Source organism: Lithobates pipiens, unplaced genomic scaffold (assembly GCF_037356315.1).
Source record: "Lithobates pipiens isolate NorthernLeopardFrog02 unplaced genomic scaffold, aLitPip1_a1.2 Scaffold_18, whole genome shotgun sequence".
In the NCBI taxonomy this organism is placed as follows: domain Eukaryota; kingdom Metazoa; phylum Chordata; class Amphibia; order Anura; family Ranidae; genus Lithobates; species Lithobates pipiens.
In genome coordinates, this window is record NW_027507758.1 from 482,940,810 (window position 1) to 483,012,898 (window position 72,089).

The 72,089-nt window shown below is 43.5% G+C and overlaps 1 protein-coding gene across 3 annotated transcripts; it reads left to right on the forward strand.

Annotated features, from left to right (window-relative positions):
- The first annotated feature begins 2,037 nt into the window (after nucleotides 1-2,037).
- ATG4B (autophagy related 4B cysteine peptidase) lies at nucleotides 2,038-39,667 on the forward strand. 3 transcript variants are annotated; one of them, XM_077488435.1, is made up of 13 exons: nucleotides 2,038-2,171; nucleotides 12,515-12,616; nucleotides 17,908-17,979; nucleotides 24,368-24,466; nucleotides 24,933-25,031; nucleotides 27,182-27,254; nucleotides 27,345-27,424; nucleotides 29,247-29,404; nucleotides 29,578-29,656; nucleotides 31,424-31,569; nucleotides 31,646-31,702; nucleotides 31,796-31,889; nucleotides 38,545-39,667. In XM_077488435.1, exons 1-13 carry the CDS (start codon nucleotides 2,156-2,158, stop codon nucleotides 38,616-38,618), a joined length of 1,149 nt encoding a protein of 382 aa, XP_077344561.1. In that variant the 5' UTR covers nucleotides 2,038-2,155; the 3' UTR covers nucleotides 38,619-39,667. The 3 variants fall into 3 exon arrangements, 2 of the variants coding, with proteins under 2 accessions (XP_077344561.1, XP_077344562.1); XM_077488436.1 differs by lacking the exon at nucleotides 2,038-2,171 and adding an exon at nucleotides 7,322-7,554; XR_013276895.1 differs by lacking the exon at nucleotides 38,545-39,667 and having other exon boundaries at nucleotides 2,039-2,171; nucleotides 31,628-31,702; nucleotides 31,796-31,850.
- Nucleotides 39,668-72,089: the final 32,422 nt, after the last annotated feature.

The following is a 72,089-nucleotide window of genomic DNA, read 5'->3' on the forward strand; positions in this document are numbered from 1 at the left end:
TCCAGACCCTAGTATCGGCTAGAGACAGACTTATCCAGTTTAAAATCCTACATAGAGTATACTACACCCCTGCCAGACTGGCTAGAATTTACGGTACGGGGACGGGGGGATGTTGGCGTTGCACAGCTGACCGGGCTGATTTTGACCATGTGTTTTGGCGGTGCCCGCGAATTGAGGAGTTCTGGAGGGGAGTGACACAGGTTATGCAATCTGTCCTTTCAATGCCGATTCCAGTCACAGTTGCGGTATGTTTGCTCGGATTGGTGGAGGAGTTGGCACCTCGAAGGGCGCAGAGGACTCTGATTTCTCTGGCGTTGTTTTATGCCCGCAAATCTATCCTGCTATGTTGGAAGAAACCTGAACCTCCTACAGTTTCTTATTGGAAAGGTTTAATTAATAAAGCTTTACCGTTCTATAAAGCCACTTATCTCAGCAGAGGGTGTCCTAACAAATTTGAGAGGGTGTGGAGGTGTTGGCTTGATGCCGCAGACACTGTGAATTGATCGCTAGGTGGGTGGTGTACTCCTTGTGTGTTAGGTGAGGGGCGGGATGGGGAGGGGCTACCCCTTTGGGTTGGCTTGCATCCCCATCTTGGGTAGTTAAATACTCAGTAACGGTACAAACTATGTGTTTATCTGTGTGATGCTGTCGATGATCACAGACTGAGCTTCAGAAGGAGAATGGAGGGCTGCACGGGAGGGAGTTTTGTCGGGCGGGGGGAGGGAATGGTTGGGAAGGGCGGGGGGGAGGTTATGTTTGTTTGTATGTTTGTATGTTATTAATGTGTTGAAAAACTTTCAATAAAAATAAATTTAAAAAAAAAAAAAAAAATTTCCCGCTGCCGAGACAGACCGAGGAAGCCCCGCCGAAAAAGACTGAGCTGACTTGCTCGGCTCCGCTCGTAGTCCCGCCTCCCTGCTGATTCTCTAGCGAGTGCCTGACAAAAAAGACCGAGCCGTCTGTACTGTGTATTCGGCTGGGCTCCGCTCGCAGTCCCGCCCAGTATGGGCGGGACTGCAAGCCGAGCCGAGTCGAGTACACAGTACAGTCGGCTCTGTCTTTTTTGGCAGCGCTCGCTAGAGAAACAGCAGGGAGGCGGGACTACGAGCGGAGTCGAGCAATCAGCTCGGTATTTTTCGGCGGCGCTCTGTATTTTTCGGCCGCGCTCAGTATTTTTCGGCCGTGCTCGGTATTTTTCGGCTGTGCTCTGTATTTTTGACTCGCAGACAGTGGGGATCGGCGTATAACACGCACCCATTTTAAGGGGGAAAAGGTGCGTGTTATACGCCGATAAATACGGTAATTTGGATAATGGAGAAAGAAATGGACTTTAAAGGCACATATAAAAAATGATAACAAAATTTTAATAGTTCAAAAATAGTTTAAAAAGCATACTCTATATTTATAGCTACCTGATGCACCCCCATATTGCAATCTGAATTTCTGATTTGCTGTTCCTCTCAGTGGGTGTTGATAGGCCCCTGGGGTCATCTCCTCTTATCCACCAGGAGGGGCTCTCTGTGGTGGGGCAGCAGCGATACTCCATCGGCAGGGCAAGGCCGAGATTTTGTTGAACACCAAGCGTGGTAGGTTCACACTATATGCATATATATCTACGCATTGACATTCCATATACTTTTAGTGTATAATTGTTTAAAAAATTATTTCTTTAATTAAACAGAAGCTCCTGAAGCAGCAATATTTTGAAAATCGCAAAAAACATGTTGAGCACCAAGTGTTTTTTAAATCGTTAGGACCTACGAACACCCCATCAACGCATGCCATACCCTAGTGGAGGCTTCTTTGACTTGGTCATCAATACCCCACAGGAAGTATACTAGCGGCATTCACCTATTGGGTTGATCAATGGGTTCTTTTTTTTCTTTTTCAGTATTTGTCTAATTAATTTGCATTATTCAATGTGCATTTGTATATATTAATTGTGAACTATTAAAATTTGTTATCATTTTTTATATGTGCCTTTAAAGCCCATTTCTTTCTCCATTATCCAAATTACCTTTTGTTTCATTCTCATAGGGGAGAAAAGTCTCAGACAACAGGATCCCAGGGACCCCTGACCTCACCAGCCTGATTGGGAAGTAAGCCCTAGCCCCCCGAGGATGTGGAGGAAGGAGAGGTGGAGGAAGTAGATGACATGGGCACCCCACCAGGTGAGTGTTTGACACCCCAGCTTCAGGTAATCTATGTATGCCCGCGTATATTTCTAAATACATGTTTTTTTCATCAATTTTGGTGATGTTCTGGTTTTGGAAGGATAAGCGGCAGAACCTTTTACTAGGGCCAGCGCCCAAACCCTCATTATCAAACTCATGGCGTGGAATGGGGAAATAGATGCCATGAGCAATTGCTTTGACATCATGCAGCAGGAAATGAAGAACATGATCAATGTTTTGGGGAGAATATAATCCCTTTTTCCCTAAAACAAAATCAATCATGTTCTTCATTTTCTTTTTAGATGACCAGAATATATTTTAAAGATTTGTACATTTTAAAAGCCACATTTTGAAGATGCACATGGTGTGCTAACATTCACAGCATATTTCAATCATGGTAATTGAAATAAATACAATACATTAGCAAACATTAAATACATATAATGATATATATGATGTTAAAGGAGAAAACTTACCTTAAAGCGGAGGTCCACCCTAAAATGGACCTTCCGCTCATCGGATTCCTCCCCCCCTCCGGCGCCACAATTGGCACCTTTCAGGGGGGAGGGGGGTGCAGTTACCTGGATAATCCAGGTAACTGCACCCACTTCCGGGCTAGCTCTCTGCGGAAAGGGGCGTACATTACGCCCCTTTCCGCAAGTGCCCGCCCCCTTCCGCAAGTGCCTCGCTGCCTGCTGGGAAACACACAGATCCCAGAGGCAGCGGGGACCGTCCTCATTGCGCATCGCGGCTCGCGCATGCGCAGTAGGGAACCGGGAAATGAAGCCGAAAGGCTCCATTTCCTGATTCCCATACCCAAGATGGCGGCGGCAGCACTCGAGTGTCGATCTAGAGATCGGCTTCGGGTGCCGACATCGCGGGCGCGCTGGACAGGTAAGTGTCACTATTTTAAGTCAGCAGCTGCAGTATTTGTAGCTGCTGACTTAAAAAAAAAAAAAAAACGCGGAGTCCCGGCGGACTCCCGCTTTAATATAGTCCTTCTGCACGACCTGGATGATGGCAGGACAGGTCTCTGGAATAATGAGTTCCATGTATATATAATATTGATGAAAAAAAAATTCAGAAAAAAATATATTGAAGAAAAAATATACAAATTAAAAAAATATTGTGAAAAAAAATGTAACACATTTTATAAACGCACATGTGTTTATAAAATGTGTTTATAAAATGTCGGCAAGTACCGCAAGGTGGCGACTAGCCTCTTCCGGAGTAATGGCTTGCTGCATGCAGGTATCCTGCCCGCTGATATAAGGGGTGAGCAAAGCCAACAGGCGGTGAAAAATGGGGTCCGTCATCCTGAGATAATTCCTGAAATCATTAGGATTATTCTCCTGGATCTCACGAAGCAGAGGCATGTGCGAGTATTGGTCACGCTGGAGTAACCAATTCTTACTCCATGAACTCCTCCTCGCCCTATTCATGGACACCAAGCCCCCACACAGCACGAACTGTATGAGTACGTACCTGCACCATGGTTTCAAAACGGTCGGCTGGTCAGAACAAACTTAAACGAACGCAACTGAAGAACAGCAAAGCCAGTAAAGAGCGAGCTGAAGATCAGTAACGGGCGGACCAGAACGCACTGAAATACAGATAAGAACTGACTACACACACTGAAAACTAGATACAAACCCACAAGCACAAACTGAACAGCAGTAAAACGATCGGAATAAGCTGGAGTCTGAAAAGTGCAAATCGTCTCTAACCAAACTTCTAACACAAGATCAGCAGAAGGAGCCCAAAGGGTAGCGCACTGGGTCTTGAACTTCCTTTTTCTAGTCCCGTCGTACGTGCTGTACGTCACCACTTTCTAAATGGTCAGACTTTGGTGTGATCGTGTGTACGCGCAACAGTTTCAGCGGAACTCTGACGGAACTCCGTCGGAAAAACCTTCGGCATTTATTTTCCGACGGGAAAACCAGTCGTTTTTACGCAGCATAATAGTTGTCCTGTGGACAGATTCTCCTACCTGAGCGGTGGATCTCTGCAGCTTCTTCAGAGTTGCCATGGGCCTCTTGGCTCTTTCTCTGATTAATGCTCTCCTTGCCTGGCCAGTCAGTTTAGTTGGACGGCCATGTCTTGGTAGGTTTGTAGCTGTGCCATACTCTTTCCATTTTTCGGATAATGGATTAAACCGTGCTCCGTGAGATGTTCAAAGCTTGAGATATTTTTTTTTTTAACCTAACCCTGCTTTAAACTTTTCCACAACTTTTTTCCTAACCAGTCTGGTGTGTTTCTTGGCCTTCATGATGCTGTTTGTTCACTAAGGTTCTCTAACAAATCTCAGAGGGCTTCACAGAACAGCTGTATTGATACTGAGATTAAATTACACACAGGTGGACTCTATTTATTAATTAGGTGACTTCTGAATGCAATTGGTTCCACTAGATTCCATTTAGGGGTATCAGAGTAAAGGGGGCTGAATACAAATGCACGCCGGACTTTTCAGATATTTATTTGTAAAAAATATGGAAAACCATTTATCATTTTCCTTCCACTTCACAATTATGTACCACTTTGTGTTGGTCTATCACAGCCTTTCACAACCTTTTCAACACAGAAGAACCCTTGAATAGTTCTCCGGTCTCAGGGAACCCCTGCTAAAAATGAGAAATCTACAACTCATGATACATTAGTGTGGTGGCGGTCAGTGGGAAGAATGGTCCTTACACTTGTGATCATTGGGAAGAATTACCTCCTTACAGATAGTTAAAAAGCTCAATGGTGTCAGTGGGAACTTATCTGAGAGGCAGACATTTCCCAATGCTGAAGGAAGCCCTAGTAACCTCTGAAGAATCACTGGTCTATAACATAAAATCCCAATAAAATATATTTACGTTTTTGGTTGTAACATGACAAAATGTGGAAAATGTCAAGGGGTATGAATACTTTTTCAAGGCAACATGCATACGGTACTTATGCTCACACCATATACATGCTTACACATACATACAACATACATACACACCTCTAAACACTCATGCATACATATTTGGCAAATGCATAGCGCATCATCAGAATTGAAAATGCAGCATTTGACGAGAACACATGTCAACAAGAACCTCTAAACAAGTTCATAGCTACTATAGCCTTGAACTTGATTTAACAATTTGACTACCATAACATGCAGGACGTGTCAAAAGGCTAAATTAAATATCCTTGATACATGTGCATGGGATCACAGAGGTTATCACAGTGACAGTAAAAATATAGTTTTCCTCTTAGAGAGTAAAAGTACATTACAGTAGGTAGGACAGACCAAAGGAGGTTAGATTAGCATGTTGGAATTATAAAGAAAGGAAGGAGGGAGGGAGGAGGAGGAGGGAGTTGCAGTAGTCGAGGGATGACCAGGGAAGCTTTCTGGTGTCATTGGTTATAAAGGGGCATATTCTGGAGATCTTGCGGAGGTTGAGGCTGCAAGATTTGTAGAGGGATTGGATGTGGGCCTGAAAGAACAGTTCAGAGTCCAGGATAATACCTAGCCCCCTATCATGTTGGGGCGGACTGATAGTTGTGCCATTGATCTTGACAGAAACTCAGGGGAAGAGGCACATAGTTTCATAGTTAGCAAGGTTGAATAAAGCCACCAGTCCATCCAGTTCAACCTGAGTGAGTGTCTACAGTTGTCCCAATCCCTGTACATTGCACACTCACATCGGTCCATACCCTCAAGGAGCCCACAATCCAAGGTCCCCATTCATATACTAGGGTCAATTTTAGTCAGAGGCCAATTAATCTACCTGCATGTCTTTGGGGTGTGGGAGGAACCCAGGGTGCCTGGAGGAAGCCCATGCAGGCACAGGGAGAACATGCAAGCTCCAGGCAGGTAGTGGCATAGTTGGGATTCAAACCAGTGACCCTTCTTACTGCTAGAGTGCTAACCACTACACCACTGTGCCCCCACATGGGGGAGGAAATATTATGAGCTTAGTTTTGGATAGATTGAGTTTGAGGAAGTGGTGTGACATCCACACTGATATGTCTGCTGGTAAATTAGTGATATGTGAGGAGATTGATGGAGTGTGCTAAGGGGTAGTGAATTAGATATGGGTGTCATCAGTGTATAAATGCTATTGAAAGCCATGGGAAGCTATCTCATGCCCCAGGGAGGAGGTGTAGATGGAGATTAGGAGAGGTCCAATGACAGAACCTTGGGGGACCCCAACAGTTAGTGGAATAGGAGAGGAGGAAGTGGAGTTGTGACACTGAAGGTGTGGTGAGATGTATGCAAGATTAGAACCAACAGAGAGTACAGTCGTGGAGACCAAGGGAATAGAGTTTTTTTGAGGAGGAGGGTGTGGTCAACTGTCTCAAAGGCAGCGGAGAGGCCCAAGAGTAGAGTACAGAACAGTGACCGTTGGTTTTAGCTGTATTTATGAATAAACTTTATTTAGAGCAATGAACACACTGACATCTGACAGGACTTTTTAGAGCTGTCATCACAGTCGTACGATTTTCATATGGTGTGTACACATCTTTTGACAGCCAATACCGAATTTTCGTCTGAAAATTCCCAAAGGGATAAACTCCAAAAAATTTCTCGTACGGGAACATAACGAACCATTTTCGTTTAATGTGTACCATTTTCGTACAATTTTTGTACAAGAAAAATCAGAAAAGAAAGACTGCGCATGATCAGAAACAAATGAAAAAAGCCTTTGTTGAACGAGAAAATTTGTAAGAATTTTCGTATGAATTTTCTTTCACTGGTTCCGATTTGTTGTGAAACATTGAGAAAAAAACAGACAAACGTTCGCCTAATTTTCTTATAATGTAGGTCATTTCTGAATTTAAAAAAATTTTTTTTGCTGAGCTATGAAAAGTTTCTATTGCATTGTAATATGTACGCTGTATATTTGATTCCTCTGAGTTCCCCTTTAATGAAGACTATGTAGCTTTATGTGAAGATGGAGAAAGCCAAGGACGCACGACCTGTGTGTGTGTGTGTGTGTGTGTGTGGGAAGATATTAGCCAACATGGGGACACAGAGCATTGGAAATGAAATACTGCGATGACAGCTCTAAAAAGTACTGTCAGATGTCAGTGTGTTCATTCCTTTAAATAAAGTTTATTCATAAATACAGACGCCCTGGTCTCCGCCCTCTATCAGAGGACTGCGATTGGCTGTAATCTATCATGTGATCGAAAACCAGGAAGAGGTGCAGTGTGGAGCGAATGGAGCTCCGGGACGGAGGAGAGTGGGGTGAGCTGAAAATGAACACAGGTAGCGTCCGATGAGTGAAGGCCGCCGCGCTGCTTGTCTTTTCACATCATAGGGGGACCTGGAGGAGCTGAACACCACAGAGGAGACTGCAGGCTGCCATAGGTGTGCGTGCTGTACACAGAGACATGGACGCAGGTGGGTGCAGTACTGGGTGTATAGTCTATGGGCAGATCCTCACTTCAGGGATTCACTATGGAGAATGTTCACGCTGATCGGGTAATACCGTTCTGATTCTTTATTGGAGGCCTATGGCTGCTTCACTGTACACATGATAATAATGAAGTATAGGTTGGTAGCAGAGTTCAGGCAGAATCCATCTGGCATGAAAAGGTCACAGAAAGAGATCCGATCTTTATATGTGGCTGTATACTGTATCTCTATGTTATGTTCTGGAAAACCAAAAGGAAAAATAAATCAAGATGTACTGATTTGGAGCCCAACTGCAGAATAGCATTACATCTCCTCTGTCTGATTGCTGGGTTTTATACAAACTCGCTCAATCCCTGTTTTCACTTACCTTAACCACTTCAATACAGGGCACTTTTACCCCCTTCCTGCCCAGTCCAGAACAATTTTCAGCACTCTCACACTTTGAATGACAATTGCATAGTAAAAATGGTCGCTGGTTCGGATCCCAACCACATCACTACCTGCCTGGAGTTTGCATGTTCTCCCTGTGCCTGTGTGGGTTTCCTCCGGGTACTCCAGTTTCCTCCCACACTCCAAAGACATGCAGGTAGGTTAATTGGCTTCTGTCCAAAAATTGGCCCTAGTGTATGATTGTGGGCTCCATGAGAGTAGTGACGAATGTCAGAGTGCAATGTACAGGGATAGGGATAAATGTAGACACTCGCTCAGGTTGAACTGGATGGACTGGTGTTTTTCTTCAACCTTATGTAACACTGTACCCATATGACATTTTTATCTCCCCCCCCCCCCCCCACAAATAGAGCTTTCCTTTTGATGGTATTTAATCACCAATTGGTATTTTATTTTTTGCTAAACAAAATAAAACTAAAATTTAGAAAAAAAAATGGCACTGATGAAGAGGCATGGGTTGGCGCTCTTGTGGGCATCCTTGATGGGTCTGAACTGATAATGCACTGATTATCAGCACCAAACATATCCCCACCACACCTTCTTATCATTAGAGCTGCTTATCCGCTCTCCTCTACTCATGCCTTGTCAGTGCGAATAGAGGAAAAGTTGATAACCGGCACTTCCTGGTCACGATATGATCAGCTGTGATTGGACACAGCTGATCACATGGTAAAGCGCCCACATCATAGGCTCTTTACTAAGATTGGAGATGTGTGTCAGAGCGACACATCGCACTGTCGATCGCCACTTGGGGGCCTGCGCAAGCATCTTATCCTGCTGGACGTCATATGACACCCAGTGTAGGATAATAAAACCACCGCCCGGCCGTCATTTTGCTATAGGCCAGGTGGGATGTGGTTAAAGTGAAACGAAAGGCTTCATACATACCTGTTCAACGGTTCTGCACCACATCTTCTTCAGAGTGCCGGTGTGGGGAGGCCGTCATCCCGGCACTCCGCACCAGAGAAGACTGTGAGCAGGCAGGTAGGGGCATTATATTGCAGAAGAGACGTTTCCTGGTGTTTTACAGTGGCTTTAAGGCATGCTCTTTTGCCAGATTCTTCGCCACTCTGTTTACATCCTGGAGGGGTCCTTTTTCCAGGTGACCGCTTCCCAGCCTGCATAACATAGACAGTTTCCTTTTTGGGCGGAGGGGTTCTGTTAGGATCCAGAAGGGGACTGGTGCCAGACCAATAAGCGTGACGGGTCCGGTCAGTGAGGGTTAACGCCAGATTAGATGGTCCCTCACAAGTGGAAACTGTGTCAGCGAGGGACCAGGATGGGGGGACTTGAGTGAGTATAACACTTCACAAGCAGAGATTAGCTCAGATGTGTTCAGATACTGGTCCAAACCCACTTGAGCTAACCTGCCAGGAGTCTGACACTGCCAACTATCAATCATAAGCAGCCAGGGCATTTCCCATCCAGCAGCCACACATACCTCATATGATTGGCTTTGTGCAGTGTCATCTTCCTGTGGGGATGGCTCAAGTGCTCATTGTTTGTAGTGCAGGGGCCTGCTTCATTTGATTCACCGTGGATGTTTATTTTTTTTTCTTTAGGTCAGTCCTCATATTAGTTTTGGTAAATCTAAAGGCGATGGCATAGTTATGATTAAGGCCCATACTGGACAGAAACTGATGTGCTTAGGACTAAGCATGTTTCATTTTATGTGACAAATGAAGCTTATTTAATCAGGCAGAGGACAGGTGGCACTCTCGCACTGCATTTGTAACCTGCATTGGGCATGGAGAATAGTCTGCCAACAGCTGGTCGCAAGCTCTTGTTTAGTAAAAAAAAAAAAAAGAATTTCTTTATTGATTATTAGAGTTCATGCACATGGGTGTTTTTAGGCATTTTCTAAGCCTAGTGAAAAATGTCTTGTTGCTTTCCAGTGTCTGCAGTGCTGCAAACGGCCTGCCATTCAAGTGAATGGCTCTCTGCAGCTTTACTCTTGAATCACCGTTTACCCTTGCATTTGTGTACAATGTATTTCCCAAATATGAAACTTGAAGTGTTACTAAACCCAGGAGCCTGCGTTCACTATATCTGGTCTCCCACATTACACAGAACATGGAAATGCAATTATTTTAGTAAATCTAAACTGCTAAATACTTTTTCTCATCAGCAGTTAGAGCAGTCTTCTGACTTCTATCAATGTCTGGTTAAAGCCTGTTGGGGGAATTTTCATTCTCCCCTGATTGTCCTATGAGGCTGCAGGACCCCTGACCCTCTGTCTGGACAGTGCTAATTGGCCCTATGCTGATGACATGCACTCTCCCAAGAAAGGGAAAAAAACTCTCTAGCAATACACACCAAACTGAGCATGTGCAGAGTGCTCCCATGACTCTGTTCTATCAGGAGATGGTTTGGGGACAGTGGAAAAAGGGGGGGGATCAGAGAAGGCAGGATTAAACCCTTGGGTTCCACAGTGATTATAGTAAGCATGCTTTACTGCATATACAGACTGATTTTACTGTTGTGGGTTTAGTAACACTTTAAAGTGGAGTTCCACCCAAAAATGGAACTTCCGCTTTAAGGGAAGATGACCTCCTGACATGCCACATTTGGCATGTAATTTTTTTTTTGGGGGGGGGGGGGGGGGATGCTGGGAACCTCTTTTCAGAGGGTCCCAGCCACCATGGCACTGGAAGGGAGATCACCTCTCGGCAATCATCTGGGACATGTAACAGGTCCCAGTTGATTGCCCAGCCAGTCACGGCTTGCGCATGTGCCTGGGTGTCGGCGCCGCTGAGAGGAGGGGGGACGAGCAGGGCCCTGGGACAGGTAAGTGTCTGATTATTAAAAGTCAGCAGATGCAGTATTTGTAGCTGCTGACTTAAAATTATTTATTTATTTCTTAAACAGAACTCCGCTTTAATGTTCAGGAAAGACTTTTTAAATGTATGTATGCATAAACACTGATGCATTGAATCATCGGCATTTGCAAGACTTGTCTGGAAGGCTGTATGTGGCACCTTTGGCTCCCCAGGCACTGGGAGTGCACAGAAACTTATGCCAGTCATACAAAAAAATTGTCCATGTTCACAAACTCTAGGGGTCAGTGATAAAAAAGTGTGAATAAATAAAGCTGCAACAGCTTTTCAAACCACAGCTCATTCTTTTTGAAGCTTGGAGTATAACATACAAAAGATCAGTATTAGTTTATATACAAAGGGTCACATGAGCAATGTTTTTGTTAGTCTTCATCGTACGGACAGGTAGTTTCACACAGACAGGAAGACTCGCTGAACTACCAGGGCAATCAACAGCATTGTGGTAGTTCATTGAGAACTACAAGCTGACAGCCACAAAGGATGTCGGTACTTGCAGTTCATTTATTCACAGAACTCTGTGAATGAATCACAGCCTCGTGGGCAGAACCCCCCCCCCCCCACAGCTGCACTCTTTTCAAAAAGTGACAGCTGGTACGGGGAACTTCTTCCCGTAATGCTATCACACAGAGGCAGCGTATCATCAAGCGGCTGCAAAAGCAGGAACATGTTGCATATTCCACCCTAAAAACAGGTGGAACATGTAACATGTTCTTGAAGGTGAACTTATCCTTTAAACCTAAGCAGGTTATACACCATAGATTTTCTTAATTTGGCCCTGTGAACTGAATAAAAAAATGTCTCCATTCCCCCATCCATGCTAAAGATTACAGATGGCCAAATCTCTCCTGCTGGCTATTCTATTCTGACAGCTGCCACTTGCAGCTGTCAGGATACCTGAGCATCTCTGCAGTCCCCTCACAGTCACCACCCCCCCCCCCCCCCCTTAACGGGTGCTTACAATGGGCTTTTATTCGGCTTCATTGATGGAAACCTTTATCTAAAAATTGGTAAAACTGTTGCTGTAACTGCTTAAAAAGTGTTAGCTGGAGTTCAACTTGACAGACCAGCAGATTTAGATGGATTTGACTAACACTATCATTCCCCCAGATTGACAATTCTGCAGTCCATAGGTGTCTCCAATGCACCTTCATCTAGAATGGAAATGGAGACACCCTAAGACAGTAATTGTGTTACTGGCTCAGTCACCAGGTCAAAATAAAGGAAAAAAGCATAAAGAAAGAAACCTAATGAAGTTGCCACAAGGATCAATACATAAAATGTTTGTTTTTGTTTATAAATCAGATCATTTTTATTGCAACTCCTTAGATAACAGGTCTACACGAGTTCACACAATTACATACAAAAAACATTGTAGGGATAACAAAATAGTGTGAAGAATGAGTGCCACGTAGGGCAGATCTTCGAGAAATTGGTTTTGGGTTTAATTGAGTTTGTGGGATAGGAAGGAAATAATTGACTTGAGCTCTACTGAAGCAGGGTCCCAATTACAGGTGTAATTGCTGTGACTCTGGTCTCTAGGCGTTCCTGCACTTGACACTTAACTGCTTTTTACAAATCCTCATAAAATAAACCTATATTAAAGAAAAATTGCAAGTGCATAAATCATATGGCCATGTTGTCTTTTTTGTTTTTCATAGCAACCCTCACCTATGACACGCTCCGTTTCTCTGATGCACCCGACTTTCCAGAAACTGCAGAGCCAGTATGGATACTGGGGAAGAACTACAGTGCTTTGACAGGTATTGTATTGAGGATCCCTAAAAACCCTCTTCTTCACAGAAGCCTATTTTACCCACACCTAACAACTTTATTTTCTCCATCTGATCTTCCACCACATCTGTTACCATTTGTTCATCTACCATTTATGGTTTTCTACCCTTTGCAAAATATTAATGTTGCCTCTACACCCATATACAAAAACATATTGAAATATCTTGCTTAGTGTTTTCCACTTAAAACATATATTTCAGATTACTACAGCAGGTTTCCAATGTAGCCATATTCTGTTTTTTATTTATTTGTTTATTTTCCCCTGAACAACCATTCTATAGATGCTTGCCCACAATGTCCCATCTCCAGTAACATTACAGTCTGCCTTTTTGTAAACATTCTTAACCCCTTCCTGCTTGCAGTCTGTATATTAACATTTCCTGGTGTAATATCCTGAACATACAGCGGGTAAAATAAATATTTAACGTGTCACCATTTTGCTAGGTAAATATATATATTTCATTGACATTGTATTTTCGCCACATGTTTGTAACAACCCATGCAATCCATACATAAAAAGAAACCAAAGCAAATAAGTTCAGAAATGAAGTTGTGTAATAAAATGGAATGACGCTGGGAAAAAGTATTGCACGCGCTAACTGAAATGTATTTAATGCTTGGTAAAAAAACTTTTGTTGGTAATGACCGCTTCAAGACTCCTCCTGTATGGAGAAACTAGTCGCATGCATTGCTCAGGTATGAGATAGATAGATAGATAGATAGATAGATATATTATTATTTTTTTGGCCCATTCTTCCACGCAAATAGCCTTCAAATTGGGAAGGTTCCGTGGGCCTCTTCTATGAACTCTGATCTTTAGTTATTTCTATAAATTTCCTAATGGATTCAAGTCAGGTGATTGGCTGGGCCATTCTAGCAGCTTTATTTTCTTTCTTTGAAACCAATAGTGTTCTTGGCTTTGTTTTTGGGATCGTTGTCTTGCTGAAATGTCCACCCTCGTTTCATCTTCATCATCCTGGTAGGTGGCAGCAGATTTTTATCAAGAATTTCTTGGTATGTTTTTCCATTCATCCAAGACCATGTAGTGCAAGGGCCGACCTGATTGCATACAAATTGAAACCTTTAAGGTTTGACCTCATATTATATGGTTTTGGTAAATCTGAAGACAAAAATCTGCACAAAATATAATGGTGTGTGTGTATAGGGCTTAAATGTTGTGCAGCAAACTTTAAACAGGCTTTAACATGCTTTTTCTTCAGCAATGGAGTCTTGCGTGGTGAGCGTGCATACATGCCATGGCAGTTAAGTACATTACTTATTGTTTTCTTTTAAACAATTGTACCTGCTAATTCCAGGTCTTTCTGAAGCTTCGCACAAGTGGTCCTTGGCTCTTCGACAACTCTTCTGATAATTCTTTTCACTCCTCTGTCAGAAATCTTGCAAGGAGCACCTGGTCACAGCTGGTTTATGGTGAAATGTGTCCTTTCTACTACCGGATTATAGCCCCAACAGTGCTTACTGGAACATTCAGAAGTTTAGAAATCCTTCTGTAACAAATGTCATTGGTATGTTTTGCACCAATAAGGTTGCAAACGTCTAGAGAGCTTATTGCTTTTACCCATTGTGAGATGTTTCTTGTGTGACACCTTGGTAATAAGACGCCTTTTTGTAGGGCATCAGTTGAGACAGAACCAGCTGATTTAATTTGCACTGACAAGGGGCAGGATTGCTTTCTAATTACTGATGGATTTCAGCTGGTCTCTTGGCTTTCCAGGCTTTTTTGCACTTCCATTTCTTCATGTGTTTTTCCCTGTGTCATTCCATTTTATTACACATAATCTAATCTCTGAATTTATTTGTTTTGGTTTCTTTGTATAGATTGCATGGGTTGTTACCAATGTGGTGAAATTTTCATGTCAATAGCACCCTTTGGAAATATATTTACCTAAGAAAAATGGTGACGTGTTCCATGCTTGTTATGCTTGGTGTACGTTCTCCCCTTTGAGAACTAGCAGCCGACACTTTTTGTGGCTGTTGTTTCTGAATTCCAGTTGTCAGTGACATCTGGGGACTCCACTAAAAATTGGGAACCAGTCAGAGTGTTTCTTCATCTTCTGATCACTGTCAGCTCTGATGTAGAGATCACATGTAGGCTGAAAGTGGTTGTAAAGCCAGAAGGCTTGTTACTTTGCTGTATTTTATGCAGCAAGGTAAAAAACCTTCTGCATGCAGTCACCTCCCTAAATGCTTTCCTGAGCCTGATCTCGATCCAGCAATGTGCATAATAGCCGAGGCTCTCTCCCTCGTTGGTTCAGACACAGAAGCAGAAGCGATTGTCAACTACAGACAGTGAACAGGGGCAGGCCTGAGCCCTGCTTCACTTGTCTTATGGAAATGCAGAGTTGGGGTCTGCAGCAAGTACTTACGAGTGCCCCGTAGCAAATGGCTTGCTATGGGGACACTCAGTGGGGGAAAAGAGCCAGGAGCACCAGCGGGGACCCGAGAAGAGGAGGAGAATCACAAAACCTTTGCACAGAGCAGGTAAGTAAAACCTGTTTTGTTTTAATTTAAAAAAAAACAAGCCTTTACAAATGCTTGAAGGCTCCATGACGAAGTGAAAGTATGCAGATGAACATTGTCACCTTCACTTATCTGCATTACTATGTATATAATAGTTCAACTGTCAGGAACCTTTTTTTTTTTTTTTTTTTTTTTTTATTACATTTTTGCACATTTACCTATAATAAAATGGCAATTATATTTTTAATAAAACAATGTACCAAATAAAAACAAAATTACAATTATTTAGGTATGCAGATTAGTCATGGGGTGGGCATTTTTATCAGAATATTGAGTGAAAGTTCTGTGAACAATTTTCATAAACCCAATAGATTAAAGTTTTAAAGGAGAACTACATAAGCCTGGATGATGATGAACACTCCCTCTAGGGTGTGTAACCGACAGGCTGGGCTCACAGGAAATGGGCAGAATGACAGCGTGTCCTTCTGCCCTGAAGAGGACAATCTGTGCTCAATGGAGGAAGAAGTTGGGAGCAGCGCTGGATTCTGGGGAGGGTAGATATTCTTCTTTTTTTTTTTTTTATGCAGGGGAGGAAAAAAAAATTATGGAGTTATATTTTATGTTAACCGAGATATGCCAACTTTGTGAAATTTGGCCCTCTGGTTGGAAAAGGGTTAGCCTGCAGCGAACAAATCTGCAATGTATTTATTTTTACTATCATGCTGTACATGCTGACTTCATACATGGCTAAATCTGGTAACTACCTAATACAGCTGCATTACACAAGAGACAATAGCAGGGTTCACGTGAGACTTCTGTACGTAGTAATTCAGCACACCTTTTATCTGAGCAATATCTATGTCTGAGGAGATACAAGTGTGCTCTGCAGTTGAGGATGATTGCGATGAAATGATCTAAGCAGCCCAGTAATCTGTTTATGGATCCACACTAAAATGGTATTGCTGAATCATTTGCCATAGTCCACGGAGTTGTAATCCCACAATTCTCATCCAGTTCACAGAAAGAGCAGAATATATATGAGTAACTTTAACTGTTGCAAATTTAAAGGCTGAGTTTGTAATTTCAAGAAAATAGCCTATGCAGTCAATGGGCCCCCAGTAGGTAATAAAACCTGCAGCTTTGTAAAATGTTTATCAATTTTATTGTCATACCTGTAGTAGAGCTGCACTATTCTGGCTAGAATGAGAATCGCATTTTTATATTTTTTTTGCTTAGAAGATAGATCACGATTCTCAAGGTGAACAACATCTTTCACATTAAAAGAAAAAAAATTGGGCAAACTTTACGGTTTCTTTTTTCTTTTTTTTTCTTTTTTATTCATTGAAGTGTTATTTTTTTTTTCCCCCAAAAAAATTGTGTTTGAAAGACCACTGGGCAAATACAGTGTGACATAAAATATTGCAGCAATTGACATTTTATTCCCTAGGGTCTCTGCTAAAATATGTTTGGGGGTTCCAAGTAATTTTCTAGAAAAAAATATTGATTTTAACTTAAACAAGTGTCAGAAAAAGATTTTAAGTTAAACTTCCTGCATTTATAGGTTGTTTAAAAACTTGTCAGACTGCCCCAGATGTTTTTCCTTACACACAGAAGTTTCCCTTTGATCTTAGAAGGAAGTTAGTTGCAATGTTTCATTTTAAAAACTTGTCAGACTGCCCAGATATTTTCTTTTGACAGCTGAGTGAGCAGATAAGTCTCTCCTCTTTGTTATATGAAAGAATCGGCAAACTCTGCAATAGAGATCGTCAGAGGGGTTGAATCGAGATCACAATTTTTTTTAACAATTAATTGTGCATCTCTAACCTGTAGGCCATTTGGGTCCTCCTAGCAGCCTGGCCAATAAACTCCCACTTGGCAAACTTTGTATCCTAAAATAAAGCAGTACAGCGCAGATAATATAACCTAATACAAAATAAAATAATATAAATAACGATCATTCAATGAAGAAATACAGGATAGATGAAATAAGACCTCAAGAGTCCACATGTGCAGGGTGCCTCCTTCCAACAGATCAGGGTGATAAATGTGATCCTGTCCACCAACAGATAAAGTGGACTCTTACCTTAAACAATAGACCCCTGAAAAATCAGACAGGTCGAAAAAGGCATATCCCCATCAGGGGTTAATCGGAGATATCCACATTCACAGGGTAGTGCTCCTGGGGTATAATCCTATCTCGAGTCCCATGTGTCAGCAAGGTTCCATAAATTATATATGAAAAACATAGAGTAGCAACATCTAGTGCTCTCCGTATAAAATTTATTGATTAAAAGCAAAATAAAATATAGTACACTCACATAGTATAGCACTGCGCTCCAGTGCTGAGTGACAGGCAAAAGTGAAAACAAACAAGCATCCATGCACGGATCAGCGTTCTTCATATCCTGCCATGTTGCTAGGATGTGAAAACCTTTTGGAGGCTCCCAGCATTGAGTGAAAAAACATTTGTGCGGGTTGCTAACTGGGAGTTTTCAGCCAGACTTCTGATGGGACCAAATGGCCTACAGGTATCACAATAAAATGAATGAACATTTTACAGTGCTGCTCATGTCCTACATAGTGTTAAGGGATCATAGTAACTGATCGCAGTAAAAATGATTGTAAAATGAAAGTACCCCATAATCAACACGTTGCATTTTTTTTTTTTTTTCTTGACTCATCTAACCAGCATCTTATCTAATCTTATTGTTTGCTATAGGCAGATTGGACACTTTTTAGTACTGCAGTTTTTCATACGTACATTTTTCTTTCCTTTCAGAAAAGGAGGAGATTCTGAATGATGTTACCTCGAGACTGTGGTTTACATACCGGAGGAACTTTCCACCAATAGGTAACGAGCTTTAGAATTGAATGTGAAAAAGTTCAGCTGGAAATCTTAGAATTTAGTAAAGAAAGTTGCACCAGTATATTATTTTGCACCCTTCCAGCACTTGATACATCTCAGTCTTCAAAGTAACATTGTTTTTCTTTGTATAGATAATCTGCCATGAGACAATAGTGGATATTGCCAATGGTGACATTTTTAAAGTGGTTGTAAACCCTTACATATAACTAGTGAAATGACAAGCCTTAGGTGATACACAGAGATGAAACAAATCATCATACAAGTTGTACCTGTCTGTCTGTAGCTTTCTCTTCTCTACAGCCTTGTAAAACACAAGGATCAAAAGCTTTTTCCCAGCTATAGGGGGCAGGAATCTGATGTCACATACTTCACAGCTTAGGGAGGAGAGCGCAGTGTTACCTGAGACCTGAATTGAGGGAATAGACAACCACACACACTGTCTAATAGGGAAAAATGTACAGCCAAGGCTGCAAATCGCCTTCAGTGTGCTTAGGACTGGGATAGGGGGGAGGGGATAGTTGAGCTGTTTCCCTGGATTGCTTGATGGCCAGTTAGGCTGTCAGAAGTGACTCAGCAGAGGGAGGAGAGATCACTGAGGAAACGCATTATGTGGTTTTGATCTAGGCAAGTACACACTATAGAGGGATATGCATTGTTTATTTTTCACTTCAGAGGTTACAACCACTTTAAGAATGCTAGTTCCTGGCTGTCAGGCTGATGTTTTGGCTTTAGGACTGTCTGAGTTTGTGGCCTATAACGAGTATAGAGCTAATACATTTTGACAATTGTCTGACACTCATTTACACCTTGCTTGTTCTAGGTCTGTGACTCAAAATGTTCTGAAAACCCAAAAGTTACACAGCCAGCTTCTTGTATTTTCAGATGCAAACCTTAAAAATGAACCTTACTGATATTTAATTTGACAGATTTCCTCCCTTTTGGCCTGTTAACCATTGGAAGCATTTTGTTATATCTGTTAGAGAATTGCAAAAAATACCTGTTGACCTTGTCAGAAATGTGGAGCTGTCCTGTATCCTCAACACTTCCTGTGTTATCTACAGGAGCCCTCCTAGTTCTTATCTTGGACTATAGAATGAATGATTGACTGACTGACTGACTGTTTGTTTGTTTATTTGTGTTTTTTTTTTTTAGAGATCTTAAGCCTAGTACACACGATCATAAAATAGGACAAAATATCTCTTTCAAATCAATCGTACAATAATCTGATGGTTAGTACACCACTTTCCAGAGACAATCACGACAGTTTGTCCGAAATGATCCAAAGGGTCAAACACAAGCATTTTTCTTGTATGATACCAGATCGTATGATTTTAATTTACGTCAGTACAGTATTCATCCAAAAATACAATACAATACTTTACGTCACTTCCACTGTGTGATATCAATAAGGTTTTAGTGAATACAGAAAAATTGTCCAACACTTAAACTGCCCCCCAAAAAAATGTTAGTCTGCCCCACGTACACGCACAAATGAATATAAGTGCACTCATCGGAGGCATTTACGAAAAAAAAAAAAAGTTGCTTGTTATACACGTTGCATATCGGCACACGCGCCTGAGTTAAAGCAATAATTCTGGGCCCATCATTCATGGTTAAAGGGTTTGTAAAGGTTCAGATTTGGTTTTGTTTATAACAAACATGTCATACTGCTTGCTCTGGGGGCACTTGTGCGTATTCACTCCTGAGCCGCCACTGGCTGTGATTTGTCAGCAGCAGGAGCCAATGGCTCCCGCTGCTCTGTCTCAGTCCATGAGGAGGGAGAGACCAGTGTATGTGCTCTCATGCACATCACTGGAGTATAAGGGGTGCTGAGAAGGGAGATGCACACAGGTTTTTACCTTCATGTGTTGAAAGCATGAAGGTAAAAAACCTTGAGCCTTTAGAACCACTTTAACTCTAACTGGTGACCTACAGGGGCTTTTATAGCATCGCCTATGAAAAATAAATATATGGTACCAAAGCTAATCAACATTTTGCAGACTCCTGCAGATTTAAAGCTTGACATCTTGGGCATCTGTCTTCTTGGAGCAACCTCATCTTTTTATATTTCACCAAAAATTGGTTAATGTATTGCATTTGTGTCCTAAAAATTTATCCAAGTGTATTTTGTACAGAAAGTTTGTGCTTGATAAAACCGTTACACAACTATCGCGTGACATAAAAAACGCAACATTTTCTTCTACAGGGCGTCTGCTTTCAGAAAATATACATTTGTGGGATTTAACTTATCCTCGGGCCTAAAATTTTCTTTATTGTACATCATGGGACACAGAGCTTTAAGTAATAACTTAATGGGTTATAGGCTACCTTCAGGTGTTGATGCTGGTAAACCCAATCCAGTAAGTTTACTCACTATATAACCCCTCCTCCTTCCAGGAGCACATCAGTTTTTTTTCGCCAGTGCCTAAGTTGTTGGTCATAAGTGAGGATGTGCTCTGAGGAGCTCCAGGAGGGATCCATGCTGGATTTAAATAGCCTCCATAGACCAGATCCATCAAAGTGCCATTGAGGCCTAAGAGGATGATACCTGGGGCCTCATATCCAAAGCACAAGGTTTTGCCTGTAACGTCTCCCTTTGTAGGGCTGGACCCCAGGAACGCAGGGCTTAGGTCTTGCTACATTACCTAACCTTCCTAAAGGGGTGCTTTTACAGGTCCAGGGCAGTTGAAACCCTGTTTTAGGGACCCAGTCCCTGAAGGTTTGCTAAACGCAGCCCGCCGTGATGGGTGCAGGTTGGATTGTTTCTTAATTCAACAAATCCTGAGGTGAGGATAAGGTAAAGGAAGAAACTTGGGTATTAAAAATATTTATGTATTTCTTCCATTAGAGGAAGTAAACCCTGATCAGTTTACTTCCTCTTTCATTCCCTGCAAAGGCAAAGCATAATGGACTACTATGCATCGCATAGTAGTCCATTATGTGTCACTTACCTGACACAGGAGCCAGCGAAGTCGCCGCTGTCCCCTGTAGTCCGCCGCATCCATCTTCTTGGTAGGGTCTCGCAGGTCTGCCGCTGTCATTCGGCGAAGCCGCGATGACGTCACTCCCACACATGCGCACGGGAGCCGACACGCGCGGCAGCTCCGTCGTTGAGAATGCCGCGCTCAGTGCGCCTGCGCGCCGCTGTCTGCGGCGCATGCGCCGTAGATAGCGATGCCTGTTTTCGGGCAAATATCTCCTAAACCATATAGGTTTAGGAGATATTTCTTGGACCTACAGGTAAGCCTTAATCTAGGCTTACCTGTAGGTAAAAGTGGTTTGTAAGGGTTTACAACCACTTTAAGGAAAAATGTTTGTCATGCCTTAAATCTCCACTAGAGGGACACAGATACCTTACTCTGTTGTCTCACTGTAAGCTCGGTCCGTGTTTGAATTGTTTGATTTCAGCAGCATGTAGAGGGGAGAGTCTGCAAGGTAAAAGAAAGCTGCAAAAGTGTTTATCTCCCTGATGGGACCAGAGGGTTAGGGGACAGAAGCGTTGTACCCCCCTTAAATTACCCCCTCCCCCCGCCGAGGGGGGGGGGGGTGCGAGGGTCCCACGAATACAACTAATTGTTTTACTATGGCTGATTTCATTGTTTTGTGCCTGCTGCTGGATGCGTCCCTGCACAAAATACAACACAGCTGTGACAGTCTCTCCTCGGCTGATGAGGAGAAAACAAGCAGCCTGCAACACAAGGATACACAAACTGTAGGACATGTGAGGGTTGCAAACTGGCATTTCTGATACAGGAAAAACGCATTTTTCCCAGCACTAGGCTGAATTTTACAGCATCTTTTAATGTCATGACTATTTCCAGCAATTAAGTGCAATTTGTATAGTGCCTCTGTATTTGTACTTGGGACTATGCCTACCAAAAAAAGACACCACATATAGGTTTCACCCCCAGGCGCTAGGATGCCAAGTCGCATTTCCATGCTGTCACCCTCGCCTGCATTACCAGTTATGGCAAGCCAGGGTGAGCCATTTGGAACAAATTCATAGTGCAACTGCTGCTCTCAACCTTTGCATGAGCAACGCCGATCAGAGGGAAATAGAGGAAAACCGCCGGCTGGATGATCAGAGCAGGGAACATCACAGCTTTCATTTCAGTAGCTGTGTGTTCCCCTGCCGTGCACTGTCATATAATCCCCTCTTCTTTTTCCGGGACCACCCTTCTAATCCTAGGACAGGTGACATTTATCAAAGTTCCCCAGACATGGGGAGGGGCTTGTGTGATGGTGCGCGGCGGGGGAAATCACAGCTATTGAAATGAAAGCTGTGATGTTGCCTTCTCTGATCATCCAACTGGCGGCTCTCCTCTATTCCCTGCCACAAGTAGGCTGCACATGGTGGACACAGGCTGCACAGTGCTCCATCCAAGCTTTAGATTTACCAAAGCAGCGTTCCCAAAAAGTGCCCCAAAGCCTCACTTGATGATGGTTTCTAACCCAGAATCTGCTGAAAGAAAATCCTTCAGACCAGTCATCTGGAAAGTGGTAATGATGGATGCCAGCCTTTCAGGTTTGGGAGTAGTACTAGCAAAGACAACTATCCAGAGACGGTGGTCAAGAACCGAAAATAACCTTGTCCATCAATATCCTAGAGATTCGGGCAGTACGCCTGGCTCTAAAGACCTGGACTTTCAGGTTATGAGATTGAATCCTGACAGGACAATCAGACAATGCCACAGCTGTGCCCTATATCAATCACCAAGGGGGCACCAAAGGTCTCTCAGCGCAGAGAGAGGTGAATCATATTCTAACTTAGGCACAGAACGTTCCTTTCTGTCCATTGGCAGTCTTTGTTCCGGGAGTAGAGAATTGGCAGGCGGACTACTTGAGTCACCAGCAGTTATTCCCATTGGAATGGTCTCTTCACCCGACATATTTCGGGCTGTTTACCAAAGATGGGGGACTTCGGACGTAGATCTAATTCTAGCATCCAGATTCAAAATGACTTTAAACTTTGGCCAGAACCTGGGATCCATTCGCATGTGGAACGAATGCGTTGGTAACCCCATGGGATCAGTTCTCACTGACCTATGCATTCCCCCCTATTCAGTTGCTCCCTCGACTTCTTTGCAGGATCAAGCTGGAAAGAAAGCTGACAATTCTGGTGGCACTAGCATGGCCCAGAAGGTCATGGTATGCAGAAATCATAAAGATGGCAGTGGAGGGCCCATGGTCCCTCCTACTATGGCCAGATCTGCTCTCACAGGGACCAATATTCCATCCTAGCTTACGGCCTTTAAATTTAATGACTTGGCTATTAAAACCATATTCTGAAGAAACGTGGGCTTTCCAGGTCAGTCATCTCTACACTGATTAGTGCAAGGAAGCCAGCTTCCAGAACTTTTATATTATAGAGTCTGGAGGGCTTGTGTTTCCTGGTGTGAATCCAAGGGTTGGCACCCTTGGAGATATATCTTAGGCAGAAATTCATGCCTTTCTACAAATAGGAGCAGAAATTAAATTGACCTTGAGTACTATTAAAGGCCAAGTCTCAGCTTTATCCGTCTTATTTCAAAAGACCACTTGCTACTCATTCTGTAGCCCGGGGTTTTATACAGGGGGTTACGTGGCTTATTCCGCCCATCAAACCTCCCTTGAACCCTTGGGACTTGAACTTCATTTTGTCTGTTACAAAAAACAGCCATTTGAACCAATACAACATATTCCCCAGGCAGCAGTATAAGCCCTCAAGGTCTGGGGGTGGCCTACGTGGTATCTCCCTCCCTTCAAGTAACATTGATATGGGACGTCCCACTAAGTAAATACTTAAGGCTCTGTGTCCTATGATGTACGATAAAGAAAATAGGATTTTTATAATGGCTTGCCTGTAAAATCCTTTTCTTGGAGTACATCATAGGACACAGGGGTCCCGCCCCTCTTCTTTTATGGGGTTTAAGTATATTTCTTGCTTGGCTGCAAAAACGGAGGTACTCCTGGAAGGAGGAGGGGTTATATAGGGGAGCCAACTTCCTGTATTGGGTGTGCCGGTGTCAACACCTGAAGGTAGCTATAACCCACTAAGTAAATACTTAAGGCTCTGTGTCCTATGATGTACTCCAAGAAAAAGTTTTTACAGGTAAGCTATTATAAAAATCCTTTTTTTTTTTTTCAGACATAAGTCAGCATTGGCAACTTGTCATTTTAGGATTTCTCTCTACAAATGATCAAAAAGTTGGGAGTACTATTTTTAGTCATGCATGGCTTTGTTTACTGTAATTGTGTCTAGGGCCCGTTTACACTCTGCATCCTGGTGGGATCCATTTTGTTGCATACATGATCTTTGTCTTGCAGGATTTCAGGATTACATTGTCACATTTCAGCCAAGTAAAGGCTTTTTTTTTTTTTTTTTCCTCTTAAGGAGGAACAGGACCAACCTCTGACACCGGCTGGGGCTGTATGTTACGCTGTGGACAGATGATATTTGCTCAGGCTGTGATGTGCAGGCATGTAGGAAGAGGTAATACGTTTTGTGTGTTTTGCTTCTTTTAAAGAGCACCTGTGCTGAGCAAACGATGTAGGCTACCATTTAAGTGGTTTAGGTGGGAGGCTACCATTGCTGACCTCTGCTTCTGAAAATGACTGTTCCCTGGATGATTTCCTGATCAAATAGCTTTAATGCATATCTAAACCCAAGAACAAAATTGTAATATGTTGACACTCGCCAGTCCTTGGATATGGGAGCTGCATTCATTTTAAAAGACTTCCTCCTGCCCATTCTTTTTCACCTAGTAACTCTGCCAGTAACACCATTTTTTGTCATAGGGTGACCATGCCCACTCACTATTATCTGTGTATGGGCAGTGTTGTCAACATAGGACTGGACTACTGAACACGTCTCTTCTCCTTATTTTCTGTTTAATATTATCAATAATTATCACAAATAATGTGTAGAGACTTTATTTGCATTTTTTTTTGTTTCTCAGATTGGAGATGGAACAAACAGCAACCACGGGGGGAATACCTCGGTATCCTGACTGCTTTTCTAGACAAAAAAGATAGTTACTATTCCATTCATCAGATTGGTAAGAAAACTAGTGGGGAGACATTGACTCGTCCCTTTTTTATATATGAAAGTATTTGAATGAGGAGATATTTGTGTCACTGAAGCAACAGGATTGTTTGTGTGTGTGTGTTTTTTTTTTTTTTTCTGACTACAGTAATAAACTAATTGGGTTGCTTTGAGAAAACACTGCTTATTTCAGACATTTTCATCTGTATTGGCATAGCATGATTTGTGTATACATCCAACCCTGGCCAACAAGGACTGGGGGAAGAAACAGTTGGACAGCTTGGGTTTTACAGCCAATCATTTTTGTTCTCATAAAATCAGGTTGACGCCAGTGTTTTCTGCAACGATCATAAAGATGCACACTTGGCCTATAGATGTCTCTGTATTGAATATTTGTTGTTATCTTTCAAAGGTGCATGTTTCAGAGTTATATAGACAAAAACTCACCCAAGCTCTATTGCATGTTTATAGGATGGTGAGCTGAATAACGGTGCTCAGGCCATTGTGTCCCATACATCAAAATTGCAAAAAGAATGCCGGAAACTTGATTGCCAGCAACTCATGCTATGAGGAAGGCTTTTGCCGAAACATGTTGGCGTTTTGATGTCGCACTGCTGTTTGTGCTCAATAAAGAATTAAGAAGAAGCAATCGAGTTGCCGGCATTCTTTTTGCGATTTTCATGTTTCAGAATTGCCTTCCTTATCCTCAATTCATCAAATATTGTGTCATTTTCTCATAAAAAGTATGTGCATATCATGCAGGGGACATTTAATATACATGTGTTTTAAAGTCGGTCAGTTACCTGGAAGGAAAGGCAGGATGAAGATGAGGAGAGCCTTAGATTGTGCGCCTTCAAAAACAGACTAGCTATAATGACCATCCTGTTACAATCTGACAGGCCCCTTTAAAACTCAGGTATGCCTATATTGTTGATGCACAAACCAGTTATTCCTCTGTATACTTGTTATTATCACCTTTCTATAAGAAAGTTAGAGGATCTCCCATTTTGCCTTCAATGGGCAGTGACATGGTCTCTTGATGGGCTACCATCAACTGATACTTGCCTTTCCCACACTCCCCTACCACCCTGCTTGCCTGCTAGAGCCCTCAATCTGATCCTTGAGTGGTAGACTTAGCCTGTAGAGAGAACAAGACAAGTAAGAAACCACAGCCAAAAAACATTTAATAAGTGAGGAAGAAGACCTGTATAGACAATGAGAGTATATGGCTGCCTCATGTCCATATGTCATCACAAACTATGCACGGAAGGGTCTTGATTTTTTTTATTTTTGTTTTATACTAAGCAAATCATGCTCACATGTATATCTCACAAAAACTGTTTCCTTTTTTTGTAGATTTTTTTATTTTATTTATTTTTTCTTCTTCTTAAATAATGATTTATGTGAAAATGCTTATCCATGCACAAAGCTGTTTTTAATTTAATGAAAAGGCAAGGTACTTTGGTGGCCTTAGTGTAACTGCATAGTACTTATTAAATGGTCTAAATAAACATGTCAATTTATGGAAACCACTGAAATGTTACTGCGTAACAAGACAGAATACTTTGGAAATACTTTAACACCTCTTGCTCCCCTCTGCTCTATAACATTAAAGGGAGGGATAATGTATATTCGACTATTGGCACAATTGTTAAAGCATATCTAAACTTAACAAAAACTTGTATATATTGCGGATTACCAGTCATGAGATGTGGCAGCTGTATTCGTTTTCTTTATTTTCACCTTGTGATACTGCCAGTAACATACATCCTGTCCTACAGTGACAACAGTCACTTGCTATACTGTATGTATAGTTGAGCAGCATTGTTAACACAGGACTGCAGAACACCTTCCCCTCTCCTCATAACCTAGAGGAAGGTCCTCTGCAGTTCAGAGCTGTACTAGTCTGCACTAATAACAGACTTTGTGGTGAAACTCAACAGTACACAAGACAACACTGAAGTTCTAGCAGGATCAAGAGGTATTTTTTACAGCTATTGTACAGATATAACCAAACATATATTCAATAGGGACCAAAAGGCAGTAAGAGTTGGGTTATGGTGTTTATGTAAACATTTTTAACTGTTGTAAAACAGGTGACATTGAGTTTGAATATTCAATTATGGCTCTCTGTGTGCCATTAATGTGTGCTTGGTGTTACAGCTCAAATGGGAGTGGGCGAAGGGAAGTACATCGGACAGTGGTATGGGCCAAACACAGTGGCACAGGTGTTAAGGTTTGTTTGAGCCATTTTTAATACCATTCATCTAAATATTTTTAATTATTTCTAGTTTTTATAGTTATGCCTTCTTTTTTTTTACTGCAGAAAACTCACTGCTTTTGACCAGTGGAGTTCAATGGCTGTTCACATCGCTATGGATAACACAGTTGTCACTGAGGAAATACGTGAGTATGAAAAAAGAGTCCAACTCAAGCAAAATATTATTTTTTCATTTTTATATTGAGCAGTGGAGGATAGAAACTGTCAGATTTGTTTTGACCATATCGGAGAGGTTTCTCCTAACTTCCTGTCAGTGCTGTCACATGAGGAGCCTATAGCTCTATGTAAGCTATGATTCTAGTAACGGAAGGATCAGCTTAAAGGGTTACTAAACCCTCATGTGTTTTTATAAAAAAAAAAAAATACTTCCCTACTCTGTGCAGTTGGTTTTGCACAGAGTGGCCCGATCCTCCTCCTTCTGGGATCCTTCAGCAGTGCTGGTGGCTCCTCCTCTCGAGTGCCCCATCAGAGAAGCGCTCTCCTTCGGGACACCCATGCGGGAACGCTCCAGAGTCCTGCTGCTGCATCTATTGACTCGGCCCTGCCCCCCTTGGCGCCCTCGTCTGTGGGTTTGATGGACAGCAGTGGGATCCAATCAGGACATGAGACACCGGCCGGAGCTGGTGCGCTTGTTCCCGTAATTACCGGGCTCATTAAGTAAAAGGGGGGCTCGGTTGGGCTGCTGCATGACATGACGTTTTTCACCTTAATGCATAGAATGCATTAAGGTGAAAAACCTCAAGGGTTTACAACCCCTTTTAAGCTACGAGTCACCGCAGTGACCATATATAAAACCTTTTCAATATATTTGTAATTTCGTTTATATGGCTAACTTAAAGGAGAAGTACAGCCAAAGTGTAGTTTGTTGTACTCTATTTTCAGCAGGCGGAAACCACAGAACTGGGTCAGGCTTGGGAAAGATTGTGACAATTAAGTCGGGATACGTCCATATGCCTGGACCAGCATCTAGCTCAGCCTCTCTGGGAGCCACTGAGAGCCTGAGCCAGCCGCTCCCTCCACAGCCCAACACTACAGTGAGCGCGGGGGGTTGTGGTCAGAGCCAAGAGCTTCTGACTGACAGTCACCAGTTCCCTGTTCAGGGAGCCCTGAGAACCGAGTGGTCGGCTGTGTTTGATCACTCGGTTCTTGGTGTTAGAGCTGGCGAGGGAAAGATGTAGCATCCGACCGATGCTGCATGCATCCACCTAGATAAGTATGAATTGGGGGGGGGGCGACATCTTTTGTTAACCACTTGCCACCCACCTTCAAATGATGGCTGGGCGGTGCGGCTCTTGTTCTGGATGGACGCTATATGACGGCTACCCAGAATGACCACTTGCGGCCGTGCCATATTGCTAGGACATAGTGCGACCCCACTCTGTGTAAAGAGCCGCTGCGGCTCTCTAACCTTGTGATCAGCTGTGTCCAATCACAGCCGGTCACATGTTAACACAGAGATGCCAGTAATCGGTGCTCCTCGCCTCACACTGTCAGAGTGTGAGGAGAGCTGATCAGTAGCATCTCCTCACAGGGGACAGCTAGGTGTGTAGTCAGAACACTGATCATCAGTGCCCTGATTACAATTAAGTGCCTGCCAGTGCCAGCAATTGGTGTCCAATAGTGATGACAGTGCTGGCTATCACTGCTGCCCATGAATGCCGCCTATCTATGCCCATTAGTGCCACCTCATCAGCGCACCATCAGTGAAGAAGAAAAATGACTTACAAAGATTAAATACCACCAAAAGAGCTTTATTTGCGTGAAGAAAATAACATTTTCACATGGTTACAGTGTAGCATGACTGCGTAATTGTCATTCAAAGTATGACAGTGCTGAAAGCTGAAAAATGGCCTGGGCCGGAAGGGGGGGGGGGGTTAAGTGTCCTGTATTGAGGTGGTTAAAGAAGCTTGTGCTGTGTTTCAGTAATGCCTTCCTTGTTCAATGCAGGGCGGTTGTGCAGAACAGGAAATTGTGGGGCTGGACCACTGTGCAATGGTCATGCTGGAGCCTCTGAATCGGACATGCCATGGAAGCCTCTTGTTTTACTCATACCTCTCAGACTGGGTCTAAGTGAGATAAATGAAGCTTATATTGAGACCCTAAAGGTATTTCTCTTTTCACTTAAAATTTGGGAAAAGTTCAAATATGTTTTTTTGTTTTATTTTTTTATTATTATTATTGTATCATAGTTCTAAAACAAATTGTAATTGTGAATTTTATCTTTAGCAAAGCTGTGTATTAATTTCTTATTTCTTATATCTCTGTCATCATGACACAGCACTGCTTCATGCTACCCCAGTCATTAGGTGTTATTGGTGGCCGACCCAATAGTGCTTATTACTTCATAGGATATGTGGGTAGGTATGACGTTTGATAAACTTCACTTAGTAAAATGATCACAGTAAGGGATATAGTGATCTTAGTGGGTAACAGGTTGAGGAGTAAAAAAAACTACTGGTGGTTGATATGTCAAAATTTGTTTGTTTGTTGTTTTTTTTTTTTTTTTTTTTTTTTTATATTTATATTTATTTATATTGATAAGTTCATGAGATTTCCACAGAACTATCTGAGATCATTCTAAATTTGGTGACCCAGAAATGAGTGGGAAGGGAAGGGGCTAAAAGATGTGCTGAATATGCTGTAGTGCTCCACTTCTAAATATGGGATGGTACTGTAGTTTGATAGTGTTAGGTTTGTAGGGGATCAAATTAAAGTATCAAAAAGCATTAAAATGATTTGTAAAGATTATTTTTTTTTGTGTAAGGCCCCTTTCACACATGCGGACCGTATGTCCGTATTTCATCCATCCGTTTGCGGATGAAATACGGACATGCATGCATTCCTATGGGATAGCGGGTGTCTGCGGGTGAACATCCGCAGACACCCGCTATCGTCCGCCTCCGCTATTGTCCGATTCTGCAGACTGAGGAAAATCCTATTTTTCTATCCGTCTGCAGAGCGGATCGGATGAACACGGACAGACGGTCCGTGCGCATTCGATCCCCATAGAGGAAAGCGAAGAGCTGACAGGGCGGTCCCTGCACAATGTGCAGAGACCGTCCTGTCTGCCGCCGGCTCAGCTGGGACAACGGAGCGATCCCCGCTGAGCAAGCGGATCATCAGGGGGCGGATCATTACTGATTCGTCCCGTGTGAAAGGGGCCTAATTAAAATAACAAACATGTTATACTTGCCTTCTCTGTGCAATAGTATCTCCATGTCAGAGAGTGCCCTGGTATGCTTAAGAAGCTGAATACAACAACATAGAGGGTGCTATAGTGGGCTGCAATATTGTCTTGCACATAATTGACTTCCTGTCCAGTAACCTTAGAGCAGAATATTGGGAACTTTCATTTTTAGGCTTTTTAGCTAAACGTGGCTGCTTTTAATATATTTTAGACTGCACAAGAAACTTACAGAAATGTTAAATAAGAGTACATAATATTTATGAAAGCCACTAATATCTCTTCAGGGAAGCTTTTTAGGGTAAACTTACACGTGCTTTAGTGAAAGCTGTGTCACATGGAGAAGTGGTTACACAATAACTATATCTACAGAATTTTTAAAAAAAAGTTTTTCTTTTTTTTGTTATAGTTTAAGAAAGTCTATTGCAGAATATTAAAATACATCTGTCATAACTTTTTTTATGTGGTATTTGGCATTTCTGACCTACGCAGAAAATGCTATTTGCTTAATACCCCCGCTGGTTGGTTGGCTTGAATGCTATCTGATTCACTAACCCAGACCAGGTATAAAGCTAGGGAATTCTCACACGCTTCTGAAATGCATGTGCTACATGCTTTTCTGGGTGTGAGGTACACTAGTATTGAGGCCGGTGAAATTCAGGTAAGTAGCCTTTTTAGAAGTATGGTAGCTGATATATTTCTGTACTTTCAAGATTTTTTTTTTTTTTCTTTTCTTTTCTTCTTTTTTTTTGCACTTCTACCCTTTTTATGAGCTGGACTAAAGCTGCTGGGAATGGAGAAACACTTTGCATATAAAAAGAAAAAAAAAAAAAAAAAGTGCTTAGTAATCTTGTCTGAGTGTATATTTAACATGATTTTACCATGTTAAAGAATTCTATTTAATGGCATTTTGTAGTCATTTAAATTATATATTTTACAGGGGATGAGCTGATTTACTTGGATCCTCACACTACACAGCTCTCTGTGGAGCTCAGTGATAGTGGGGATATAATAGATGATAGCTTCCACTGTCAGCATCCTCCATGTCGAATGCATGTGTCTGAGATTGACCCCTCTATTGCAGTGGTGAGTGATACTCTAGCATAGAACCCTATATGAACTCCTTCACTAACCCTGACCACAGTCATTTTCTATATCTTAGGGATTCTTCTGCAATTCTGAGGAGGATTTTGATGATTGGTGTCAACGCATCAGAAAGGTTTGTACCAGAAAATCTGTAAAGCTTTATGAACTGCCAAATCTATATCGCAAGATCTGAACCATGATGACAGTGCTATTTGCTTATTTCTAGTTATACCTTACTAATGGAGCCTTACCTATGTTTGAGGTGGTGGATCAGTTGCCTATTCATTTGTCCAATCCGGATGTACTTAATCTTACACCAGGTATGACTGTTTTTTTTTTTTTTTTTTTAAAGAATGTTCAAACCAGTTCACGTACCCCAATAGTACCATGTGTCACTTGAGATATATACCTGGATACATTTCACTTCTCCCAAAAGCAGGTAGGTTGTGAGCAACTGTACATGCAGAGCTTTTCATCCATCAGCATACAAGATAGTCCATACGATAGAAAAGGGTTTCTCAACTAGGGTTCCAAAGGTTGCTTGCGGTTTCCTTGAGCAATGAGCAAGTTCTGCCTCTCAAATAAGTTCTCACTGACACAATTGATCTGTTTAGCTATCTGTAAGGGGGTTATTCTTTACAATGACCACAAGTCTAAAGCCTAGTACACACTATCGTTTTATTTACTTTTATTTTTTTTTGGGCAACCCAGTGGGCTGCGTGAAAAAAAAACCGAAGAGCTCAAGAGGAGAGCCTGCACTAATGATCTGATGTTAGAACACACTGATCGCATGCCGATCGGTAGACCTTATTTGGTCATGCCCCTTCATCAGAAGACAAATGTCCAGGCAGCTTCTGTCGGCCTGGCTACCGTACACACGGCCAAATGATACCGCCTGATGTTTGGGGCTTAAGGAGCATTTTTGTCACAGACCATCACACTAATGTATCATGAGCTGTAGGGATGCAGGTACTGTAACCCAAAGGTGTTGTAGCACGCTTAGTATTGTGAGCTGTACTGAGACGGGAAAGTTATTTCAAGGGTTCCTCTGTGTTGAAAAGGTCGACAAAGGCTGCAATAGAGCGTTACAGTAATATTAATTAAAGACAAATAGTGTACTTAAACTATTATATTTTAATATGTAGTACATTTTGCTATTTAGGAATACATAACGATTACAAAACCTGCTGGAGGTGAATAAGTGTACAACTTGTTTAAGTACAGGTCTGTTCTGAAATGCAAAGATCCAAAACTTCTGCAGAGTGTGAAAGCTTGCTGCTAAGGCCTTAGGTTTCTGCATTATATACCTGCATCGTTTTTTTTTTTTTTTTTTTTTTTTTTTTACCTCTTCCCACCCGGCCTATATAAATGGCCGGTAGGGCGTTTAGTCCTTCTGACTGGACGTTCCTGAACATCCCTCAGAAGGAGCCGGATTGCGCAGCCCCGATGCGTTTTGTGTCCCCCGCATCTCAGATCAGCAGGAGGGCCCTGTGATTGGCCCTCCTCATCACATGATGGCTGTATCTGATCGGCTTTCCTTCTCCTCACACAGATCCTGTCAGTGAGGAGAAAGAGAGAGGATTTGTGCTGCGAGCCGGGGATCAGTATGTGTGAGCTATTTTTTTTACAGCTTTTTACACATTGATCACCCAGCTAGCGTCACCAAACAGTAAAAAAAATCTATCCCACATCTGTGCCATTAATCATCTGGCTCATATCTGTTCATAATCATCTGCCACATCTGTCCGTGATCATCTTGCGCATGTCTGTCCCAGGGCACATCTGTCCCAGTGATCAACGTCTGTCAGAATGGCTAAAAAAATGATTCAGTAGCAAGGTGGCTTTCCATTTTCTCCAGAGTATAGAGAAGGAAATAGCTTAGGGGTATAATGATTGTAAGACTGAGTGTGTGCACCCTCATCCCAATAGTTTGAATCAAAGAAGGATATGAATATCTCTTGTCTCCCATCAGAGACATCAACAAGGGAAAGTGAGCATAGGGACTATTACGGGGCACATATGGTTCTGTTCACAAAAGATTAATATCAGAACAATGAATCATATTTAAAAATAATTTATTCAACAGACATATATAAAAATAAGTTAGTAAAATATCTCAAAATACAGTTGGTAGAGACGAATGAGGTAATTGTTCAACTAGTTTCGCTTCATAGCTTCATCAGGACATTACCTAAGTCTGGAGATATACAAGTTTAACATAACAAATCATTAGCTATCAATAGTCACAATATAAACATGACATATGAATATAATCCTTTAGATATGGAGACATTGTCATCAATACATTTTGACATGGGAGCACGCTCCTACCTCTCCAGCCCTATTCCAACTCCCGGTCAAATTCAATGGTGTAGAAAGGGAGAAAAGGATCTTTCCCGGCGACTGGGAGAGGAATATTTCACAACACCGACAAGGATCCGATTGTAATAAGTATCGGCTAGATATATAAAGAAATATACAATATAAACATATAATTTTTAATAATAAGAATAGTGAATGAGGAGATTGTAAGTGAAGAGGGGGGGGGGAGAAACCACCGGGAGAGAAGGGTGTGTAAGCACAGTGAATAGAACTGTACTGTGTATTAATAATCCAAGAATGGTGAATAGACCATAGAATCACTAGAGTCCCCATTCCAAAGATGGGGAAATACAGCAAAGTGAGAACAAGTGTAGGTGTCATTACCAGCAAGTTAAAAGTAGGAAATAAGAACAGACCGATAAAACTAAGTGATGTGTCAAGAAGATATCAAAAAATATACAAACATAGTTACCCCTTGTTGGAAAAAAGGGGGAAAAAGTTTTTTGTAGGATCCCGGAGGTGCCAAAAAATCTGGCTTGACCAGAGATATCATGTATCGGAGGTCTATATGGGTGGCAGGTACGGTGCGGTTTCCATCTTAATTAATAGGTAGTATGTATGGCCCCAATTCACTGTTGAATCCGCACTAGTAAGATGACAATCTTATATTAATCTTTTGTGAACAGAACCATACGTGCCCCATAATAGTCCCTATGCTCACTTTCCCTTGTTGATGTCTCTGATGGGAGATAAGAGATATTCATATCCTCCTTTGATTCTCCAGAGTATGTTGGACGAGAGTATCGGGGAACTCTCTCCGTCAGACATGGATAGTGAGTATGAGCCAGTAGAAAGCAGTGGCTCTGAAATGGAAACCGAGGAGGACAGAATCCAAACAAAGAGGCTGGGGAGCCTTAAAAAATTTGACAGGTATTCAGGAAATGAAATGTGTAATTTTATGCCTTTTTAGAATGCCTGACGGTGATAATTGGGTGTTGGGCTTCTGTATATGGCCAGGCTGTGGAAAAGTAGTATCACCATACGCCTTCTGAGTGGACATTCCTGCATGTCCCTTGTAAGGAGCGGGATCGCGTGGCCCCGATGTGCTCTTGTCCCCCACATCTCGGATCAGCAGGAGGGCCCTGTGATTGGCCCTCCTGATCCCATGATGGCTGTGTCCAATCGTTTCTGACAGCCCGGTCACAGATGTACACGGCTGCACACAGCTGCAAGTGACCCACACACCCCTGCCCACAGGCTTAGGGCCGCCGTTACTAGTAAAAAATTTAAAAAGAAACTATCCCATAGTTTGTAGACGCTATAACTTTTGCACAAACCAACGTTTTTCCAAAATTGTCAACTTTTTTTTTTTTTTTGTTTTGTTTTATAGTGCAAAAAAAAAAAAAACAGAGGTGATCAAATACCCCCAAAATCTCTATTTGTGGGGAAATAAGTGCATACATTTTGTGTACAGCATCACACGACGTGCAATTATCAGTTAAAGTAATGCAGTGCCGTATAGCAAAACATGGCCTGGTCATAAAGGGGGGTAAATCTTCTGGAGGTCATGTGGTTAATCGGCCACATAGTCTCTATAAATGGCAGTATTTTATTATTCACCTGGTATAGTTCAGTTTCAGATATTCAAGAACACCTTTAAACACGTCAATACTGGGCACTTTCGCCCCCTTCCTTCCCAGACAAATTTTCACCTCTCAGCGCTCTCGCACTTTCAGTGACAATTGCACGGTCATACTACTACAAATAAAATGTTATAATTTTGTTCGCACAAATAGAGCTTTCTTTTGGTAGTATTTATTCATGGCTCTGTTTGTTTTTTTTTTTGTTTTTTCCCAATATAAGCGGGGAAAAAAAAGCAGAAATTTTGAGAAAAAAAAACATTTTCTTCTTTCTATTTTAAAAGAAATCCAATAAAATCAAATTTTTAAAAGTTAAAGCGGTCCTCCACCCTGAAGTGGAAGTTCCGCTCATCTGATTCCTCCCCCCCCCCCCCCCCCCCCCCCCCCCCCTCCGGTGCCACAATCGGCACCTTTCAGGGGGGAGGGGGGTGCAGTTACCTGGATAATCCAGGTATCTGCACCCACTTCCGGGACAAGACCGCCGCCCCCCCGTTGTGTTCTGGGAAACACACGGTTCCCAGGACACAGCAGGGACCAGCAGAGACACGCAGCGCGACTCGTGCATGTGCAGTAGGGAACCGGGCAGTGAAGCCGCAAAGCTTCACTTCCCGATTCCCTTACAGAGGATGGACCCTGGGACAGGTAAGTGTCAATTTATTAAAAGTGCAATATTTGTAGCTGCTGGCTTTTAATATTTTTTTTTTTTTTTTTTTAAGGTGCAGAACCACTTTAAGGCTTTACTTTTTCCCATGTGCTTGAAAAGCATGCCTGAAAAGAAATGTTACCCTAATTTTATAGGCATATTAGTGGTTAAAGTGGTTGTAAACCCTTACAAACCACTTTGACCTACAGGTAAGCCTAGATTAAGGCTTACCTGTAGGTCCAAGCAATATCTCCTAAACCTATATGGTTTAGGAGATATTTGCCCGAAAACGGGCACCGCTGTCTACGGCGCATGCGCCGTAGACGGTGCCGCGCAGGCGCACTGAGCGCGGCATTCTCAGCGACGGAGCTGCCGCGCGTGTCGGCTCCCGTGCGCATGCGCGGGAGTGACGTCATCGCGGCTTCACCGAATGACAGCGGCAGAGCTGCGCGAGACCCCACCAACAAGATGGATGCGTCGGACTACAGGGGACAGCGGCGACTTCGCTGGCTCCTGTGTCAGGTAAGTGACACATAATGGGCTACTATGCGATGCATAGTAATCCATTATGCTTTGCCTTTGCAGGGAATGAAAGAGGAAGTAAACTCATCAGGGTTTACTTCCTCTTTAACTACTTGCCGACTAACTGCCACATTTGCACTGCGGCAGAACGGCATTGCTTGTCGAAACTACTTTATGTAACGTCGCTTCGCCCTGTTGCTAGGTCACTGGGCTCCCGCGATCGCTCGGGGCACATGGAGAACACAGTCCTCTTCCCCCCCCCCCCCTTCAGTTAGACTAGGGAAAACAAATAACCCCTTGATCGCCCCCCTAGTGTTAACCCCTTCCCTACCAGTGACATTTTTACAGTAATCAATGCATTTTTATAGCACTGATTGCTGTATTAATGCCAGTGGTCCCAAAAATGTGTAAAAATTGTCTGACATGTCCGCCATAATGTTGCAGTCCCGATTAAAAATTGTAGATTGCCGCCATTACTAGTAAAAAAATATTTTTATAATAAAAATGCCATAAAACTATCCCCTATTTTGTAGATGCTATAACTTATTGCAATTTTTTTCCCCCAACAATATGTAGAAGAACACATATCGGCCTAAACTGAGGAAAAAATTTTTTTATATATATTTTTGGGGGATATTTACTATAGCAAAAAGTAAAAATATATTGAGTGTTTTCAAAATTGTCGCTTTTTTTTTTTGTTTATAGCGCAAAAAATAAAAATCGCAGAGGTGATCAAATGCCACCAAAAGAAAGATCTATTTTGTGAGGGGAAAAAAAAGACGTCAATTTTGTTTGGGTGCAACATCGTACAACCATGCAGTTGTCAGTTGAAGCGACGCAGTGCCAAATCGCAAAAAGTGCTCTGGCCAGGAAGGGGGTAAAATCTTCCTGGGCTGAAGCGGTTAAAGGTCAAATGGTGTTAGACTGATGTCACCAATGTGACTTTGCAGCTTATGAAACATTCGCACTTGCAGAGTTATACGGGAGAACCTTCCGCTTACCTGTGTGGAAATGCTTCCTCACTGGCCCAGAATCTCCCTTGGTAGTGAGGGGGGCAGCAAGGGATGATCAGATCCCTGACCTGGCTGGTGAAGAAGCAATTCCATGAAAACGGGTAAGCTGTCTTTTTTTTAGCGATTTTTGTCCCCAGCATCGGGATTGCCCATGTAACGTCAGCTTTATGAAAGATTTGTGTGTCCCACTGTAATATTCCTGGTAATTTACATTAAAATGGATGTAAACCATCCTTATACCCAGTGAAGTGAACAGCTTCAGATGATGCACGAAGATGAAACAAATCTCCCTACATAAGTTTTACATGTATATATGCTGTTTTCATCTTTATATACTGTTTACAAAGTTACACTGGGAGACAGCTGATTGGTGGAAGCCCCCCCCCATAGGCAGAGACTTTCAGAACTGTCCTGTGAGTAAAGCAGCTTTCTGCTAACACCCTCCCTGACACAAAATTCAGCCTGGTTTTATCATGTGTCAGAACTTGTCAGAAGTTATCAGGCTGATAACAGAAGAACAGAGCAGGAGAAAGCCATGGGACATAGCGCTTTTAAGAGAGATAAGAAAACACTACAGATATATATGTGCCCAGCTCAAATTTCATGAATCGGGTTTACATTCACTTTAATGTGGAAAATGACTTGCAGTATTTACATTTATTCAAGTGATTTGGAACAAGTGGCCTATTTTAGGAAATGTTGTTGTTGTCTCCTCTGGCAGATAAATCATGAATTTCTGGCTAAGTGAATCGTGACCTTTTTTTGTTTTATGCAAAAGTTATTTGAATTTGTAATATTGTTCTGTATATAGTAGAAAATAATCATTTTGTATTAGATTCCTCAGATGCGGATCGCCTTGACAGGTTCTTTGATTCTGAAGATGAAGAATTTGAAATTTTATCTTTTTGAAACAATAAATGACAATGGACAGTAGGAGAGCTTTTTAGGTTGGTAAAAAAGGCTAAATGTTTCTAAATATAATGGAGGGGAAAGCTCCCTTGCGGTTTATAAACTGAATTTTGCTGGTTATTTATTTTTTGGGGAATCTGGATTTTGCCATTTTGCCAATTCCCATAAATAAAAGACTATTGGAAACTAAATCCTGCATTGTAATGCAGTGCCTACCACTGAGTTGACCGGACCTGTCAGGATTCAGTGTCATGCTTTGGCTCCATTACATTCCATGCAGAAGGAATCAACAGTATGAGTCTGCTAATCGGCCAGCAAGAAAAGGAAAGAAGTCTGCAAGTACTAACTGGTGTGCACCATGACTGACCATCCTTTTAAAGGAGCAATCAAAAGTGGTATGCCGCTGGGATGTTTTTAAGGCTGGAGAACTGAATAAATATTATGTAAGTGTAAGAGTTGTGGTGATTGTAATACGCATCTTCACTATTCAGCTAAGCTTTTATATGAACTTTTGACAGCAAAATGCTGAATTTGTGTAACAATCTGTGGCTTTCACAAGATGGTCAAGTAGTAGCTAGGTGAGGTGTGCTGTTTACACGTTTACATGTACCAGTCCTATATACACAGTGGAAGGAGAAGCTTCTGAAGTGTCTCCACTGTGTGAAGATGACACACAAAGCTCATACATATGCTGTTGCTTTAAGGGTACTTACAATTAAAATATGTGTTTAGAAAATGGCATACGATGGAGAACTGTGTCAGTTTGGCCTTTTTATTTTAAATAAACAGTTTCCATTGTTTTCACTGGGAGTATGTTCTAAGGACCATGTTTTTTTTGGAATGTGGTTTAACAGTATGCTGTAACCATTACAACTATGACAGTTCAAGTTTTGGTGTATTCAGGCATATATTGTAGTACAGCAATGCCCATTATTTATAGGTAATCCGCAAAGGTTACCATAAACTTATTTAAACCTGTATTATTTTGCTTTTAATACTTAAAGATCATTTAATTGTCTCCAGCATATAATAAAATGTGTGCCACCTAATGTATCGAGTGTTATTGGAATGCTCATACTGACCGCATCAAAACTTATAAGTGGGTCACCTACAAGATTCTTGTCTGGCAGCTGTTATTTTGTTTGAAATGGGCTGAATGTATGTAATCAATTTTGAACAGAAAATCGAAGTTTTTTTTTTTTAGATAAAAAAAAAAAAGAAGCAAGCTCAATGACTGTTTTGACACAAATGGCATTACTTCATCATCCTCTATGCAAGTTATATAGTTGGATATGATACATAGGGGGTCATTTACTATAGTGCTGAAAAGTGATCCTGCAGTCCCAGAAAATGGCACCCAATTAAGACTTCAACTCTCAGAAACTGGGCGATTAATGCAAATGGAAAGCAGTGCTATTGCTGGCAAACATGCCTGTCAGATCACATATGTGGGAATAGTGGAAGTCAATGGGGCTTGAACCTGCAAAATCCAAAGTCACTGAAGGCTTATATGCAAGTTCTTTGCCATGAAAAGTATTTGTGGACCCGGGTCCTGCCCCAATTGGAAAAAATGTTCTTAAAACTGATGTTTTTTTTTCAGGAGCAGTGATTTTAATAATTCTTAAAGTGACACAATAAAAATGTTAAATTCCTTTAAATATTGTGCCTGGTAGCGCACCTTTCCCATGTTTATTACAGTACTGCAGCAAAATTACATTTCTAAAGGAAAAATTTTTAATGTAATATTGCTTGCGGCTGTAATGAATTGCCAGTTCCCGGCAATATAGAGTAAAAATCAAAGGTTCTCCCCACCAGTCAATACCAGGTCCTTTTGAGTCTGGTATGGATATTAGGGGAACTCCACGGGAAAAAAATAAAAAAATTGGGTAGGACACACACACACACACACACACACACACACACACACACACACACACACACACACACACACACACACACACACACACACACACACACACACACACACACACACACACACACACACCCTTATCTGAGGAAGCAGCCTGGCAGGTCGGGAAAGGGAGGGGACGAACGAGCGCCCCCCCCCCCTCCTGAACTGAACATGCCCTCAACGGGGGGGGGGAACTAGCTATTGTGTTTTTTTTTTTTTTTTGCATTTCACTGCTTTTTTTTTTTTTGTGAGTGGGTAGGGGTACAATGTATATACCCATTCACATGGGGGGTAAGGATCTGGGGGACCTCTTGCCACTGGTCAAGGGTTGTGGGGATGAGGCCCTTGTCCCCATCAACATGGAGAGAAGGTGTTTTTGGGGGGACCTCCAAAGCACCCTTCCCATGTTGAGGGCATGTGGCCTGGTATGGTTTAGGAGGGGGCGCTCTCTCGCCCCCCCCCTCTTTCTTTTCATAAATCAGGGGACACCGAGCCATAGTAGTTACGATGTGGGTTATAGGGCCACTAATAGGTGATGGACAATGGTACGCCCTAAGGCAAGAAGTGCACTCCCTATATAACCCCTCCCACTACTAGCAGTCCTCAATTTTTTCGCCAGTGTCTAAGATGTTGGTCACGAGTAAAGATGTGCTGTGCTGGGGGGGCGTGGCCGGATGGGTGGAGCGGAGTGAGTGAGTGTGTGAGGAAGCCGCCGTGTGTGTCTCCCTCCCAAACCCCCATGGCGAAAGCGTGGAGCGCTTAAAACTACGGCCGGGTGCAGTGCAGTGCAAGGAGGGCTGGAGTTGAGCAGCATAGCTGGACACTGGACGGGAGGAGGAGCGACGGCGTGACACTACCTTATCGTGCCAAGCTCTCGGGGATCCCCGCTGACTTCCGGGTTCCGTGTCCCGACGGCCGAAGTGAAGTACGAGCTCACGAGTACCTCCGACCAACGCCGAACCATCTACTGAGAAGACACCGCTCACGTCAAACCACCGAAGGTTCCCCCGCTCCCCGGCAAGCCGCAACAGGAGGAAGGAGGTAAGCGGCGGGATTGAGGGGAGGAAGAAACCGGCAGTCTGAGGGGCATTGTAGGTGGTGATCTGGTGGAGAAAGCTGGGACACAGTGATGCCTGTGGACTGGTAGTACTTAATCAGGAGGGCACCGAAGGGGGTAAGAAACATTTACGTTCTCCTGTCAGTTTGTCTCCTCTGGATGTCTGGATGCCCGGATCCCTTCGCCTTGTGTATGTGTCTGCTAATCTAATCTATTAGCCTGGGTAACACACGTAAAGGAATACCTCCTGGAAAAGGAAAAAAAAACCCGAACATTTTTGTAAGCAGTTTTCAGGAATATCTGAACCTGTGGCCTGTGGACTGATTATAAGGCTAGCTCAGTGCATCATTAATTTATCAACTGAGGGATGGTGTTTGTGCTAATTATTAACAGGCTAAACGGTACCTGAGATAATGTGATAGGAAGTGTCTGTGATACTTGAAATGAACATTGGCACACGGCTACTACTGCATTTAGTGATTATTGTGTGGTGTGCGGTCGGGTCAAAACCCTCTTAAAAACACGCTATAACCAGGACTGTTCTGTTCTGATTGTTCTGAAGTAAGAGGTGAGAAAGGGAAAGTAAGATGCAACATCTGCGCTCTGCAAAAGAAAGGGGGGAAAAAAGCTCGCAACAGTCCGCCACAGCAGCTAAGTTAGAACAGTATGCTCATAACCCGGTACAGTCATCTCAGACCCCTCCAAAAAAAGGACAGTTAAAGGGGCAGCAAGGTGTAATGACCGAAAGGAAAAGTATGGGACAGTCAAACATTAATATTAACACACAGGTTGGAGCAGTGGCAAAATCCTCAGTAAATAAAAATGCGGACGCAGGGGAACAGTATACAGAAACGACAGCAGGCGACTCCCCCCCGTTAGAAAAAGAGCCAACTATAAAGGACGTGCTATTGGCCGTAAATGCATGCAACATCTCACTGAAAGAACTTTGTAACCAAATGAAGGGAGTGAAGGAGGATTTACTGGTGGTAAGGCAGGACCTACAGAAAGTGGTGGAAAGGACGACAGAACTTGAGATAAGGACTAGTAGATTAGAAGATGATTCAACCTTCCTAATTAAAGAAGTAGAAAGCCTGAAGGAGCAGTTCAGCGGATATAGAACAAGAATGGACGAAATGGAAAATAGGCTCCGGAGGGACAATGTGCGAGTAGTGGGGCTTCCGGAAAAAAGTGAGGGTGTAAACCCTGCTGAGTTTATGGAGCATCTTCTGGTTGAACTGTTTGGGAGGGATGCTTTTTCAACAGCGTTCTCAATAGAGAGGGCGCATAGGGTACCCTTTAGAGCACCATTGGAGGGGGGCCGTCCCAGGCCATTATTAATGAAATTACTTAATTATAAAGATAAAGTGGTGTTATTACGGAAGGCAAGGGAAATGGGGAATGTACTGTATAAAGGTGTTAGAATTTCATTATATTCTGATTTTTCCCCAGAACTTCAGAGAAAAAGGGTAGAGTTCCTCCAGGTGAAACGCAGGTTACAGAAGCTCAGGGTGCCGTATGCTCTTCTTTATCCTGCAAAGCTACGGATTAATGCATTAGGGCATACTCGGGTTTTCTGTTCCCCAATGGAAGTGGAAAAATGGATAGAAGAAAATAAAGAAAAGTTGTAGTCGTTGGGGTTTCTAGTACTGAGTGGGATAGGAAGATAGAAAGAGAAGGGGGGATGAAGTATGTGTGGGTTTTTTTTTTTTTTTGTTGTTTGTTGTTTGTTTGTATGTTTGTTTGTGTTGTTTGTGTTAGTATGGGAGGGGGGTTGGGAGGGAGGTAACACACGGCGAGTGTACTAGGTGTGGGTGGCAAAGAGGTTGTGAAGAGAGTGGTATAAGGTCACTAATAGCCCCTAGGGTAACACCGAGGAAGGTGGGGGAGGGGGGGGAGGGAGGTAGAAAGGGGGGAGAGGGGATGGGTGTAGTAGGGAAAATAGGGGGGAGGCTGAAGGGGAAAAAAAATATGTATGCACTAATAAATGGAGTACAGGAAATAACTCAAAACACAAAAGCACACAAAATGGGGGGTGGTAAAACTTGGGGTGGTAAAAAACAAGGAAAATATATGGGTCACAAGGGGGAAAATGGTAATAAACAATTATATAGTATAATTTATATCCAAAGACACATAATATATGAGTTAATGGTGACGCCTAATAGATTTGTTATTACACAAGGGAGTAATATTTGGGGAGTGCGGTATAAGGTAATAAAAGAAGTTAAGGGGGAGTTGGTGGGTACTGGGAGAAAAACGGTTCTTAACAGTGTCCTCAGTAGACTGGTTATTTCGCTCTCTCTCTCTCCTGCCTTAGGTTTTTCTTTTTTTTCCTCTCTCCTCTTTATTTGTTTATGGCTATGCAGGACGGTAAAATTAAGATAGGCTCCTGGAATGTGAGGGGACTGGGGACGCAGCTGAAACAAAAAGCTGTGCTATCCTTGTTGGAGGGATGTGGAGTAGAGCTGCTCTGCCTGCAGGAGACCCATTTAAATAGAGATACAATATACCGGTTGCAGAGTAGAAAATATCAATTTCAATATCATTCTGTTTATTCGACATATAGTAGAGGGGTGAGTGTCTTGGTAAAAACGGGGGTGAATTTTGTATGTAAACGGGTCAGCCTGGATGAAAAGGGCAGATACATTTTCTTACATTGCCTAATTGAAAATAGAGAATGTATGCTGGCAAATATCTACATCCCTCCACCATTTAAAATGGAAGTGCTTTTTAAATTACAGGAATTTTTAGTAGGGATAGATGGTGTTCCTACAATAATAGTAGGGGATTTCAACACGGTATTGGATATTAAAGTCGATAGATTCCCAGAAAAAACACTGGCGGAACCAGCTTGGCAGGGGAGGTTGGGACAGTATCTGGAAGAAGTAGGGCTACGGGATTTATGGAGAACTGGGAACCCGGGAGTCCGGCAGTATAGTTGTTACTCGGCCACGCATACTACGTTATCCAGGATTGATATGATACTGGGGAATGACCTGGCCTTACAAATGGTGGAAAAGATTGAATATCAGCCTAGGGGGATTTCAGATCATTCCCCAGTGACAGCAGTATTAAAAATGAGAGAACGTAAGGTACAGAGGTTGTGGAAAGTGAACCCGCTATGGTTAGAACTGATAAAAAAAGAGACAGAAGAACGCCCTGAGAGAATTCAGTGGGAATTAAAAGAATTTCTAAAAACTAATCGGGGTACAGTAACATCAGGGATCCTGTGGGACACTCTGAAAGCTTTCCTGAGGGGTCTCCTGATCCAATCAATAGCAAAAATAAATAGAAAGTCTAGGGAACAGGAGGTACAAATAGGGAGAGAAGTGATAGAGGCTGAAAGAGATTTTATTAGCGATCCCACTCAGGGCAAAGAAAAAATCTGGCTAGATAAACAAGAAGAACTTAGGCTATTAACTCTGAAGAAAGCAGAGATTCAACATATGTTCCAACGCCAAGCCTCCTTTGTTGAAGGGGAAAGCGTGGGAAAAATGTTGGCACAACTGGTGAAGAATAACTCGGGTCCTTCCTCAATTTCGGCGATTAGGATAGGTGAGGGAAAGGTCACAACAGAAACTGGGAGTATATGCCAAGCATTTGAAGGATATTATAAAAACCTATATACTGCACAGAAAGTGGGGATGGATGAGCAAATGGAAACATTTTTAGGTCAATTAGAGGTACCATGTTTGAAACAAGAAGAAAGAGAGGAACTGGAAGCCCCAATAACTTTGAAAGAACTTCAGGAAGCAGTTGCGAGTATGCCAAACCAGAAATCGCCTGGTCCGGATGGACTACCGATTGAAGTCTATAAAAATTTTGGCGAGATACTGATTCCTGAACTCCTGGAGATGTTAAGAGGAGCATATGGGGAGGGTAAATTGCCTCCATCAATGATGGAGGCGGTTATAACCCTGTTGTACAAAGAAGGGAAGGACGCCTTAGATGTTGCAGCGTATAGGCCAATTTCTCTCCTGTGTACCGATACAAAGATACTGGCCAAGGTATTAGCGACTAGGCTTAATCGAGTTATAGCAAGATTAGTCCATATGGACCAAACAGGGTTTATAGCCAACAGATCAACGAGTATAAATATTAGAAGAGCCTTTTTGAATTTGCAGGTCCCAATGGATAACGATACTCCGGGTGCAGTAGTGGCATTGGATGTAAGGAAAGCATTTGATAGCGTAGAATGGGGATATATATGGAAAGTTCTGGAGAAATTTGGCCTGGGTCCTTCCTTCATAGGATGGATTAGGATGCTATATGACAAACCTAGTGCAAGACTAAAAATTAATAATGAGTTATCCGGGAAAATAGAACTGGGGAGAGGGACGAGGCAGGGGTGTCCATTATCACCCCTGCTCTTTGCATTGGCCATAGAGCCCTTGGCATGTGCAATTAGAGTAAACCGGGAGATAGTCGGTTTCGTAAGAAAAACTGGAGAGGAAAAATCTCACTTTATGCAGACGATATCCTATTGTTTTTGGGGGATATGAGGTACTCATTACCAAGGGCAGTGGGACTGGTGCAAGGGTTTGGAGGCTTCACAGGGCTGGAGATAAATTGGGAAAAATCGGAATGTCTTCCTTTGGACCCAATGGGTCAGCAAACGGCCCTGGGAACCCCCCAAATGCCAATAGTGGATAAGTTGAAATATCTGGGAGTTACCTTATCAAGGGATCCTAAGCAATATATAAGTCATAACTTAGTCCCATTATTGACTAGGTTTAAACAAAAAATTGCTATATGGAAACGAATGCCTCTCTCGGTGGCTGGCAGATGCAATCTGATAAAAATGATATGGATGCCCCAACTTTTATATATATTACATAATGCCCCAATATGGATTAACAGAAGTTGGTTTAATAAAATCGAGATGTTGTTTAGGGAGTTAATATGGAGGGGAGGACAGGCCAGATTGAGATTGCGGATGCTCCAGCTACCGGGAGAGGAAGGAGGATTCGCGGTCCCTTATCCGGAGTGCTATTTTTGGGCGTCCCAATTACAACAGCTAGGGGGGATTGATGAGATGAACGGAGGAACCCCAAATGGGAGATTAGTATTAACAGGCTCCCCACATAGCACGCTGATTGAGACCTTGGAAGCAGACTCATTCCAGTGTAGATGCCCTACAGTAAAAATGATGTTAAAACTATGGGATATAGTTAAAAAAAAAATGGGATATAGTGAAATAACAAAGTATACGCCTCTCTGGAACAATAAGAAGCTACAGGAAATATGGCGGGTTGGAAAAATTGTAGAATGGGAAAAATGTGGCATTGTAAGGATCAGCCATTTATATGGCGGCAGGGGTATTAAATCTTTTGATCAACTGCAAAAAGAATTTAAGATATCACAAAACTCATTTTATGCCTATATACAAGTGAGGCATGCTTTAAAGACCCAGTTTGGAAACTTGTTATTAACATGGGAAGAACTGCCCTTGCTATACCCAGTAGCACAAGCAGGACCAACAAAAGGATTAATATCTAAATTCTATGCCCAGTTGGGTGAACAGATTTATAGTGAGAGGAAAGGAAGGGTCGAGAAGGAGAAATGGGAGCAAGACTTAGGTAATATAACTCGAGTACAGTGGAAAAATATCCTAGCGGCATGCCCAAAGGTCTCGGTCTCTCCTCCCCAGAGGATTTCCCACTTGATGCTAATTAATAGAGCATACTATACTCCCCAGAAATTATTCAAATTTGGTAAGAGAACAGATGACTGTTGCCCCAGGTGTGGGGGGTCAGGGAATTTAATGCACATGTTCTGGAAATGTCCCAAATTATTTAGATACTGGGAAGGAGTGGTAAAGATAATAAGTAGGGCCTTTGGGACGGCAATAGAATTAAATCCCATAGTGTGTATCTTAGGTTATAGAAAGGAGGAAGTAGAGAGAAAAGGAGAAACAACAGTAATCCTAAGATGTTTATTTCAAGCCAGAAGGATGATAGCTAGGAGATGGCAATCAAAGCTAGCCCCCACAGTTGAGGATTGGATAAGTGCGGTAAATGAATATCTATGTAAGGAGAGAGCAGTATATGCAAAACGAAATAACCTAAAAGAGTTTAATAGGAACTGGCGAGAGTGGATAGAAGAGATGCATACCCCAGTTTAAACCATGACAGGAAAGGGAAGAGGGGAGGGGGAGGGGGGAGTGTATATTAAAGGTATGGGAATCATCATAACACATTTATGATACACCGTGAAATAAAAGCACAAATATATATATATAGGAGGGGAGGGGAGGGGGGGGTGGTGTTGATAGAAAGGGAGGGAGGGAGGGGAGGGGTTATATTAGTAGGAAAAAAGTAGGAAGTGCAAAAATAGTTGAGGAAGGATAAGGGGGGTTATGGTATGGTCTAGATACTGTTTTTTTTTTCTTGTCTGTTAATTATATGTGATGTATGGATGTATTTTCATATCCCCCGTCCCTTCCTAGAACTTTAAAACTCAGACTCCGGAATGGAAGGAAGATGTATTTGAATCCTGGCAATGTAATTTTAAAATGTGGTCTGTATAATGTGAAAATTTAATAAAGATTAATAATAAAAAAAAAAAAAAAAAAGATGTGCTGTGCTGAGCTCCACTGGAAGCAATCCTTGCTGGGGCTAGCCATGCTGACCTTATCCATTCAGAGTGTCCTTTTATGGGCCTAAGGGATGGTACCCGTGCCTTGTGACGGAAGAAAAGGTTTTGCTTGCAAATGCTTCTCTTTTTAGAGAGCTGGACCCTGGGATCCAGTACTTTTTGGTAGTAAGGCCATTAAGTTTTTACTGGCAGGGTGCTGTTGCAGGTCCAGGATTGTAGATAACCTCTAGGTTCCCCTGTTCCGGAAGTTTTCAGAGCCCACCGTGAAGGATGAAGATTGGGTTTATCTCGGATAACCCTGGGGCAGGAAAGTAAGTGGAGATTTTCTTATGAATTTCTCCTTTCATGTTTATAATGTTATGCCTATGTGTCACCACTGGGGGGCTGTATTGAGCACTCATCGCCTGATACTGGAAACCGCTCTGTGTCAGAAGCTATCATTTCCTCTCTTCCAGCCAGACCAGGCAGATCCTCCAGTAAGAAAGGGGGGTCTGGTTTCTCCTCCTGCGCCCCCAATGTTTAAGTTAACCCCTTCGGGGGAACTGTATTCCGAAAGCATTCCTTTTTTGAAAAAAAGAAAACAACAAACCGCTCAACGCTGGTTTTTACCCCCCTCCGCCTCCATATTAGCTGTTTGCAGGGCTCCTGAAGGCCGCCGCTCGTGTGGGAAAACACTTTCTTTTGAAAGATGGGGGGGGGGCGTAATCAGCACGGGGGCAGGGCTAACGGCATCAGACGCTGGCCGCACGGGTAGGATGTTTTTATAGCACTGTGTGTAGCTGCTGCTGGCTGTGGAGGGACACATGAGCAGGAGTTGGCTTACTTCAGGTTTGGTAACACAGGCATTTCCCTTTTGACACATTATTACTTTACCAGGCTAGGTATTAATAGCAGCTTATAGCGCTGGACTATAACCTAGCAGTGTACATTCTTTTTGGTAGTGCCTCTGCTTTTGTGCTTCAGGCTATGAGTGGAAGAGGGACCAGGAACTCCTCTCTAAGGGTTCTAAAGGGTCAATGGTTTCACAACAAACTAAATCCATTTCCAAAGGCGTGTCATCCTCAGAGTGATGCGGCCGTTCAGATTGAGCCGTCAGGGAAGACTTGTTGCAGCTGCACTGGACACTTCAGTCCCTGTATATATCACACAGGAGGTTTTCTCTTCTACCATTTGTAATAGTAGATTGATGCTATGATTTCTTTCCATAGTGAGTCTAAATGTAGCAGATCCCCATCTAGTGCTCAGGACCCTCTTTATTGAGGAGGTGCAAGGGGAAGGGGATCAGGAAGATCTTCCAAGAGATTTGGAAGATACAAATATATCCTCTTCTGAGGAGCCTAATATGGAAGGAGTAGCATCACAATTAACTAAATTGGTTCAATCATTTTTTATTTTTTTTGCTGGGGATGCTTTTCCTATTCACTCATGACTAAAAAAGCTTGTGTATTCTGAATGTCAACATCCGGATAAACAATATTATCCTCCTAAGAAATTCTCCACACTTTATGCTATGGAAGAGGATTTTTATAAGAAATAGTGGGGCTCCAGCAATTGATGCTGCAATTGTCTCAGTGATCAAGAGTCTCACGTGTCCGGTGGATAATGCGCTAATGATAAAAAGTTGGAACTTCTTTCCAAAAGCAATATGTCTTTTAGCGCAGCCGGTTCTTGATCAGCAGGCCCAGCAATGGGCTGGCGTATTAGACGCACTATGTTTCACAGTAGATGCTATGAAAGATTCTATAATTCAAGCCTCACGGCTTATGCTTGGACTAGTGCATTCTCGCAGAGTTCTATGGCTGAAAAAATTGGTCAGCCGAAGCACCGTGTAAGAAACTCTTGCCCAGTTTCCCCTTTCATGGTGAACTGCTATTTGGGAACGAACTGGATAAATACATCCAAAGGATCTCTAATGGGAAAAGCTCTCTTTTACCAGTAAAGAAGAAGTTTAAACCTTTCTCCTTTTTTAAATGTGTTTCCTCACCTGTGGCAGGGGCATCAGCCTCTAGGCAGTCTCGACGGCCTCAACTGTCAGGTTCAAGGGGAAGACCCCAAGGGCAGCACCAGGGTCAAGAGACCTTGGGGCAGAAAGTCCACAAAGCAGAATGCTAAAGCCTCCTTATGAAGTGGCACCCCCGCTTGCTCGGGGTGGGGGGAAGGCTTCTGCAATTTTCAAAGATCTGGCAGGAACAGTGTCAAGACAGATGGGTGGCTTCTTCGGTTTCTCTAGGTTACAAACTAGAGTTCAGAGAATTTCCGTCTCCTCGTTTTCTAAGATCAAATGTTCCCAGGGATCCAGAAAAAAGGGGGTCTCTCGTTCTAGCTCTGGATCATCTATTATCCCAGTTGGTGATATCAGAGGTTCCCTTAGAGGAACAGGGCACAGTTTTTTTGTTTTTTTTTTAATCAACAAAAGGGTTTTTATTGATGGAAACTTAAGGCACCACAAGGTATAGTTGAAGAGGTATACAATCAATGTACATTAATATTTGTTATAATCCAAACAATCTATAGGTATTTTAAAATGCATATCCATTTTTGCCTACTTCGTGCGGTAGAGATCATTGTATGGTACCCGCCATCCTCACGGCACCCCTAACCGAGGGGAGCGCAACAGAGACATAATAAAAATGAAAAACCAGAGCATAGCTCAGAACAAACTAAAATAACTCTCTAGTCCCACCGGCAATCCCGGCATTGATAATATCATCCAGTTACCGACGGGGTCTCTTCTGATAGATCTCTGAATACACTTTTTTTATTTCCTAGTAGTTCCTGTACAGAAGTTGCTACACTAGTAGCAATCTATCTAATGCCAGTTGTGGGGGCGCTACATCTGGTGAGTCCAGCCAGCGCTGCTATATACCGTGGAATTTATTTGGCAATTTCCTATGCTGGTATGTATTCTTTTCCCTAATAAGGGTAGTATTAACCTGCTGGATCCACTGTGTCATTTTAGGTGCATCCTCCGACAGCCACATGCAGGCAATCCTTTTTCTGGCTATATATAGGAGCCTTGTGAGTGCAATGCACACCAAAGGGGTGTACAGTCCCTCATTAAGGCTCGCCGTCAATAGGGCCAACATCTCTCTCCTACCTCTCCCTGCATGGTAAGAGGCCAGGGGCTTGCATATGCGATAGTAGATGGGTATAGAATCTCAAGATGGCCCCTTTCGTCTCAGGTTCAACAAATATAGAGCTCAAGAATGCTGAGTCATCATGTTTCAGATTAGAGTGTTTACCCTGTTTTCCCACTGCATGATGTAGTTGAATGTATTGAAAGTGGTGGTCTTTGAGTACAGGAAATTCCACTAATAGGTGAGAGTATGGCCTCAATCTGGATCCATCTAGGATCTGGTGTATGAATCTAATCCCCGCTCTTCCCCAAATTGGGTGTTTGGAAACCTTGGCGAGGTCTGTGTAGACTTGATTGCACCAAATGGGGGTTTGACGCATGTAACCTGTGACTCCAAGTGTGCTCCTGACTCCCTTCCATATTTTCATTAGTATTTGAGTTGTGGGGCAGCTAGAGGGTATGTTATGGAATCCCATTTCCATATGGGACAAAGCCATGTAAGCTTCATCCGGGCCAACAAGAAGTCTCCTTGAGGGGTCCCTGTTCGTCGCAAGGTCCCACCCTATATAATGCTGTAATTGGTCTGCAAAATAGTATAATTGCGGGTGCGGAACAGCCATTCCACCTTGATCCTTTAGATACTGTAGAGTAGCAAGCTTTAATACGTTCCACCCCACCTTTCCAAATAAGGGCCCTGAATTATGAGTCAATCCGTCTGAACCAATATTGTGGTATCCAGACTCGGGCATTGTGTAAGATGTACAGTAGTTGTGGTGCCCAAATCATCTTAATGAGGTTTACTCACCCAATTACTGAAAGTGGCAGTTTATTTCAACTAGCCTGCTTTTGTTGAAACTTACGTAGCATCAGTTTTAGATTCAGTGTAATATAGTCTCCCGGGTCTTTGGTTACCACTATATTCAAATATTTGAAGGAGCTAATTACTTTGTATGTGTGAGAGATCTGCTGATAGGGGGGTTAATAAAGGGTCTAATGGTAAGAGCTGATTTATGCCAATTAATGGCAAATCCAGACAGCTGTCCAAATTGGTCAATCAGTGCCATAACTGCCCTTAGGGACTCCCCGGTGTCCCCCATGTACAGCAATGTATCATCGGCGTACAGTGAGATTTTTTCCTTGTAATGTCTGCGCCGGAAGCCCACTATATTAGAGGTGGCCCTTACTCGAGCTGCAAGAGGCTCTAACGCCAGGGCAAACAGCAGGGGCGACAATGGGCACCCCTGCCGCGTGCCCCGGAACAAAGGAAATGCCTCAGAAAGGGTGTCGTTAATCCTCACTTTTTCAGTGGGGGCTGCATATAGTAACTGCACCCTGGAGATAAATTTTGTCTCCCAGTCCGAAGCGACGCAGCACCTCCCACAAGTATTTCCATTCCACACTGTCAAAAGCTTTGGCAGCGTCGAGGGAAAAGACAGCTCTATTGTTGGAATTGTCAGTCAGGATTTGAGTATTAAGCAATAATCTACCAATTATTCAGTGGATCAGATTGGGATAAAACTGGATTGGTCAGCAAGTACCAAGTCCGCTACAGCTCCCTACAGTCTAGTGGCCAGTACCCTAGCTAGTATCTTCACATCTGTGTTAAGAAGTGATATGGGTCTGTAGGAGTCGGGTTGTAACAGATCCTTACCGGGTTTCGGGATGACCACTATGATAGCCTCGTTCATGGAGGCGGGTAAATTGCCCGCCTGAAGGGTATCATTCAAGGTTGCCAATAGGGTGGGTAATAGGATACCGCCGTATTTCCCATATGTTTCAGTGGGCAGACTGTCGGCTCCCGGAGACTTGTTATTCGCCATTTGTGCTATTGCTAAGGTAAGTTCTTCTATGGTTATTGGTGTGTTGAGGGCAGTCTGACCTTGTTGTGATAGCTGTGGGATTGAGCACTGGTCCAAAAATTGGTCCAGCGCCTCTTTTTTTGTGGGGTGTACTTTTAGACGTGTATAAATCCTCTGAGAAAACATCAGGGACACGACTCTGATCAGTAATCATGTCACCTGCTGCGTTCCGGATAGAGTCAATGTGTGTAGTGTCCTGCTGGGCTCTAGCTATTACGGCAAGTAAATGACCTGTGTTTTGCCCTTCATTAAAGTATTTTTGCTGAAGAAACATTTGTTTTCTGCAGCTGTAATGGAGACCTATCGGTACAAGACTTGTGCCTCTTGCCACTTACACTCTGAGTCAGAAATGTATTTTTCCTCGGCCCTGGCCACCTCCTGCATCACTAAGTTCTCCCATTCTTTAGTATTGGTTTTAATGGAGGTGATCGGTTTGATAATCAACCCCCTTAAATGAGCCTTCAAGGCGTTCCAGTCACTGCAGACTCTGCCGAGCCTTGATTAAACTCCAGAAACTCCTTCAGGGCTCTAGGGGATGGGTCGGACCCTGGGAAGATTGTGAACCAAAAGGGATTTACCTTCCATAGTCTACCCCTGGGACTGGGGACAGTGTTGACCTTGGCACACAGGAGAGGATGGTCCGAGATGTTACATGTTACATGGTGCATACACCACTGAAGTAATGAGTGAGTGCGCCAGGTCATTTCCCAGACATCAATTTGTGACAGATATTTGTAAGACCTCGAATAACAGGAAAAGCATTGAGCCGTGGGATTTAAGTCCCTCCACACATCTCGCAGGCCAATTTCTACCAGGAATCTAGAACAGTGGGTAGGGCCCCCTTGTGTGGGATTACCAGTAGTCCCAGCTTTAAATTTGTTCATTTGTCTATCCATAACATTATTGTAGTCTCCCAGCACCCACACCGGGATATTAGGGTGCAACGCTATAAATTGTGCGAAGCATTTCAGGCTGTCAAACGAGAAGGGAGGAGGGACGTATATATGTTAGCAATAATACATGTCAGACCTGCCAATTTGCAGAAAGATGTACCTTCCCTGGTCATCAATTAGGGGTTGCAGCAATTGAAAGGGTATATGCCGTGAGATAAGTGTACCAACTCCCCTGGAGTAGGCTGTGTGGGTGGAGTGAAACTGAGTGGGATAATTACAGCTTTTAAGTGTAGCTATAGTAGTAGCCTGTAGGTGAGTTTCCTGCGAACGTGGGCACAGGTTTTTATTCAAACCTTTTCATGGTTCCAAAACCAAATGGAGAGGTAAGACCCATTCTAGATCTCAAAGATCTGAATCGACACTTAAATATCTGATCCTTTCGCATGGAGTCAATCCGATCGGTTGTTTCCATCTTGCAAGGAGGGGAGTTTTTGGCTTCAACCGATATCCAAGATGCATATCTCCACGTGCCAATATTTCCCGCTTACCAGAAATTTCTGTGCTTCAAAATAGAAAATCGAAATTTTCAATTTGTGGCCCTGCCATTCGGTGTAGTCACAGCACCACGGGTGTTCTAAAAAATTCTGGCCGCTCCTTTAGCCAGATTAAGGGCTCAAGGCATAACAAGGCTCTAGCCTATTTAGACAATTGAAACTTTTCAGGACTAGTATGGTAAAGTAGTACAGGATATAGTTTTGAGTGCTATTCAAGTTATTGTTCCAGCAGCCTGTGTTTTGTCAGTTTAAATAGGGACAGGTAGGAAGCTGTGTGTGGCAGTGAGGGACAGTCAGTTTAATCAGTAGCTGTTACTATTAGGTCCACAAAGGTTCTTTTCAGGACTGGTATGGTAATAGGCTTGTACACGTATAATATTCTTTCTTCCAAATATAGAAAGAATATTATACTTGACTGCTGCCCTTCTGCTGCAGTAGTCCTTTATGAGTATAGGGACTAAGGTACAGTCTGCTAATCATTCACAACCTACTAGTTCCACAAAGATCCTTATAAGGACTGGTGAGGTATAGGCTACTACAGTACATAGGGTTGAGTGAGGTACAGTCTGCTATTCCTTAACCACTTAAGGACCGCCGCATGGCAATGTACGTCAGCAGAATGGCATGTACAGGCACAAGCACGTACTTGTGCTTGCCTTCCAGCGGGTGGGGGGTCCGATCGGACCCCCTCCCGCAGGATGCGGCGGTCCGTTTCGCTTCAGGAGCGATCCGGGATGACCATTGGTTTCTGGCCATCCCCTCTCGATCGCTCCTGGCGAATGAGAAGCTTCCCCCGCTGTGTATAGTAAACACAGGCAGGGAGGAAGTGATGTCATTCTCCTCGGGCGGTCTTTTTGACCGGACTACGAGGAAAGCACTGAAAGTAAGTGTGCACAAACACTACACTGACATGTAGGTACACATAGGCACACAAATCCCCCCCCCCCCATCACTCCCCCCTCCCAGTCACAGTGTCACTGATTGCAGTGATCATTTATTTACTGATCACTGCATTCAGTGTCAGTCGTTTTTCTGATCGCTGCATTAGTGTCACTGGTGCCGCTAGGTAGCTAGTTATTTTTTTAGGTTCACCGCCAGGTTTTTATAGCGCTAGGTACCCCCATATACTACCCAATGATTGGTTTTAATCCCCTGATTGTCCCTAGTTAACCCTTTCACCAGTGATCACCGTATAAGTGTCACTGGTGACGCTGGTTAGTCAATTATTTAGGTTCCCCATCAGGTTTTTATATAATGTCAGGGACCCCCATATACTTCCTAATAAAAAATTTGAACCCCCTGATTACCCCTAGTTAACTCTTTCACCAGTGATCACCGTATAAGTGTTACGGGTGACTCTGGTTAGTTAGTTTGCTTTTTATAGCATCAGGGCACCCACCATTTATTACCCAGTAAAGGTTTAACCCCCTGCTCGCCTGGCGGGTGATATCAATTAGGTTTTAGGGTCAGGGTCTGCGTCGCCCCAGGCAGCGCTAGATTAGTGCCAGTACCGCTAACACCCACGTGCAAAGCATAAACCTCCCGTAGTGGTATAGAATCTGAACAGATCAATATCTGATCTGATCAGATCTATACTAGCGTCCCCAGCAGTTTAGGGTTCCAAAAAAACGCATTGTTAGCAGGATCAGCCCAGATACCTGCTAGCACCTGCGTTTTGCCCCTCCGCCCAGCCCACCCAAGTGCAGTATCGATCGATCACTGTCACTTACAAAACACTAAACACATAACTGCAGCGTTCGCAGAGTCAGGCCTGATCCCTGCGATCGCTAACAGTTTTTGGTAGTGTTTTTTATATTTTAATCCGGAAGGCAGTGCTTGGTTTTCGGGGTCCCGTACGTGGCTAGGCTCCCAAAAAGTCCCCCACATGTGGTATCCCCGTACTCAGGAGAAGCAGCAGAATTTATTTTGGGGTGTAATTTCACTTATGCCCATAGCATGCATGAGCAATATATCATTTAGTGACAACTTTGTGCAAAAAAAAAAAAAAAATTGTAATATTCCTGCAACTTGTGGCAAAATATAAAATATTTCATGGACTCAACATGCCTCTCAGTAAATAGCTTGGGGTGTCTACTTTCCAAAATGGGGTCATTTGGGGGGGGGGGGGGGTTTGTGCTATTTTGGCATTTTATGGCCTTCGAAACTGTGATAGGTAGTGAGGAGTGAAATCAAAAATTTGCACCCTTAGAAATCCTGAAGACAGTGATTGGTTTTCGGGGTGCCGTACGCGGCTAGACTCCCATAAAGTCCCACATATGTGGTATCCTCGTACTCAGGAGAAGCAGCAGAATATATTTTGGGGGGCAATTCCACATATAACTATGGCGTGTGTGAGCAATATATCATTTAGTGACAACTTTTTGTAAACTTTTTTTTTTTGTGTCATTATTCAATCACCAAAAAAAAAATATTCAATGGGCTCAACATGCCCCTCAGCAATTTCCTTGGGGTGTCTACTTTCCAAAATGGGGTCATTTGGGGGGGGGGGGGGTTGTACTGCCCTGCCATTTTAGCACCTCAAGAAATGAGATAGGCAGTCATAAATTAAAAGCTGTGTAAATTCCAGAAAATGTTCTAGTTTGTAGACGCTATAACTTTTGCGCAAACCAATAAATATACGCTTATTGACATTTCTTTTACTAAAGACATGTGGCTGAATAAATTTTGCCCTAAATGTATGACTAAAATTGAGTTTATTGAGTTTATTCTATTTTTCTTATAACAAAAAGTAGAAAATATCTTTTTTTTTTTCAAAATGTTCGGTCTTTTTCCATTTATATCGCAAAAAATTAAAATCGCAGAGGCAATCAAATACCATCAAAAGAAATCTCTATTTGTGGGAAGAAAAGGACGCAAATTTTGTTTGGGTACAACATTGCATTACCGCGCAATTACCAGTTAAAGCACTGCAGTGCGAAATTGTAAAAAGACCTGGTCCTTAGGCTGACAATTGGTCCGGGGCTGAAGTGGTTAAGGACTGGTATAGGTCAACAATATATAGGGTTGAGGTTATCCTGGATGACATTATCCTGGATGATGAGCAGGAGCCAGGCCACCACACCGCTTCCAGTTTAGTGCAAATGGGGGCCTTCATGCTCCAGTGTTTTAATAGGGACCCCCATATAAAAAGCATAAGGGTCAAGGACCAGTACTGGGTGGCAACGTACTTAGACCCTCGGTACAAACACAAAATGGCGGAAATGTTACCGCCGTCACAGAGGGCTGTCAGAATGGAGCACTTCCAGGCCTTGCTTTGACAAATGCTGCATTCTGCTTTTGCGTGCGCTGGCAGAGGAGCAATTCCCACTCCCAGAGAAGGAGTTGCGGGTACCAATCCAACAGCACCTGCAAGAAGAGGCCGGTTTGAAGATGTGTTGGTGACTTCTGATATGAGGTCATTCTTTCAGCTGATCCATCGACAGGTGTCATCCGGATCCAGCATCAGGGAACGCCTAGACCGCCAGGTGTCCGACTACATCGGGTTAACGGCCGATGTGGACGCTCTGAGGAGTGATGAACCCCTGGACTACTGGGTGGGCAGGCTTGACCTGTGGCCAGAGCTTGCCCAATTTGCAATCGAACTGTTGGCTTGCCCCTCGTCCAGTGTCCTGTCCGAAAGGACGTTCAGCGCAGCAGGGGGGATCGTGACCAATAAGCGTACTCGCCTAGCTCACGACAGTTAACTACCTCACATTTCTAAAAATGAATGAGGCATGGATCTCGGAGGAATTCAACACATGTGACCAGTAGACCATGTATATGTCTATAAACGATTTTTTTAATCGAGCACACAGACCTTCTTTCTTCATTTGGCTCACTTCCTTGTCCAAAAAAAGCACACCGTACTATATGTCCGTACCCTCCTGTTTGAAGAGGTTGAGCGGTGTCATATTCCTACTGGGGCTGCTTATTATGAGGGGCTTCCACCATCCCTGTGCTGTGCTGACTTCCTCCTGGGGCTGTACCTCTGCTGTGCATATTATGAGGGGCTCCCACCATCCCTGTGCTATGCTCATTATGAGGGGCTCCCACCATCCCTGTGCTGTGCTGACTTCCTCCTGGGGCTGCTTATTATGAGGGTCTCCCACCATCCCTGTGCTGTGCTGACTTCCTCCTGGGGCTGCTTATTATGAGGGGCTCCCACCATCCCTGTGCTATGCTGACATCCTCCTGGGTCTGCTTATTATGAGGGGCTCCCATCATCCCTATGCTGTGCTGACTTCCTCCTGGGGCTGTACCTCTGCTGTGCATATTATGAGGGGCTCCCACCATCCCTGTGCTATGCTCATTATGAGGGGCTCCCACCATCCCTGTGCTATGCTGACTTCCACCGGGGGCTGCTTACGGTGCAGGTGTCAGTGTTGTATATCACGGTGCTGGTGTCATTGCTGTATGTCACGCTGCTGATGTCAGTGCAGTATATCACGGTGCTGGTGTCAGTGCTTTATGTCACGCTGCTGATGTCAGTGCTCTCTATCACGGTGCTGGTGTCAGATCACTCCATCACAGTGCAGGTGTCGTTGCTGTATGTCACGCAGCCAGGGCCGCTGATAGAAATCATGGGGCCCCGTACAGCCTACCTGACGGGGCCCCCTTCAGCTCCACCCTGGCCCCGCCCCTGGTCCCTCCTTTAGCCCCACCCCTGACCCCACCCATTGCCCCTCCCCAGACCCCGCCTTGAAACAAAGTGTAGGTTTGTCTACAAGTGATATTTGTTTTTCTCCAGTCAGTTATAGGTTTGATTATCCAAAAGAAATACTGTTTTCAGATGAGAACATACCTCTTTAATATCTATATGTAATACAAACCATTAATGAATAAATAAAATGGTATTTTGGAGAGTATTGGCAGGGTAAGTATTGCAGAGTATTGGCAGGGTAAGTATTGCCAGAGTATTGCCAGGGTAAGTATTGCCAGGGTATTGTCAGGGTAAGTATTGCAGAGTATTGGCAGGGTAAGTATTGCAGAGTATTGTCATGGTATTGCCAGGGTATTGGCGGGGTATTGGCGGGGTAAGTATTGCAGAGTATTGGCAGAGTATTGGCAGAGTATTGGCAGGGTAAGTATTGCAGAGTATTGGCAGGGTAGGTATAAAGTATTGCAGAGTATTGGCAGAGTATGTATTGCAGGGTATGTATTGCAGGGTATGTATTGGCAGGGTATGTATTGGCAGGGTATGTATTGGCAGAGTATGTATTGGCAGGGTATGTATTGGCAGAGTATGTATTGGCAGAGTATGAGTAGATGTTGAACCTCAAGCATACACCTCACCTGTGTATTTGTTAGCTCCAGCAGGGCAGCAGAGATCACTTCCTCCCTCTTCCTGAGTGTCTACAATAGCTCGATCGCCCGGCCCCTGCACTCTGCTACTTCTTCTCACACGGAGAGAGAGAGAGAGAGAGGAATATCACTCCGCAACACTATAGGCAGGGGCGGACTGACAACTCATGGGGCCCCCGGGCAATAGGGGATCATGGGGCCCCCTTTGTCACCACCCACCCACGCACAAGCCACACCTATATATTGCACTTACATTACATGCATTGGTCACATAATTTCTCTACTGTATGTTCAAAATAAATGTTTAAAGAGTTAAGAAAATAAAGAACAAAAAACGCACATATAACCACGTACATTTTCTGTGGGGCTGCGTCTCCTGTGAGCAGAATCACGTACAGGTATGGTACTTCTACACTTGCGGGTACGTGCGCTGTCTGACCCACTGCCGCCTTGATTGGACACACCGAGAGCTAATTAGTGGGTCTGGTGGACCCAATGTCCACTGGGTCCAGACGATTGTTTCCATCAGAGGCAGAACGGTGGTCTGCCGATGTAAACAAGTTAGATTGCCATTCTGTTAGTAGGGAAGACCGAGATCCTGTGTGTCTGCTAAACAGGAACACAGATATGTCTTCCCACATTTAAAAGCACCTCCCCCACACAGTTAGAAAGCACTTCCTAGGAACACATTTAACCCTTTGATCTTCCCCTGGTGTTAACCCCTTCCCTACCAGTGTCATTAGTATAGTTAACCATTACTAGTAAAAAATTCTATAAAAATATCCCATAGCATATTGGGATTTTTACCAACATGTAGAAAATACATATTGGCCTAAACTGATGGAGAAATTAGATTCTGAGGCCAGAGCCCCTAGCAGCAAAGTAAAGAAAGTATATATAATATACACACACACACACTGCAAAGGCTGCGGACATGGTACAGGGGTCAGAGGCTGCGGTCATGGTACAGGGGTCAGAGGCTGCGGAGGGGTCTTACTAGGCTGTGGTGAGAGGTGCGTGCCACTCCTGAAACCGCACAAAATGCCACTGCTGCCTTACATTTAAAAATGGTGCCGCCCGGTGCCATTATGTCACTGCGCATGCATGTTTGAAAATGACTGAGCGTGTAAGGGCTTGCCCACGCGGCGGCGGTGCATGTGCAGAGGACACTCCAGCCCCCCTCATCATACCATACAGGGTTAATGTTACTTTATGGTATGTGATGAGGCTGGAGTTTTAGAGGAAGAGAGCAGTGCAGCTGGCTGGAGCATGAAAACAGCAAACACACACACACACACTGCAAAAATTGACTTTATCTTAATTTCCTGGAGATGGGCTGTATTGTGGCACCACGTCCTTTGCTGTTATTGCACAAATTCATGAATACGTTAGAAATATATTGGGCCTTTTCAGGTGCTACAGAAATATTGTACATACACATATATTAAAAAGAATTATTTTGTGAAAATGCATGTGATGTATGTAGTAGGTGAAAAGTCTCAGTTGATTCTTAACATATTCAAGAATTTTACTTTCACCAGACCTGTCCTGCTGAGGTACAGGACAAGTTTAAAGCACATATTTATACAGTGTGGAAGGCAGAACAATTGCGACTCACAGTAGAAGAATGCAGTCTGCCATGTGTCCTGTTATCTTGTCTTGGGGGAGCTCCAGTGACTACTTTATGGGTAGCCATGATCGCTACTGTGTTGTCCTGCTTGCTCTGTTCTCCCCCCAGGAGGGGAGGGGGGGGAGGAGGCTCGGGTGCTGCCTGACACACACAAGCATGGAAGAGATCGAGTTACACCTTTATCCATTGACCTGAGGGTGTCTTATATGAGCAGACTAGTGACAATGTCCAGGCTCCTTGGGTGGTGCTCTTCCCCTCCCTCCCTCCCTCAGTCGGCTCAGCTCAGTGTCCTATGTGTGCGAGTTGTCAGTGCTGACATTTCCGATGCTTCCTTCAGCTAGCTCCTCTCCTGCTCAGGACTCAGATTTGGCGCCACAAATTCAGCTTCTCTGGAGCCAATGAGAGACGAGGGGTGTGGATTGAAGGCGGAAGCCTCCTCCCCAATTGGAGAATAGCGAGCGATTCTCTCTCTCTCCCATTTAAACACAGCCACAGCACCAGATAAGAGACTCGGGGGACTTGTGCGGTGTGCGGAGCAGGAGGAGCGGGCGCAGAAGGCGTATTCTTCCGCGCCCGAAATACAACAAATAGTCCCTCCCCTGCAGCCTCATCATACAGCATAGACTAATCGCATCTAATAAAAAAAAAAACTTACCGAACGGGGGTGGGGTTGTGCGGACGATGATCGGTGGAGGAGAATCTTTTTTTTATTTTAATTTTAATTTTTTATTTACTTTGCAGTTCAGGTTGCCCGGGCCCCCCCTGCTGGTCAGGCCCGGTACAGCAGGGCCAGTTGTACTGGCCTATCAGCGGCCCTGCACGCAGCTGATGTCAGTGCTCTCTATCACGGTGCTGGTGTCGGATCACTCTATCACGGTGCAGTCGTCATTGCTGTATGTCACGCTGCTGGTGATCATCTCCTGCACCCTCTTCTTTGCCTACCCTGACCTTCCCTCTCCTCCATTGCCTTCATGCGCTCCACAGTCCTGAATTGTCACAACAATTTCACATATAAAAAAAGAATGCTTGTAGTTGTCGATCCCAGATTCACCTCATACATGTGTTATGTCATTGGCCATGTGGTGGGACTATGTTTGCACAGCTAGTAATTATTTTGTGGCTGCAAATTTGACCTGTAGGTTTGCAAAGTTCGCCTCCCATTGAAGTCAATGGGGCCCGCCGCGAACGTTACGGTTCGCGAACTATCGGCCACGTTCGCGGTCCGCGTTCGCGAAATGTCCCGTCGGAAGTTCGTCCATCACTAGTTGCAGCCTTAACAGTATTTAAGGTTCAAATATCCATTCTGTCTTTATGAAATCAACTTCATTATATGATCCTAGAAACTATTAGATAAGCACCTGAACGACCACAACATACAGGGATATACAATGTAATACTGACATATAATCACACACATAGGTTGGACTTGATGGACTTGTGTCTTTTCTCAACCTCACCTACTATATGTAATAAGGCTCCATACACACTATTAGATTTTATGCAGATTTTTGTCTTCAGATGTACCAAAACAATGTAGTGGAAGGGCCTGCCTGATTGCATACAAATTGAAACTCTTATGGTTTAACCTCATATTATATGGTTTTGGTAAATCTGAAGACAAAAATCTGCAGAAAATCTAATAGTGTATATGGGGTCTAAGTCTTCGGTCACACCAAACTAGACTTTGAAATCATGTCATTTCAAATTAAGTCACACGTTTTCAAAGTCAAGCCACATCATCAGATGTGACTTGGCTGACAGTTGTGCAATTTCATGCACAAATGTCTATGCAATTTGCACCTGAAATTTGCAAAAATAGCGCAGGAACTTATTTTTTAAATCGGTGCAGCGTTGCACTGATTGGAACAGTTTTATTGCCAACAACAGGGTGTGACTTGTCATGCGATTTAGACCTGTCAAATTGCATGACAGGTTGCACTGGTGTGACGGGGGCCAAGACCTGGAAGCTGATTGGTTTCTATGCAAAACTGTACCAGATTTTGCATTCTCCAGTTTTAGTAAATTACCAACATGCATTTACTGATCAGCTTCATCATCTAGGTAGAAAGTAAATTCCTTCTTCATGGAGAATATTAGGCCCAAGCCCACTTGATTGATTGCTGTTTTCCCCCCCTATCATTCCCTGTCCCTTCTTTACCGTGCTTCCCCTAGCGTTCTTGTTTTCTCACTCCTCCTTTTTCCCATTCTATCCTTCCTTACCCCATGTATCCTGATCCAGAACTTTCATTTCCTGTGCCCTTCATCTTTACTGTACACAACTCCTTCCACCTTCCCTAGTTAAGCTCATCTCCAGCTTTAAATGCCATTTAATTAACTTCTTTGGACCAAGCTGCTCCATACAAACAATTACCTTCACTAAGGCTGGCCATACATTATACAATTTTCTTGTACAACTTTCCTTTAGATTTACCAAAACCATATAATATGAGTTCAAACCTAAACACTTTCAAATTATATGTAATCTGGCAGGCACTCGTACTACATAATTGAAGGTAAATCTAAAGAAAATTGTAGGGTGTATAGCCAGCTTTAGAGAATGGGGGGGGGGGGGGGGCTGTATAAACTATATTTAGCTTTAGTTACATACAGTGCCTGCAGTGGGATGAGAACATCCCATCCCTCACCCCCAACACAATTTAGTTTGGCTGAGCTGAGCTCAGCCTTTCACATTGAGCTTTGCATTCTATGAAGCGCCCTGTCAAAGGCAGAGTACAGCTCAGCACAACTCGATTTTGTTCCGAGTGTGGAATGGAAAGTTTCCAATGCAGTGCTATATAATGTGTATAGCTGAGGCTACATACAGTTTATACAGTGCTCCCACCCACTGCATCACTTATTGAAGATTATAATTAGTTTGGACCAGCTTGATCCAAACCATTTAAACTTCCTTTAAAAGCTGGAGCGTGGCTTTAACTGGAAAAGAAATGGTCTTAGAACTATGTTGCAATCTTCCAAACCTCATGTTCTCTGGGCACTTGTTACAACTTCTTAAGCTAAGGCAGATAAATGAATGGTGAGGACAACCCCTGCTTAATTTTTGTCTTGGTTGCATGCTATATTCATCATCGTGTACTTTTGTGCCTTGTTGGGGACAGTTGATAGGATGAAATAATTTTGTCTGTTGTGAATCACATTCCTAAATAAGAGTTTAGTCCCTCTCTACATCGGGTCCCGGCTTTTGATTGTATAGATTAATAGCAGTGTAGCCATTGGCTCCCGCTGCTGTCAATCAAATCCAATGATGTGGGTCGAGTCCGGCATTCGTGTCTGTGGACGCAAATGCTGAAATCGAGAATGCGCCAGCAAGGTAACCCCCTTGGGAGAATGCTTCTCCTAGGGGGTTATCTGATGTGGAGAGGAGCCGCGAGAGCCGCCAGGGACCCCAGAAGAGGATGTTCAGGGCCACTCTATGCAAAACATGCTGCAAAGTGGAGGTATGTCATAATTGTTATTTAAAAAAAGAAAAAACAATCCTTTACAATCACTTTAAGTTGATTCAACTGCTTTACTTTCACTCCCCTGATGCAGTAGTTCTGAGCTCAGTGTTTTAGAGCATGCTCCTGTAATGGTGAAAGTGAACAGTTATTAACCAGGCTTTTTTTTTGTAAATGTCCTGGAAATCTTCCAATCAGCCTTTATGAGGTATGTAAATGGCCCATAGGAAGGGCATTATTTAATTTTGGTCAAAGCTGCACAGTTTGTTTTTATGCACCTAGGCAGTTTTTTGGTAAAGGTGAACTAACCTTTTAAAAAGACTTTAGCTAAACCAGCCGCCTTAGGTGAACACTGGACTGGGAAGGACCATAAGTATGTAAATGCCCCCCCCCCCCCCCCAAAAAAAGCACCAGGTATAATAGATAGAACTGCTAAATAAATAGTATACACATTTACTTTTAGAAGCAGTAGTGAAGAAATGTTCTCTGCTGATCACAATGCTGGTGTAGGAGAGGCTGGTAAAAGCAGAGGGGCAGCATGGTTAATTACTTGATCTTCCTTTCTGAGTTCCGATGTGGGACTGAGGTTCAGGAAGATAACTAGATGTTAGCACTGTGACTGGAAGGAGAGGGCCTAAAAATTGGTATAGTGGGGATTTCTGCAGATCCTGGACTGAAGAACAGCTGCATGGCCCCTGGCACTAACACAGTAAGAACCTGGCTGGATAGCAGACTGGTGGATCATTGCCAGAATGTCTCATTTGAAACACTCATGCCAGAACCAATCCTCCCCACATGGACATTTGTCAGCATGTGAGCCTGTCAGCTTCCTCACTTGCGCACTAGCCTTTGGGAATACTTCATGTTTTCAGTGATTTCATGAGGGATGCCTGTAGTTGAGGGCGCCCACCAGGGCAGTTTACTGCTTTCCTTTGTACTCTGGGTATACAGTGCCTCACTCCGCTTGGCCTTTTTCGTGTTTTTGTTGCCACACAACCTGGAATTAACATGTATTGTTTGAGGATTTGCATAATTTAATTTACAGAACATGCCCACAACATTGAAGATTTTTTTTTTTATTAATTATTGTGAAGCAAACAACGAATAGGACAAAATAACAGAAAAAGTCAATGTGCATAACTATTCACCTTAGGCCTTCATAAGGTGTTGCAAGTAGGATGCTGTTTTTCTAGTCTGTGGGCTCCCACATTGGGTTCCCTCCTGTCTGCTAGTCTTTTCACACCAAGAAAAAAAAAAACATCAACCCACCTGGCTGTCTTCCCCCGGGAGTTTTCCATGTAACATGAAAACATGTAGCTATTGTCACTTGAATCTACCCATCAAATCTTTTATCTCAACTAACTCAGGTGAAAGTTTTGATGTTAAACAATATATTATTTGTGGAACTTGACATGTAGTGTATTTCATATTGCTCTGCATCTGTAATCTGTAGTATGTGAAATGCACTACACGTGGCATTGCCCATAGTCAATACTTGGTACCTTTTGCAGCTATCGCAGCTCCAAGTCACTTTGCATACGTTTCTATGAGCTTGCCACATCTTGCCACTGGGATTTTTGCCCATTCCTCCTTGCAAAACTGCTCCAGCTCCTTCAAGTTGGATGGTTTGCGCTTGTGAACAGCAATCTTTAAGTCTAACCACATATTTGAAGTTTGGGCTTTCACTGGGCCATTCCAACACATTTACATGTTTCCCCTTAAAGCACTCAAGTGTTGCTTTAGCAGTGTGTTTGGTGTCTTTGTCCTGCTGGAAGGTGAACCTCTGTCCTAGCCTCAAATCACACACAAAGTGATACAGGTTTTGCTCAAGAATATCCCTGTATTTAGCACCATCCATCTTTCCCTCAACTCTGACCAGTTTCCCAGTCCTAACTGCTGAAAAACATCCCCACAGCATGATGCTGCCACCACCATGTTTATCTGTGGGGATGGTGTTCTTTGGGTGATGTGATGTGTTGGGTTTGCACCAGACATAGCATTTTCTTTTATGGCCAAATAGTTAAATTTTAGTCTCATCAGACCAGAGCACCTTCCTCCATACATTTCGGGAGTCTCCCACATGTCTTTTCCCCAAACTCAAAAGTGGCATTTTGTTTTTTGCTGAAAGTAATGGCTTTCTTCTGGCCACTCTGCCATAAAGCCCAACTCTATGGAGCGTGTGGCTTATTGTTGTTCTATGCACAGATACTCCAGTCTCTGCTGTGGAACTCTGCAGCTCCTCCAGGATTACTTTAGGTCTCTGTGCTGCCTCTGATTAATTCCCTTCTTGCCCGATGCATGAGTTTTGGTGTGCGGCTGTCTCGTGGCAGGTTTGCTGTTGTGCCATGTTCTTTCCATTTGGTTATGATAGATTTGATGGTGCTCTTAGGGATCATCAGATTTGGATATTTTTTTTATAGCCTAACATTGACTTGTAATTCTTAACCACTTCCCACCTGGCCAATGCACATATACGGCCGGGTGGGAGCCGTCTACTTCTGATAGGACGTTCAGGAATGTCCATCAGAAGGAGCGGGATCGCGCGCGATCCCGATGCGCCCGTGTCACCCAGACACGGCACATCTCAGATCGGCAGGAGGGCTCTGTGATTGGCCCTCCTGATCACATGATGGCTGTGTCCAATCACGGCCGTCATGTGATGTAAACAAACAGCCGGTTGCTAGGCAATCGGCTCCTCCTCTCCTCACACAGAAGTCATCGCTGAGGAGAGGAGAGCAGATCGCTGCAGCCGGCTGATGATCAGTGAGTATGAGCTGTTTTTTACAGCTTTTTACTCACTGATCACCAGTCTAGTGTAATACACAACACACCACACAGTGTAAACACACCACACAGTATAAACACAATGTCCCCACACATGTCCCCAAAACATACATGTCCCCAAATAATAAATACACATGTCCCTAATAATAAAAACATGTCCCCCACATATGTCCCACTAAAATCACATGTCCCAATGATTATCTGCACACATATGTACGTGATCACCTGCACACATATGTACATGATCATTTGCGTACATATGTCAGTGATCACACAAACCAATTATTATACACTTAACGGAATTTTTTTTACCAAAAACATGTAGCAGAATACATTTTGGCTTAAATTTATGACAAAATTTGATTTTATTGGATTTCTTTTCAAATAGAAAATATTGTTTTTTTTCAAAATTTCCGACATTTTTGCGCTTATATCGCAAAAAATTTAAAATGGAGTCGTGAATAAATACCACCAAAATAAAGCTCTATTTGTGCGAACAAAATGATAAAAATTTCATTTGGGTACAGTGTAGCATGACCGCGCAATTGTCACTGAAAGCGCTAGAGCGATGAAAGCTGAAAATTGGGCTGGTAAGGAAGGGGGCGAAAGTGCCCTGTATTGAAGTGGTTAACAACCTTGTCCCTTACTTGTTTGGAGAGTTCCTTGGTCTTAATGGCAGTGTTTGGTTAGTGGTGACTCTTGCTTAGGCGTTGTAGCCTCTGGGGCCTTTCAAAAAGGTGTGTATAAGTAATGACAGATCATGTGACACTTAGATTGCACACAGGTAGACATCATTTCACCAATTATGTGACTTCTGAAGGTAATTGGTTGCACCAGAGCTTTTTATGGGCTTCATAACAAAGGGGGTGAACATGCACATGTCAATTATAATTTTTTTTATTTCTTAAAAATAGTTTTATGTATATATTTTTCTATCGTGACAGGTCCTCTTTATGGAGAGATGCGGGGTCAATAAGACCCCGCATCTCTCCTCCAGACAAGCATGAGATCGGGAAAAAAAAATCACTGATCTTATGCTGACAGCCACGTCGCAGGTTTGTTTACATGCGGGATCATGCCCGGGCCTCCGGCGGTCATAGAGATGACTGGTGAACATCTGGTCACTGGAAATCTTCTATGGTCATCATCCAGCGGTGTCCAATTCTTTCTCCGGGCCCCCGATGACAAGGGAGAGCAGCGGATGGCAGCGTGAGGGGATGTCCCCTCCCGTTGCCTTTAAGAACGATCAAGCAGCGGAACTGCCGCTATGATCGCTCTCATCGTGCATAGAATTGCCGCCTGCAAATAATGTAGCTGCAGGCATCATTCAGATATCCTCGCACAAAGCCAAGGACGTCATATGACGGTGTGCGGTATTGAAGTGGTTAAATTAATTATTTTCCTCAAAATTCTACAAACAATACCCCATAATAACGTGAAAGACGTTAGTTTGAAAGCTTTACAAATTTATTTAGAAATAAAAAAACAAAACAAAATCATGTACATAAGTAATCAGTCTTTGTATGACACATTTAAAATTAAAGTCGTTGTAAACCCTTACAACACACTTTGACCTACAGGTAAGCCTAGATTAAGGCTTACCTGTAGGTCCAAGAAATATCTCTTAAACCTACATGGTTTAGGAGATATTTGCCGAAAGACAGGCACCACTGTCTACGGCGCATGTGCCGTAGACAGCGGCGCACGGGCGCACTGAGCACGGCACCGTCAACGGCGAATATGCCTCACGTGGCGGCTTCCGTGCGCATGCGCGGATGTGACGTCATCGCGGCTTCGCCGAATGACAGATGTGGAGCGGCGAGACCCGAGAAGATGGACGTGCCGGACTACAAGGTGACATCGCTGGCTCCTGTGTCAGGTAAGTGACACATAATGGACTACTATGCGATGCATAGTAGTCCATTATGCTTTACCTTTTGCAGGGAATGAAAGGGGAAGTAAACTCATCAGGGTTTACTTCCTCTTTAAAGCGGAGGTCCACCCTAAAGTGGACCTTCCGTTAATTGGATTCCCCCCTCCTCCGGCGCCACAATTGGCACCTTTCAGGGGGGAGGGGGGGTGAAGGTACCTGTACAGTACAGGTATCTGCACCCACTTCCGGGATAGCTCTCTGCGGAAAGGGGCGTAGATTATGCCCCTTTCCGAAAGTCCCCCGCTGCCTGCTGGGAAACACACAGATCCCAGAGGCAGCGGGTCCATCCTTATTGCGCAGCGCGACTCGCGCATGCGCAGTAGGGAACCGGGAAATGAAGCCGAAAGGCTCCACTTCCTGATTCCCATACCCAAGATGGCGGCGGCAGCACCCGAGAGACGATCGAGAGATCGGCTTCGGGTGCCGACATCGCGGGCACGCTGGACAGGTAAGTGTCACTATTTTAAAAGTCAGCAGCTGCAGTATTTGTAGCTGCTGGCTTTTAAAAAAAAAAAAAACGCGGACTCCCGCTTTAAGCTCAGGTGCATCCTGTTTCCATTGATCATCCTTGAGATATTTCTACAACCTGATTGGAGCCCACCTGTGATAAATTCAGTTGATTGGAAATGATTTGGAAAGGCACACACCTGTCTATAGTGATGGACGAACTTCCGACGGGACGTTTCGCGAACGCGGCCGATAGTTAGCGAACTGTAACGTTTGCGGCGGGCCCCATTGACTTCAATGGGAGGCAAACTTTGCAAACCTACAGGTCAAATTTGCAGCCACAAAATAATTACTAGCTGTGCAAACATAGTCACACCACATGGCCAATGACATAACACATGTATGAGGGGAACCTGGGATCGACAACTACAAGCATTCTTTTTTTTTTTTATATGTGAAATTGTTGTGACAGTTCAGGACTGTGGAGCGCATGAAGGCAATGGAGGAGAGGGAAGGTCACAGCAATGACACCTGCACCGTGATAGAGAGCACTGACATCAGCAGCGTGACATACAGCAATGACACCTGCACCGTGATGGAGTGATCTGACACCAGCACCATGATAGAGAGCACTGACATCAGCAGCGTGACATAAAGCACTAACACCTGCACCGTGATATACAGCACTGACACCAGCACCGTGATAGAGAGAACTGACATCAGCAGCGTGACCTAAAGCACTCACACCAGCACCGTTATATACAGCACTGACACCTGCACCGTAAGCAGCCCCAGGAGGAAGTCAGCATAGCACAGGGATGGTGGGAGCCCCTCATAATAAGCAGCCCCAGGAGGAAGTCAGCATAGCACAGGGATGGTGGGAGCCCCTCATAATGAGCATAGCACAGGGATGGTGGGAGCCCCTCATAATATGCACAGCAGAGGTACAGCCCCAGGAGGAAGTCAGCACAGCACAGGGATGGTGGAAGCCCCTCATAATGAGCAGCCCCAGGAGGAATTCAGCACAGAACAGGGATGGTGGGAGCCCCTCATAATAAGCAGCCCCAGTAGAAATATGACACCACTCAACCTCTTCAAACAGGAGGGTACGGGCATATAGTACGGTGTGCTTTTTTTGGACAAGGAAGTGAGCCAAATGAAGAAAGAAGGTCTGTGTGCTCGATTAAAAAAATTGTTTATAGACATATACATGGTCTACTGGTCACGTGTGTTGAATTCCTCCGAGATCCATGCCTAATTCATTTTTAGAAATGTGAGGTAGTTAACACTGTCGTGAGCTAGGCGAGTACCCTTATCGGTCACGACCCCCCCCCTGCTGCGCTGAGTGTCCTTTCGCACAGGACACTGGATGACGGGCAAGCCAACAGTTCGATTGCAAATTGGGCAAGCACTGGCCAGAGGTCTAGGCGTTCCCTGATGCTGGATCCGGATGACACCTGTCGATGGGTCGGCTGAAAGAATGACCTCATATGCGAAGTCACCAACACATCTTCAAACCGGCCTCTTCTTGCAGGCGCTGTTGGATTGGTGCCCGCAACTCCCCTGGGAGTGGGAATTGCTCCTCTGCCAGCGCTCGCAAAAGCAGAATGCAGCATTTCTCGAAGCAAGGCCTGGAAGTGCTCCATTCTGACAGCCCTCTGTGACGGCGGTAACATTTCCGCCATTTTGTGTTTGTACCGGGGGTCTAAGTACGTTGCCACCCAGTACTGGTCCTTGACCCTTATGCTTTTTATACAGGGGTCCTTATTAAAACACTGGAGCATGAAGGCCCCCATTTGCACTAAACTGGAAGCGGTGTGGTGGCCTGGCTCCTGCTCATCATCCAGGATAATGTCGTCCTCTTCATTCTCCTCTCCCCATCCACGCACAACAACAGGGATCCCAGAAAGGTTTAAAGCATGCTCTTCTTGCTCCTCCTCATCCGCCCCCTGGCACCATCCTCCTCTGACTCC

Bases quoted from the DNA above. Each gene is read 5' to 3' on its own strand.
- ATG4B (XM_077488435.1), top strand. The intron at 25,032-27,181 runs GTAAGAAAACTA...TTGGTGTTACAG, and splicing joins CTATTCCATTCATCAGATTG to CTCAAATGGGAGTGGGCGAA. The intron at 31,890-38,544 runs GTATGACTGTTT...ATTTTGTATTAG, and splicing joins TGTACTTAATCTTACACCAG to ATTCCTCAGATGCGGATCGC.